Raw genomic sequence first — 72,089 nt, forward strand, 5'->3', positions numbered from 1 at the left:
AACAGCAGGTCGTCAGTGGAGTGGGGCTGTGTGCTTATATCCTTACTCTCATTTCCCTTAGCGTATCTGTAACATGCAACTTCTCTCGGTGCTGTGCTACTGGAAACTGAATTTCCATCACACTATATGTTGTGATGATCTCAGTTCAGTCATGGTGTGTTCTGCAATCCTGCTGAATTGTGTTCCAGTCCCATCGACTGTGTATGAGCGTACAAACAGGCGTATGGCGGGGATGAATCGGAATGTCTTGAGCCTCAGCATCACAAAACCAGGATGACCATAAATGTTTCTTGTCCTGTTGGATGATGATAAGACTGTGACATGGGATGCCACCTTTGGTCTTGTGATGAAGCAAAGCTCAGGAAGAAGTGTGATTAAATGGTAGCCACATGTGTGCTGCTGAGAAGGATGTACAGGTGTACCTGCTGCCAAATCCAAGCCTCCTCAGGTTAGTTGTAGTTGCAGAACGCTGTAGGACTGAGACAGCTGAGATAAGATAAGATAAGATAAGATAATTCTTTATTGTCATTGCACAGTCATACATAGTACAGTAGTACAATGAAATTGGAAAAACTGTCCTACGTCGGCACTACATATAACACAACACGACACGATATGACACATCACAACGCAACACAAACAACACAACACAGTATATTAACTTAGAAATAAAAAAGAAGAATAAGTGTTATGTGTATTGCACACTGTTATTATTGCACATTAATTATTATTGCACCTTGTTATAAATATAAATATTATTATTGTTATTGTTTTAAACATTGTTACCTCCCCCTAAAAAAAGTCCAGGCAGGTAGCCAATCAGGTCAGCTATTTGCATTGATTAGGGCTATTGCCCTGTTGTAAAAGCTGTCCTTGAGTCTGTTTGTTCGGGACCTCAGCAGCCTGAACCTCCTGCCAGACGGCAGCAGCTTAAACACCCGGTGTCCTGGGTGTGTACAGTCTCGTAGGATGCTGCGTGCCCTCTTGAGACAGCGAGTGCTGTACAGGTCCTTCAGGGAGGGAAGAGGATGTCCAATGATTTTTTGGGCCATATTGATGACCCTCTGGAGTGCCTTTCTGTGTGCTGTGGTGCAGCTGGAGAACCATACACCGATGCAATATGTCAGCACACTTTCAATGGAGCAGCGGTAGAAGACGGTCAGCAGCTCCTTCTTCAGGTCCATTTTTCTGAGGATTCTCAGAAAGTGGAGACGCTGTTGGGCCTTCTTTAAGACCGCAGAGGTGTTAGAGCTCCATTGGAGGTCTGTGTCTATGTGCACACCCAGAAACTTGAAACTGGAGACCCTTTCCACGCACTCCCCGTTGATGCTGACAGGCTGCAGCTCGGACTTCCTCCTTCTGAAGTCAACTACCAGTTCTTTTGTCTTGGTGGTATTGAGGCATCAAATGTTTGATTAAACGGATGAAAAAGGCGTTTCTTCCATATAATTATCACTTTTTAAAATCTTTAGCAACTTCAAGTTTGTCAGTGTGCTGAGGTCACAGAAACGAGAAAAGAAGTTTGACACTTCAGAGCACATGTGTCAAACTCACACATCTGGCCCGCGATACATTTATATCTGGACCGCGAGATCATTTTATATAGATTTATTATTATTGTTATGCATGACCCGGCAATATGAGGCGCTAATAAGACACAAACTACAGATCCCATAATGCAGCACTGCAGCCTCCTTACTGAACGCTAGGCTAACTGGGAACATTCCCGCGTCAATCAGGTCCAACGTGTGTTAGCTAGCACCTCACAATGGCAAAGAGAAAAGTTGATTCTGAAAACAGAGCCTGTCAGCACCGGTGGGAGACTGATTGTTTACAAACATTGCTGGTAAACCCGTGTGTCTTATTAGTGGAGCTAATGTGGCTGTAATTAAAGAATTTAATTTAAGACGGCACTATGAGACAAAACGTCAGGATAAGCTGAAAAACCTGAATGCAGAGCAGAAACTACAGAAAGTAGAAGAGCTAAAGAAGAATCTGACATTTCAGCAGACTTTTGTCACCAGAGCAAAATCACAAAGTGAAGCTGTTGTCATTTACTTTCTCCCACACTGAAAACACTGGAATGATAACATTATTTGAACATTACCTAATAAGACTGATTCAGGACAGACAATTAGTTATGTTAAACTTTCCTAGCAGTCCTTCACAAACAGGGAACAGTCTGTCTATTCTCTCCATCTGTCAGCTGCTGCTGGCTCTTCCTCCTCCTCTTCCTCACACACTGCTGAGTTTGTCCTGGTGGATCATCAGGGGTGCAAAGCCTCACAGATGATGTGCAGCAGTGGGTCCCTCAGTCTGTCCTCACTCTGGACACTTGCAGTTGTCACACATGGAAATCAAATGTGTGATAAGCTGCAGGATTCAAACACAAGTGTAACTTATAAATACATGTTCATACTTTCATTCCACAATCAGAGAGAAAGAAACAGAGAGAGAGTGCAGGACAGACAGACAGGTGACAGTCTCAGGTGTACACACTGCTACAAAACAGCACAAGAGAAGGAGGATTTAGTGTTTGTGTTATTAGTGCTAAACAAGAAGAGTTCCCAGATGGTCCAGTGGACACATGAAATAAATAACTATGTGAATAAATAAGACACAGATATGTAATGCGAGAATGATATTGTGAAATAATGGAACACATTTTGAAAAAAAAGCTTGTTATTGTGAAATATATTGCATTCTGCTATATAAATTTACTTATTATTGTGAAATATTATTTCATGGTCATTATTTTTCACAATAAAAGAGATTATTCCTGAGGCATTTTATTTATTTCCAGCCGTTTTTAATCCAAAATGTCCTTTTTTCAAAGTCAGTCTTTATTTCAAAATCTCGTTTTTTCCCAATGGCCTATTTATTTCATAATGCGACTTTTCAGCAGAATGACTTTGTCTGTCAATCAGTGTGAGTGGGTTGGACCTTTGCTCCTATTGGCTGATCGTTTACCATCGACTAGTTTTCCTGGATACCTGCTCCGCGGACGGCTGCCACAGCTAGCAAAAACGTGCTAGGTCAAAAGTCACGGAAGATGGCGGACTGGTGTGAACTTCAGTCAATTCTGCTCATTTTAGCAGATCAGATAGAGAGGGATCATTTACCTGTAGATACTGTTCTGAGTCGTTTAGATGATGTTTCTGAAATGCTTGGGATGATAATTGCTCTTCAAGATGTTAGCATCGATGACAACATTGTCGAAAGTTTAAGATCAATTCAGCACCGTGTTCATTTGGAATACGCCGAGGAAGAACTGTCTTCAAATGTTGGTCGTCCACGTCTTGAAATCCCGGCTGCAGCACTCGGGACTTTAGTGCTGTCCGGGATAACCATCGGGGTAATTGCCGATATGTTTTCTGTGTCTCCGAGCACAATTAGGAGGAGAATGACGGAGGAAGGTCTAAGGTAAGTTTACGCTGTAATTTAACACCTGTGTGAGTCTGTACACAGCATTACATAGATGTTGATCCTTATTTATGACGTTTGACATTGAAATATTATCGCTTTTATTGTGACTGTCTAAACTTAGTGGGGTAGCTACAGCTAAAGCTATCGGCGCCATCTCGCCGTTGAGACACGTTTAGCCAGTGGAGCCTGTAGGAACCTCTTACACAGAGAGTAGACCCACCAGCTTTCCATAGGCTACTTACTTATCGCATCTTGGTAGAAAGCAGGGTCATTAGTGCTTTAAATAGTACATAGTTGAATGTTTCATTGCTGTTTGCAGCTGATTGTTCTCTGATAACACATAACAAAGTTGATGTTAAATAGCGAGTTTATTGAAATGGTTTTGTCTATTTCAGCAGCGTTATAAATATCATGATTTCGCTGGTGTCTTCAGTAAAGCTAAAACAAGAATACATTTACGTCCTTAGTTCTTTCATTATTAATTGGAAAACTTTGTGTTGAGATTTGCTGTTAAACTAAAAAAAAATTATGTGCAGAAAATCCGATAGGTATTCTTCTATTGGAGATGAAGACTTGGATGCAAAAGTGCTGGACATTCAGCGTCATCACCCAAATGCCGGCTGCAGAATGATGATGGGACATCTACGATCCAGAGGCATATACATTCAAAGTAAGCTGATATTGTTTGAATATCCAAACACCAGGAAAACATGTGTCAGTGTGGCCATTTTTAATGTTTCCATCAAAAATGACTAGGCATGTTCTCATCCCTGTTATGCAGTTATGTTCCTTTTTGAACCAGTTTGTACACGATTCTCTCTCCTCAGTAAATCTGTACAGCACCTGGATACTTACCTGAAGCAATGAAGATCTGTCCCATATGCATTACAGTGTTTACAATACAGTCTTTTTGTAGTTGGTAGTACTAAGACATGATCGGTTTGTTAATCAGGATTTCGACTGATGGATTCAATGAGACAAGTCAATCCAGAAGGGGTCATGATGCGACGGTTATCTATTCAGACTGCAAGGTGTCGTCAGTACAGTGTACCAGCACCAAATCACCTTTGGCATATCGATGGAAATCATAAACTAATTCGGTCAGTACTTGCATCACTTTTCCCTATTCCATTTAAGTAACAGGATGCATGTATAAAATTGTAAAATGAAGCCTTGAGTTTGTAAATGTCATCTTAAATGTACTGTCATACAAGACAATTTATAGGATGAGCTATAGTCACGTCTAAGGCTTTACATATTTGAACATTGGTCTTACATTTTCCTTTAAAAGTTAAAAGTTAAAAGTTTAAAGTTTTCTTCTGTAAAAATGTAACTGGGGACATAACAATGTTTTTGTTTTTTTTAATTCTGCCTTGTCAGATGGAGCTTTGTTGTCCATGGTGGGGTAGATGGTTTTTCTAGGTTAATTGTCTACCTTAAAGCTGCCACCAACAACAAAGCTACAACAGTTTTTGATGGTTTCTTGTCAGCAATCAGACAATATGGCATACCGTCACGAGTCTGGTAAGAGGTGTTTAACAAATACAGTATGCCAAAAAAACTCTGTATTGGACAGTAGTTATATTCAGATTGTTACTCTCACTGACTCGGATGAAACTTCTCTACTTTTTTTCCAGGTCAGACAATGTGAAGGGGGGGAATGTGAAGGTTGCACATTTCATGGTGCAGACAATGGGGGAGAACAGGAACTCTCACATTACAGGCAGAAGTGTTCACAACCAGCGGTAAGGACAAGTAAATTGATGGCCTGTCTTACATTTTTTTTAACACATGCAATTGTAATAAAACAAATGGTTTCCAAGCATAATTGACTGGTTTCACAGCACATTACCACTACACTAATAATTAACTTAGAAGGCTGTTGACGTTGAAATACCTGAAAAACCATAAATGAACAATTTCCCTCACTGTGTCTTATAGCATTGAGCACCTGTGGAGGGATGTATATGAAAACATCCTTGACCTTTTGTACACAATCTTCACCCAGCTGGAGATTCAAGGACTGCTCAACCCTGGTGAAGAAATTGACTTGTTTGCACTGCACAGATGCTTTTTGCATCACATTCAACATCATCTTCAGTCATTCTAGGAAGCATGGAATCAGCACGGACTCAGAACAGCAAACAACCATTCACCCCTGCAACTCTGGTTGCTGCACAGAAAAGAGGGACAAGATTTGTCACAGGTACATGACTATTTGATCCATATTTGTTCTTGTATGTAAAACTCTGCTATTTATGGTGGAGATGAGTTTATTTCTACTGTTCAAGTTGGCGTACCAAATATTTCTCGTGTAATTAGAAGTGTCTCCCAAGCCATTCTCTCCTTTTATCCCATCTGTCAGGTATAGATGGCAATACTTTGAAGAAAGTTAAATTTGTTATACCTGAAGAGAACCAATCCTGACCTAGAATGGGTGACTGAATAATTAGTTGGTCGCCAATGCCTAAGAAACTCACATAGACAGACTCAATAAAGTCCATCTATGAACAGCTGCAGGAAACACCACTTCAGTTTAGATTTAAGACATGTGCATGCTCTTTCAGGTTGATGAGGATTATGGTGTGGACTGGACAGAACCACATAATCATCGCCCATCAAATGAGATCACCATTCCTGAGATTCAGCTCCCACGTGCACTGAATGAACGAGACCCTGCTGTGCTACCAAACAACATTTCACTCAGTCAAGCTTTGGATGCCTACTGTGAAACTGTTCAGTCACTCAAACTTCTGTTTGATACCACACCTTAACTCTTCAAAGTAAGCAGGTGCAATATGTTCACACCCTATTTCTTTCATAACTATCCTTCAAAATCACTTGTAGAAAGACACTATCACATTTAATCAGTTTCTATGTCAGGAGGATTTTTTTATGTTTCTACATCTATGGCTTTGTAGCTAATACTGACTCAAAACAGCATAACCAATTTCATTTTCAACAAAACAAAACTGAGTGGCTATAAAACAGGATTTGTTTTACACAGCTGTCACTTTAATGATGTTCATTTCTTGGATGTGCAGTACATATCAACTCTGAGTAAATTTAATAAAATGCACACAGAACAGTAGTGTAACATCTTAATGCAAATAATTTTTCCTACAAAATTTTTTTGTACCAGTAGCGAATATAAACTAAACATACTGTGTAATTTATAATGTACAGTGAACAATTGTTTTTTTTTCTGAACTTTTTGTCAGTTTATTTATTTATTTTTTTTTAAAAAAAGCCATAAATGCTCACCTGTACTATTTTTTTTTATCTTATCTTACCAAGTGGTTATGGAATCAATCCTAAACCAGACCAAAACTTGAGTCAGTAGAGTTGAGACACACCTCAATGTCCATCAGAAATGACTCATAGGTACAGTAGTGTGCAGGAAGACGTAGAACTTCAAAACAGGTGGAAGACCACAGTCATTTCTCTTGGAAAGACTTCCCATCCTGTCCAAAACTTGCTGCAATGGAATATTGTTTTGAGCTATAATGACATCCTATGTTCATTATTTTGAATCTTTTATGGAGAAATACCATAAAAGATGAACAATTACATAAAGAGCACAAGACATTTTTGCCCCACTCAAATTGCTGTTGTAGCTGTTATAGATATTTTTATGGTAACAAAGCTAAAAGTAGTTACATACAATTATAATACAACTGAAAATGCCACCACTCTGTTTTTTTTATGTGTTGCATGGAGGAAGTATGGAGCAAATAACAAAACAAAATTATACTATAGTGTACTTTGTTAGTAAACTGAGATCACTGGACTGTATGTAATTTACCAAAGTATAATCAGAGAAAACCAATAGCAAAATACGTATAGCAGCAGATTTACTATTTTCAATGAAGGACCGAAGGTAACCTGCCACTCTTCATCTTCTGTGGCAGGTCACACTATCCTTTCTAGAATAGATTGCATAAAATAGTCCACGTTGGTTAATTTTTTCTCTTAAATGCTACAAGATAAAATAAGCTTAATTTGTCATTTTTATAGCTTTACTTATCTTGTAGTCTTAAGAGCGTCAGCAACATTAGGTGTATTTTTATTAAATGTAACCCAGCTGTTCGCATACAAAATAGTATATTGATATAATAATAATAATAATAATAATAATAATAATGCATTGGATTTATATAGCGCTTTTCAAGGCACCCAAAGCGCTTTACAATGACATTATTCATTCACGCTCACATTCACACACTGGTGGAGGCAAGCTACAGTTGTAGCCACAGCTGCCCTGGGGCAGACTGACAGAAGCGAGGCTGCCATATCGCGCCATCGGCCCCTCTGGCCAACACCAGTAGGCGGTAGGGTAAAGTGTCTTGCCCAAGGACACAACGACCAGGACAGAGAGGCCGGGGATCGAACCGGCGGCCTTCCGGTTACAGGTGCCCTTCCCAACCCCCTGAGCCACGGTCGCCCCTAATATACCTTTATTAGTCCCACAAGGGGAAATTTCATAAGGCTGCCGACCTATTGCATGCAATGGCGGCGCCATCTTACCCTCCGACCATACATAGATTACACAAAACATCACATGGGGAAGACAGGTCAGAGAGGTATAACATGGAAAAAGCACCACACGAGGAAAGATAAGGAGAAAAAAATAACTCCCCCCAGACTGAGCTCCAACAGGGAGATCAGTTTGAGAACAGAAAAAAACACCTCTGCACATAGCACATGAAAAAACTCTTAATACACCAAAGAAACACATGACAAGCAACAGGGGTGGGTAAAGGGTGAGAGACAGCCGATGTAGACAGTACATCCGGGCCTGCAGCCTATGCGCTGGTCTCCATGATCCACCGTCAGCATCGGAAGGGAATACGCGTCGAAGGCGTTTGGAAAGAGAGGGGGGATGAGTGTGTGCATATCAGTGTATATGTATGTGTGTGCGTGTCCAGAGTTCAGCTGAGACAGTGTCCTTCGCCCTGCTAGGCTAAGTAAGCAGTCTTCCAGCCAACCCAGGTGGCCTTGCATGGAATGGGAAGAACAGTCACAACACAGTCGTTATCAGGGTATTTTTGTTCAGCTCCAGTCTTGCGACCGCAGCTGGCACCAAGAGGGTATCCGCATGAAGTGATGGTGCTTTTTACTTTAGTGCGAACAACTCATATGATTTTCAAAGCTGTTCTACAGTCCAACACTGGTCTCTCAACCTCCCGTTGGAGAGCCGCGAGCTTCGCCATACTTGCGTTCTGTGATGTTGTCATTCTTGTGCTCAAGGAGCCGATTCTGAGAACTCACAACAGTGTGCCTCCCCGAGATGTCTTCCAATTTGCGCTCAGAGGTGTTATTCCGAGCTAGCCCTTCCGAGATGTAATCCAGTTTGCACTCAGAGATCTTATTCTGAGTATTCACAGCAGCCGTAAGCTTCTCCAAGGTATTATCCGTGCTGCACTCAATGAGCCCATTTTGAGAAACTCACGTCTCTTCCCATCATTTCAATCCCAGCGGGCAGCCTTGTGGGGGTTTGAACAGCCGGTTCCACTTCCTTTAATCTTCGATAAGTCAGGGCCAAGCCAGCTCCGATCTGCAAGAACCCTGTTATCATGGTTCCAAATAGGTAGATATCTTCAGCACTCAGGCTCACCCAAGCCCAAACTTCTCGTTGAGAAGGGGTGTCAATTGCATTCAGGGACCAGTTGATCCAATCCATAATTCCTCTTTTAGGTTTTAGAGAACAGACTGTGAGAGAGTGTTCCAGGGAAAGTAATAGAAAAAAAAACACGAGACTAGACAAGGACACAAGAGGCTAAGCAGGGAAGATAAGGGAGAGGAGGAGAGGAGAAAAGTGCGACCGCCTTCGTCAAGAGCAAGAGCAGATATATTGATGTTTTGTGTCAACAATTAATGTGCATCCTTCATAAATTAACCAAATACCTTTACTGTTCAGATGTTATAAAATGTGACCTGACCTTACAACAGGGAGCAGTCTCTGATTCTCTTGGTAAGAAAAGAGGAATGATGTCTGATCTTTCTGTCAGAAGCGGCCATACCATGGTCTCCTTAAGCCCTTTCCTCAGCTGCTTGACTTGACGGCTTGTTCGTGTTATGACCTACAACGGTGAGACCAAACCAAAACTGAAGTTGGAGTCCGTAAATTGAGACACACTTTAAATGTTAAATACTTAAAGAACATCCACTGTACTGGTAAAAGCATTTTAAATGGCCTCCAAAGAGATTTTTTTAAATTGTATATGAAAAATGTACTTATTCACATCCGAAGGTTTGATGTGCTTTTCAAAATGTAAATTTATTGGGGAGAGTGAGTCTGTACTCACAGCGTGGAATAGCAGACATTCATACAGCCACTTTCTATTGGTTTGTGTGACACCTGGCAGGTCCCAAGCCAGGGCTAGCTCGAGAACATTTCTTTGTTCCACTTCTGTTAATTCAGTAGTGCCATCAAGCTAGGACAGAGAAAAAAAAAGTTAGTAGTCAGTAGTAGGTACTGATGGCTATCCAAGCATGTCTCTAAATTCAATATTTAGTGAAATAGTAGTTCTTTAAAATAATGGTACAAAAATGCAAACCAGCTGAATAGTGCTGCGGATGTCAATATCATGGCAATCCTCAATCTGAACCGTAGCTGTTTCAGGTGAGCCACCAAAAAGGACATGGATGATTGCAGGACTTATACCAGACACACACGGTCCACCATGAATGAATGAATGTCCCATTATTCTTCCTAAGATCAAACATAATAAATTCACTTAGCCTAACATTGCACGGGGGTAAAAACAAACAGTTTTGTAACTGTATTCAATCTATTTTTCATCTTTATGGTTACAGTTAGGATAATGTAACACAAGTAATGCTGTTTCCTTTAGTGCTGCACATGTATTATTTTAAATTACTCCTCCTCTTATTTCTGTACATGACTTTCTTACCTGCCACCAAAAACATGTCCCTCTCAAGCAAGGTCTGAGAAGTGGATGGAGTCAAGTGTTCTGGCTCACCGTCAAACAGTCTTGTAAGATCTGTGTTCCCTGAAAAGAGTACAGCTAGGTTATGTCGCGTATGAGAAATCCAGGCAGTAATTTTAACACAATTAACTCATTTACATAACAAACACATTTTCTTTACACACATGCTGTGATAAAAATATTTTGACAGTTCTGCAATTGCATTTGTCAACATGTGAGCAGCAGAAACAAATTGTAAACACAAAATGACATCTCCTTCTAAACCTTTTCTAACAATTGCTTACATACACATTCAGCAACATTATTACTCATATGCAGTCATGTTTCTAACCAGCTGACAGCTAAAGTGATTTGACACATAGTTGAGTTTAGCTAGCCATTTGAACTAGTTTATTAATACATGCAAATAACATATTCTGACCGTAGTCATTACTCACGTCTTCCAAATCAATACTTTTCTGCCTTATATAGATCAAAGCTTGTCTAATTCCACTCAATGGACTGCGGAGATATCGCACTGTATATCCAGTGTCTGGGATTGGGATTGTGCACAGGTTACGACTTCGTGTTGTACCCGAGATTCTCAGCAGTTCAAACCCTCCTGTGTCTTTTAGCTGAGGGAAGGTATCCTCAATCTTTGCCTTGACCACTTCTGGGTCATCATCCCTTCCTGTAAAACACATTACTTACTGTACATTACTACAAAAATGGTACATATAAGAGTAAAAAAGTAGTTAAACTAAATCTTGAAATATTAACAAATGACATGTAGCATCACCTTGGAATGAAATCCGTTTCTCTCCAAGTCCAGCTGCTGCTAGGTCAAATTTGACTGCTTTAGCTGGCACTGTGTCTGACATATGGTCATGTAAACAGAAGAAGGTGTGTGTGTGTAAATGGAGCGGCAGATTGCGGGGTCAGAGATGAAAGTGGTGCTGAGGAAGGCCTCACTCTGTAAGGGGCAAACAGTCTTGTGACTTCAGCTTTAAAAAGGGAAAAACAATATTTAAAAAAATTCTAAAAGCTTAGATTAATTGCTATTTAATTTGCAAGCATTTTACCCGCTTACAAAATCACTACATTGAACTAAAATTGCTTTCTTTTCGTTCACATAGATTACTTGACTTCTGTATTAGCAGAGAAGATAAGACACTTTAAAACGTCATGATTAACTATTACCTACAACAATGTAAATAGTGATACAGACATTAACCCAGAAGACGATTATCTTCTCTTACCTAATTTATTGATTTCTTTGCTATGATAAAAACAGTATAAAATATGTGATTGAACTGATTAAAAAGCTAATTTTTGGCAGACAGACTAACCAAGCAGTAATAACATATCGTTACTTACCCTAAACAGCGTTTTGTGGAGTGGAGCTAGCTGTGATAGCATTTGCTAACGTTAAAACTGTGCTGTTTTGATGAGAACTTGGACCAGGGACCGCTTCATCTCAGTACGCTGCTGCAACACTCTCTCAGACTGAGGTGAAGACATACAATCTAAGCGGTTAGCAACATCTCTGAGTAACTCAGAAACGGACTAGTCTCCTGCAGCCATGCCCTTCACAAGCATTGATACACCTGTAACGTTCTTCGCGCCCAGTGTTTTACACTTGTCGGTGCCTTAACTTTATTTCGAGCTGCACACTGCCGCCGTCTGTGTAGGAGACGCACTGCACCATTAGACCTAAATCGACACTTCACGTGCTATTACTTATGTCTGAGGAAAGGAGCAACCAATCACACAACTGGCTCCGCCCTGTCTTTCTTGATTGACAGACAAAGTCATTCTGCTGAAAAGTCGCATTATGAAATAAATAGGCTATTGGGAAAAAACGAGATTTTGAAATAAAGACTGACTTTGAAAAAAGGACATTTTGGATTGAAAACGAAATAAAATGCCTCAGGAATAATCTCTGTTATTGTGAAAAATAATGACCATGAAATAATATTTCACAATAATAAGTAAATTTATGTAGCAGAATGCAATATATTTCACAATAACAAGCTTTTTTTTTTCAAAATGTGTTCCATTATTTCACAATATCATTCTCACATTACATATCTGTGTCTTATTTATTCACATAGTTATTTATTTCATCATGTCCTATTTATTTATTTATTTAATTTTGAACACTTTGGAGTTCCATAAAATCCAAGCAGAGTTCAGTTAAAAGCTGTGGGGCACAAAGATTACAGGGCAGCAAACAGAGGCTTTGAGACATGTTGTAGACAAAGGTGGGTTGATTGCACACGGGCCTGTTATGTTGTAAACTGTTGGGCTGGGAAAAGGAGAGACTTGTGGTTAAATCACACCTTAATATTGCACAAAAGAGTGATGATCACATCATGTGAACATCTCAAATAAAACCTAATACAGGTCCTGTTTCATGTCCACTTTAAACACAGTGACTGCAGGTCCTCCTACATGTGGTATGACTGTAGTTTATTGGCACGTTGTCAGTGCAGATATTTTCACTGCTGCTTATTCTCTGGCTTATGCTAGTTTTGCCCCACTCAGGAAATAAGGGACTAATTTTTGAGGATTGATTCATAACTCCGGGAGAGACACAAAGACTTCAATGATGCTGTTCTAGGCTGTCAGTGCTGTGACAGGTCTATGGGAGAGTGCAGCCTGTCCACCCATTTTAAATTTCATTTCAATTCAATTTTATTTATATATCAAATCACAACAGCAGTCACCTCAAGGCGCTTTATATTGTACAGTAGATCGTACAATAATAGACCATAACCAACTCAATTTATCTTAGCTTATGTACTTGCTACACATAGTTTTTTTTTTTTATTTACTCAGTGACAGGTGTGATTGAAAACGTAGCGAACTACAATACTTTTTTAAAAATATACTTAAGTAAAAGTAAAATTACAGACTTGAAAAATGACTTTAAAAAGTACAAATACACAAAAAAAACTACTCAATTACAGTAACGCAAGTAAATGTAATTCGTTACTTTCCACCTCTGTCCAGCTGATGCTGATCACACTAACCTTAACATCACAGACCATCCTTTGGTTCTTCTTCTGTTCCTCTTACACTTCCTGTGTGGTGCCTTTCAAATTAAAAGCCCTCCCTGACTGTAAAGACTGGACTGTGCTGCAGCTGGTGGAAACAGTGTGTAGGTGTGTTGTGTTTGATGGAGGACTGAAGTGTGTGTCCAGCTGAGCTCTCTGTGTGCTCATATATACAGATGCTGATAAACACATGTTTGTATTTGGACACCCGAGTTTTTGCTTCAGCCACTGCCCGAGCCGCATTCCGCTTGGCCTGTCGATACCTGTCGGCTGCCTCCGGAGTCCCACAGGCTAACCAAGCCCGATAGGACTCCTTCTTCAGCCTGGTGGCTCCCTTCACCTCTGGTGTCCACCATTTGGTTCGGGGATTACCACCACGGCAGGCACCAACCACCTTGCGGCCGCAGCTCAATGCAGCAGCTTCGGCGATGGAGACGCTGAACATGGTCCATTCGGACTCAATGTCCCTAGTCTCCCTCGGAATGTTGTTGAAGCTCTGCTGGAGGTGTGAGTTGAAGATCTCTCAGACTGGGGCCTCTGCTAGACGTTCCCAGCACACCCTCACTACGCGTTTAGGTGCACCGGGTCTGTCCAGCGTCCTCCCCTGCCACCTGATCCAACTCACCACCAGGTGGTGATCAGTTGACAGCTCAGCCCCTCTCTTTACCCGAGTGTCCAGAACATATGGTCGCAGGTCTGGTGATATGATTACAAAATCGATCATCGACCTGCGGCCTAGAGCGTCCTGGTGCCACGTGCACTTATGGACACTCTTATGTTCGAACAAGGTGTTCGTTATGGCCAAACTGTGATTTGCACAGAAGTCCAATAACAAAACACCGCTCGGATTCAGATCAGGGAGGCCGTTCCTCCCAATCACGCCCCTCCAGGTCTCGCTGTTGTTACCCACGTGAGCATTGAAGTCTCCCAGCAGGACAACAGAGTCTCCCGGTGGGGCACCTTCCAGCACCCCCCCGAGGGACTCTAAGAAGGCTGGGTACTCTGAACTGCCACTCGGCGCATAAGCGCAGATGACAGTCAGGACCCTTTCCCTGACCCTAAGGCGCAGGGAGCAAACCCTCTCATCCACCGGGAAAAACCCCAACGTACCGGCAGCAAGCCGAGGGGATATTAGAATACCCACCCCAGCCCGCCGCCTCTCACCAGGGGCAACTCCAGACTGAGACAGAGTCCAGCCCCTCTCTAGGAGACTGGTTCCAGAGCCCAAGCCATGCGTAGAGGTGAGCCCGACTATATCTAGCCGGTACCTCTCAACCTCACGCACTAACTCAGGCTCCTTCCCCACCAGAGAGGTGACATTCCATGTCCCTATTGCCAGTCTTGGCAGCCGGGGATCAGTCCGCCAGGGCCTCTGCTCCTGGCCGCCGCCCAGCACACAATGCACCCGACCCCTATGGCGCCTCCTGCGGGTGGTGGGCCTGCGGGAGGATGGGCCCATGTCTCCTCTTCGGGCTGTGCCCGGCCGGGCCCCATGGACTAAGGCCCGGCCACCAGAAGCTCGCCCTCGGGCACCCTCCCCGGGCCTGGCTCCAGGGCGGGGCCCCGGTAACCCTATCCCGGGCAGGGTAAACTGTTCCCTCGATGTTTTCTTCATTATTGTCTTCTGAATCGCTCTTTGTCTGGTCCCTCACCCAGGACCAATTTGCCATGGGAGACCCTACCAGGGGGCAAAAGCCCCCAGACAACATAGCCCCTGGGATCCCTGGGACACACAAACCCCTCCACCACGATAAGGTAGCGATTCACGGAGAGGTCCATCCAGGATCATCAGAATATAATGAACATGTGTGACGAGCCAAAAAATGCTGCTCCCCTCTCAGCATGATGAGCTCCAGCCTTTGTTAACAGGACAACAGGAACATGAGACAACTTTCAGAGACAGTAACCAACTGTGGCCACAAGATGGCAGCAGCTGATCTGAGATCCTTTATTGGACAGAACGACTCTGCTCTGTGACGTCATCAGAGAGACGGCCTTCACTTTGATAGATCTGACGTCATGTCTGCACTGCGATGATGAAAGCTGATAAACACATTGTTATTGATCCATGAAATCACCTCTGTCCTCTCAAGTGTAGCTGTTTACAGAGCTAAAGAAGTCCTTCATCATCAAAACAGACAAACATGGATTTTCTGTATTAAGTGACGTCATCCTCACTCTAACCTCTTACATACATTCTGTTCAGTTTTCCTGCTGTAAGAAATAAACTGTGTGGAAATATAAACGCAGGGAAACATCCATTAATCACAGGTGAGCCGTTTGTTTCTGACTCACATTAAATGAGGCTTCAGGTGTAAATACCTCAGAAGTGTTTCTGAGTTCAGTAGAACCAGACCCAGTCAACCATCATGGCCTCCACAGCACTACACAATGCAACAGAAAGGCCTTCATCATCTGCTGAACCACCTCTGAACCACGACGCTCTCCCTGCATGTAAAAGCTGTTAGTCAGGATGAGATGCTGCTGTGATCGCTCACAGTTTACCTGTGAGATCTTTGTAAATATTGTCTTTGTTTCTGAAGGAAACACCTTTAGTCTGTTTTTATTTGGAGTGCAGATCTGGGCGTCCATCACTTTAACCTGCACACGTTTAGTTATTGAGTGGAGTTGATGTTTGGCAGCATTTTATAAGTGACAGTTCATGAACGGTGCAGGAACAGAGGACGCCTGACCATCCTACCTGTGTCAGTGAGAAAACTTTCATCACAACTTCACAACTTAACACAACTGAAACCTGAATTCTGTGTTGCATAGTTTACTAACAGTGTGTGCTAACACTGAAGTTAGCAGTTTGTTTCCTAAGAGCTGCTGGGACAAACCACAGTGAGCGGCTACAGAGTTTTAGTTAAGGTGGTTCTAATATGTGACCTGTTGAATTATTTACAGGGATTTATTTTTCATTTAAAGCATCATTTGTGAAGTTTTTATGAAGTTTAGTTCTTTTATGTTCTTTGTGTAACGTTTAGATTTTCTTCTCTTGTGTTTTAACTCTTCAGGTTTCCTGTAACAGAGATGTAAACAACCGGTTTCTGATGGTGCTGCACTGTGACATAAACACTGCCACTTTATTAGGTACATCTTGCTAACTGCAGGTTATAACCCCTGCTGGAAACATCCCCACAGATTTTGATCCTTATTGACATGACAGCACCACACAGCTGCTCCAGATGCTGCAGGATGCTGGAACGCACAAGTGCCGAGGTCGGTCTCCTCAGCAGAATTAGTTTTCCCTTCATCAGCTGGGCTGTTCAAATCACAGACAAACAGTATCCCACATTCTTGATTTTTAGTTCACAAACACTTCTTGTAATGACTAACTACTCCTGACATTTTGGACATGTTAGCTCTTTATACAGTAAAGTTACAGCGGGATACAAATAAGATCAGGCTGATCCTGCCACGATTTGTTCCCCCTGATCAAATCAGGGACAAACAGGATCCCACAGCTGTTTATGTTTTTGAACCCATTTTGCACAGAGAGGCATTTTTTTTAAATGTATTGATAGCAATGTTGAATATTATTACACAGGGAAAAAACAACTACACTAAAATAATCACACCGTGACGCCTCTGCCTTTGTAAATGGAGGGACAGTAACTGCGTGTAAAACCTGCAGACAGTCAGATTAACAGTATTTTGTCTCTATCTGCCATTCTGCAATTCATCTCATGTAAACAATAACGTGGTGCACAGCGTGACGTGATAAAAAGCACATACCTTTGACGTTGCGTGACGAACTCTGTATTCCTCGTCCACACGTAAACGCAAAAAATTAGTTTTAAAAATCTCAGTTTTTGGTGATTCGAAACGCCGTTTACGTGTGGACGAAACAGCTGCGTTTTCAAAAATACCCGTGTAGGTGTGGACGCAGCATAAAAGAGTTAGTAGTTTATTTTATTACTACCTGCAGATTACTTGTATTTGCTTAATTGTTTACTAAATGTTTGAGGTGTGAAATAAACCGCAATGGAGCAAAACATGGGTGTGTGTGGTTGGAGGGTGTGTTTGTGCGCACGAGGGGGGCGGGCAAATTTTTCTTGTAAAACAAAGGGGACCCAGCAAAAAAAGTTTGGGAACCACTGGTTTAAACGATGTTAGCACAGAAATATTAGCTTCTGTCATGACTGATGAAGTTACTAGTTAATAAAGTTTGCAGTAAAGTGATTAATCGCAGCCACAGATTGACTGTAAATATCCAGATTTCCTTTAGTGCATCTGTAATAAATATGTGCAGGTTTCAGTGCTTCGTTTAAACTGTATGATACTTATACTGACCCAGGGTCAGTGTAAATACAATCCTAGCTGTGTGAACAAAGCCTGGCTCCTTTAATCCTGCATGACAAACCTCAGGATGCAGGTTATTATTACTCTTTCCTGCTGCACACCTGTCACACCTGAGAGTCAGCTAGAAACTTACAGTGACGTGGACATCATGCAAAGACTGCCAGACTCTGTAATACTGTAAATGATCAGTGACTCAGGTTAACACTGAACTTTAAACAGTCCCTCTGTGTCTCTGTGTGTGCTGAACATTTAGGATTGAGTCAGGCTGCATCAGCTGAAGCTGTTATTTGTATATATCAGTATTTTTTTTAATTCAGGTGTGGGCAGTAGTAATAAGGGGGCATTAGTCCAAGATGGCAGCCAACCAAACCGGTTTGACCGGTTTCGTGTGTGTGTGCATGCGCGTTCATGTGTGGAAACACACAGGGCGTCAGAGGGGTTATATGAGTTTATGTGTTTTTAACTGGGTTTTAATTTAAACAAACCATAGGGTTTTTAATTAAACTATTTTTATCACTTCGGTGTATCTCAACATTCAGTTATGCAGACATACGTGTTCTTAAAAGTAATTCTTTGTTTTGCGGGCGGAGTGGAAGCCGTTTTGCTTCACAGTGCACCTTAACAAAGAGGGGATGCTTTTTATTTACATCTAGTCAAAAGTGTTGGTAATAGTGTTTTAATCACACTAATTTTATAATTCTGACAATATCTCAGCTTGCAGCGATGCATGCATTTTATTTTAAAAACGGCACAAATGGGAATTTCTTCTGAATGGGTAATGTCAGCTTGTTCACAAGCGTTTCATTTAATCAAACCACTAGTTTTAATTTAACGAGTTTTTACGCATCTACTGGGGTTTCTTTCACGGGTTGATGAGATTATTTTATTTAAAAAATCGGGATTTTGGAATGTTGAACCAGGGGCGGAGAGGGGGGGTTTGAAAGAGGAGTGAAAGAGGCCATCTATGTCCACTGTGAGCGACCATCTTTGAACAGAGGCGGTGGTTTACGACACCAACTGTCTGCCATCTATAATCCAGTTTTGAGTTCCCTCCCCAGACGCCTTAACGCCCACTCACATCCTGGGCCATCTGACCTCAGGAATTCACATGACAAGGTGGGGCCAGGTTTCACAATGAGCTCACCCGAAACCCTGGCTGATTAGGTCCCACACCTGCTTTCACACCTTGGCGCATGTGATTAGAGGATCACCAGGGGGTCCTTTGTCCCTCCTTGGGGGGATACTCCCACTGGGTTTAAATCTGGGACTCTCGGCCATTTGACCTTAGAACTGAAGAAGCTTCTCGGATGAGAGGTGAAACGTCTTCAAGCAACTTAAAGAAGTCCAGATGCTTTTCTTTGCAAACTCCTTTGACTAAAGAACCAATTCAATTCAATTCAATTCAATTCAATTCAATTCAATTGTATCTATATAGCGCCAAATCACAAGAAAAGTAGCCTCAAGGCGCTTTATATTGTACAGTAGATACAGAGAAACCCCAACAATCATATGACCCCCTATGAGCAAGCACTTTGGCGACAGTTCGAAGGAAAAACTCCCTTTTAACAGGAAGAAACCTCCGGCAGAACCAGGCTCAGGGAGGGGCGGGGCCATCTGCTGTGATCGGTTGGGGTGAGAGAAGGAAAACAGGATAAAGACATGCTGTGGAAGAGAGACAGAGATTAATAACAGATATGATTCAATGCAGAGAGGTCTATTAACACATAGTGAGTGAGAAAGGTGACTGGAAAGGAAAAACTCCTCGTGTGTCATAGTGGTCTGATCAGACAATATATTTACCCTTCTGTGCCATTTCATGTTTAGGTCAGTTATGTTTGTTTAGGTCAGTTATATTTCTTTGTGCAGTCATTTGGTTTGTTAAGTTTGCAGTTCTTTGCCTGAGTTCAGTTTTGTTTCTTTGACATTTTTTATGAGCTTAACATTAATTACTTTTGTAAATATAATATTTGGGTTAAATGAATGAAAACTTTGTTTTTCTAATACTTCTTGTGACTCCTTCTGCTTTTTCAACTTGGTTCATCACACAGCCCTAAATATTTGTTTAATGTCCTGGTCAAATATTACTCCAAGGTGTTACTGGAGGCCAAGGTAATGCCATCCAGAGCAAGTATCTGGTTAGATACCATATTTCTAGGTATTTTAGGGCCAAGTATAATCAGCAGCATAACGTTAGTTGTCACCCAGGTCTTTATATCAAGCTCTGCTGTGTTCAAGCTATTAATTACTGCGCGCAGGAGAGCCAAAACACACATCAAACATTAAAGTTCAGTTATGCCAGCTTTAACCTTGGGATGCCTCAGCTTCTCTTTTATATCCCCCACACTCAACTCTCTGCATCAGGAAGCTCCTGCCACTGGTCATGCTGGGAGTTTCGTCCTTCTACACCCTAACAGTTAGCAGATAACGTAGTGAAGCATCGCCAAGCAGTTTTCACAAGGTCATGCTGACACAACATTTGACTGACTTTAAACACTGGTCACTTCAGGTGTTGCTCTGATATACAGGAAATGACATCACGGCTCAAACTCTTTGTCAGTAAACCATTTCTTTATTTAACATATAAAATTTTGGTTTAATTGTTGCAGGATTTCATTACACAAACAAGCTGAAAAAAAAACCTGCAGAACACATGGATCAATGCATTCTTTAAAAATATAACAGGAAACAGATTTCTTAATTAAACTGCTGGAACAAAGTGAACCACTCAACACAAACACTACAGTAGAACAGTTTAGAAAGCTTAAAATGTAACAAGAGGCACATTTTCATTCATAGCTGCCTCATCAGATCTTTACAGAAGACTCCACCTGAACTCTGTGGAGCCTGATCTCAAGGGTTTAAGTCTGACCCCGAAACCAGAAGAGGATCTTTCTGTCTCTGCAGATTCACTGTGATCCAGAGATGGCAATGATTTCAGTCCTGCATCACGCTGATGTTTGCACAGAGAAGATAACTTAGTAAATGTTTTTGAACATTGGTAACAGTAAACTTCATAATCATTATGCAAATATTTACTCTGTGAATGGTACTCATGGCCATTGACCAGTGGTTGTTGATCAATGCTCATAAGAATTTGCATATTAATGATGAAGAAATTGACCTCACAGCCCATTGTTCATTCATTGGGCCGGTTTCAGTCGTTATGCAAATGTACTGTTTACAAGATTAACGTAAAAGCAGGAATCAAGACGTAACAGTTTATTTGTAACATGGAATCGTTTCTGAGTGGAGTATGAACTGAGATTACTCAAACTCTTTCACAGATGAAGTTCTCTTTCATGTGTCTGCGTTCATGCTTAGTATGATCACATGATTGTGAAAAGGTTTTGTCACAGTGTCTGCACTTGTATGGTTTCTCTCATGTGTGGACTCGTTTATGCTTTTCAAGCTGACGTGCACTGATGAAGGATGACCCACACTGATCGCAGACATGCTTTTTAACGCCACTGTGAAGGAGTTCATATTGTTTGAAGTCCTTTGAAGTGGTGAAGCCTCTCCCGCATTCTTTACAGTAGTTCATTTTGTCTCCAGTGTGTCTACGTTGATGTATTTTCAGAGTCCTTCAATGACTTAAAGTTTTTCCACAAAGGTCACAACAAAAGTCTTTCCCACAGCGATGACAGGGTTGAGAACTTGATCCATCTGTGTCGCTCTGCTTCTAAACAAAAACACAAAGACAGTGTAAGTCAGTCCTTCAACATTTTTATCCTGAACGTCACCTGAAATAAAGAGCATCTCTGCCAAAGTCCAATTACATTTTACTGTTTACATTATCACACTCAGCTCAATTTAATGTGCTATAAAAACGATAAGAGTAAAAACATTAAAGTAATACTAGTTTAATGCTACAATAACAATAACACAATTCTCAAACACTATCCCTAAAAACCTGTGATTAGAGTCTGAATAATCATTCAGAGCTGCCTTTCCATGCAATAGAATTGCTAACATGCTAACACACTTTGATGAGCAGAGTTGTTTCAAACAGTCGGGCTGACAAGATAAAAATATAAATACATACCTCACAGTAACTGCACTTGTAGAGTCTTTCTGGTGTGGATCTGTTGGTGTCGTCTCAGGTAACGTGGAGATTTAAAAGTCTTGTCACACAGGTCACATTTATAAGGTCGTTCCTCAGTGTGGGTAAACATGTGACGTCGTAACTCTGTGTTTGTAGTAAACTGTTTACCACACTGATCACAGCTGTACACATCATGTCTGGTGTGAATGCGTAGGTGTGTATTTCGGCTCCCTATCCGGCTGAAAGTTTTTCCACAAATGTCACAGCTGTACGCCTTAATTCCAGAGTGGGTAACTAGATGACTCTGTAAGCTGTGACTGTGAGTAAAAGCTCTGCCACACTGATCACAGGTGTACGCTTTAACTCCACTGTGGATGAGTTGGTGTGTTTTTAAGCTTCCAGAGTGGGTAAAAGACTTTCCACACTCGTCACAGCTGAATGGTCTCTCTCCACTGTGGATCAGTTGGTGTCTTTTTAAGTGTCCAGTGGGTAAAAGACTTTCCACAGTCTCCACAGCTGAACGGTCTCTCTCCAGTGTGGATGAGTTTGTGTGTTTTTAAGCTTCCAGACCTGGTAAAAGACTTTCCACAGTCTCCACAGCTGAACGGTCTCTCTCCACTGTGGATGAGTTTGTGTCTTTTTAAGCTTCCAGACCTGGTAAAAGACTTTCCACAGTCTCCACAGCTGAATGGTCTCTCTCCGGTGTGGATGACCTGATGCATTTTTTGGGAAGCTTTCACAGTAAAATCTTTCCCAAACTCGTCACGGTTGTATTTTTTTCTTCCACTTCTTTCTTCAACGAAATTGTCGGCCTCCTGAGAGCGCGGACTTCTCGATCCACGTTGGTCCTGCAGTGACAGAAATACAAACAGAGGCAGTGATTTGTGGGAAATACATTACACGTGTCAGTATTTATGTCTCCAGATTGTTTGTATGGTGAGCCATTAAGACTGTACTCTTTGTACAGTTTTTATTTTTGCTGCTTTTGTCTTACACTGTCAAACAAACACAGATTTGCAGCGTTTGTATGTGTGTGCCAAAGCAAATGTGCCAGGCCTCAAAGACAATGGGTGGTTTGCACAACAAAAGCAGGATGTGAATCGAGCATATGACCTGTACAAATCTCAGCAGGGGTGATTAACACCTCGGGACTTGCACCAGAAAATAAAAAAAGTCAGTAATTCTAGTAGGTGTTGGGTTCAAGGGATTTCTGCAAATGTGCGCAGGGTTAGTAAATCTAGTGTTGAAGTTAGCTCGGTGCTTACCTTTAGATGAGCCCACAAACCGAGAGAAACTCCGTGATGAAGCTGGAACTCTTTCCAAACACAGGAAACAGGTCAGGGAGCAGAGACCCACGTGGTTCACGCTGATCTCAGCTACGATCCAGGAGACAAGGGTGTGCAGATCGATGCAGATATCGATCCAAACGTTGGTAGTGGTATATGATCGATACTTTAGTTTGTTTCTCTCCTGGAGGTTCACTATTTACTCGCTGTGGATGAAACAGCAGCTCTGTCTGTGTGAACACCTCTTCTTATGCGGCAGACGCACTTTGCTCCGCCCCCTTCTTCCTGCCCTGCTGGGATTTGTTACTGTGCCGTCACGTGACTCAGATGGGCTCAGAAGACGCGTTTGGACTGCAGAGAGAGAGAAAGAGGAGCAACATGTGGAGATATTTTATGACTGTAAATGAAAATGCTGGAGAACAGCTGGAAGGCTGTCAAGCCACAGGGGACCACAACAAGCTGTAGAGTTCAGCTTATTTTTCACACCTCAGTTAAATGCTTTGACTGAAGTCTCACTGCACACACTCAAACTTAGTGTTTGTGTACACCTTGGTCATTATAACCTGACACTGATCAGTGCTGCTCTGACGACCACACTCACATCCATGTAATCATTTAACTGGGATGATCTGGATTTACTGCACAATGCTGAATGTGTCCTTACAGTACAGGGAATAACTCTCTCTGTGTTCCTGTAGAGAAACTCTGGGTTTGTGTGCTGACGAGCATCACTCACAGTATGATACAAAGGCTCACTCATACCTTTCCACACATGTGACAAATTCAAAAAGATGCTGAAACCTTTAGAACATCATAAACTACACATTGTTGTACTCTTTTAGGATGGAACAGCTTTCAGATTTATTTACTCTTAAAGGATAAAAGATGTTTTTAAGAATTTTGCATTCAAGAGGAGAATGTTTAAATAAGTCGTGTAAATGAGAATTTCAAAGTTGGTGGCTGCAGTATATACAAATTGGTGTATCTCAAAAATAAAACTATGAAGACACTCAAAATTAATTTGGAAACTGTTTTATGCAACTTTTTTACATTTACAATGTTCAGGGATGAACCTCTGAAATTACTTTAACTAGAAATTTGTGTAAAAATACCACTATTGGAATTTATGTAGTTACTGATGACTTAATGCATACATATGATTAAAATTTGGGATATAATGGTTGTATTGATGTATAGCAACTTAAAATACTCCCAGAAATGGCACTACAACATGTAAAAATATAAAGATAAGCTCAGGCGGACTGGGTTCTTTAGTAGGTCTAAAGGGTTAAACTGTGTCCTCACATCATGAATATGAAGGGTTGTAGTGGGAGAAGGTGGTGTGAAATCCTCATAGCTGTGGAGTGAGGAGGGGGCTCCTGTGGGTGAAGTCTTTGATGGTGGTGATGGCTCTGTGCTGGTGGGAGTGGGGAGGTGGGGGGATGATGGACCAAAGTGTCTCTATTGTTGGGGAAGGTGGAGGTGTCAAGGCTGCTTGATGTCTCATCAAACCAGCAGTAAAAGTCATTGAGGGTGTTGGCCAGCAGCAGGTCGTCAGTGGAGTGGGGCTGTGTGCTTATATCCTTACTCTCATTTCCCTTAGCGTATCTGTAACATGCAACTTCTGTCGGTGCTGTGCTACTGGAAACTGAATTTCCATCACACTATATGTTGTGATGATCTCAGTTCAGTCATGGTGTGTTCTGCAATCCTGCTGAATTGTGTTCCAGTCCCATCGACTGTGTATGAGCGTACAAACAGGCGTGTGGCGGGGATGAATCGGAATGTCTTGAGCCTCAGCATCACAAAACCAGGATGACCATAAATGTTTCTTGTCTTGTTGGATGATGATAAGACTGTGACATGGGATGCCACCTTTGGTCTTGTGATGAAGCAAAGCTCAGGAAGAAGTGTGATTAAATGGTAGCCACATGTGTGCTGCTGAGAAGGATGTACAGGATGTACAAGCCTCCTCAGGTTAGTTGTAGTTGCAGAACGCTGTAGGACTGAGACAGCTGAGGCATCAAATGTTTGATTAAACGGATGAAAAAGGCGTTTCTTCCATTTAATTATCACTTTTTAAAATCTTTAGCAACTTCAAGTTTGTCAGTGTGCTGAGGTCACAGAAACGAGAAAAGAAGTTTGACACTTCAGAGCACATGTGTCAAACTCAAGGCCTGCGGGCCACATCTGGCCCGGAGGACATTTATATCTGGCCCGCGAGATCATTTTATATAGATTTATTATCATTGTTATCAGTGATGGGAATAACGGCGTTACAAGTAACGGCGTTACTAACGGCGTTACTTTTTTCAGTAACGAGTAATCTAACTAATTACTATTCCTATTGTTACAACGCCGTTACAGTTACTAACAAGGAAACGCGGTCCGTGACTATTTTTCAACAAACAGACGATTGAAGCTGTGTTCAGCGTACCGCATCTTATATCAGCTGCAGGAAGTAGCTGTAAGTAATCTGGACGCTACAGCTTTAAGCAGCTGCGCGCTCCCGCAGACGGTAATCACGAGCACTGTCTAGCACAACACCTGGAGCTAAGGGGGCAAAACAATCGAGTGCTGCTGTTTGACTGAGGAAGAATAAAGTAGTTGTGGTAAGTCAATCACGTGACCACTTAAAGACAAAGCAACAAGGTGACATATACCAGTTTTTAAATTGTGTCAATAGGCCACAAGGCGTTGCAGAGGGTCGTGAAAACTGCCCAGCGCATCGCCGGAGCACCACTTCCTGCCATAAAGGACATCTACAGGAAGCGGTGTCTGAAAAGGGCTGGGAAAATCATCAGAGACCCCAGTCACCCATCACATGGACTCTTCACCCTCCTGCCCTCTGGGAGGCGCTACAGGAGCCTCCGGACTAAGACCACCAGGTACCGGAACAGCTTCTTCCCCACACCCACAACCACTAGCACTTTACCACTACTGTATAGTTCTGTGTAGATAATCATTCTGTACATACGATAATTTTTAATCCCACAACTGTTTATAACTTACATAGTTCACATTCTGTATAACTGTATATCTCAGATTTCTGTATAGTTTTTATTTCATATTTATATCCTGTTCATAGCCTGTACATAGCTTGTACTCACTACAGCCTGTACATACTTATAGTTATAGAATATTCATAACATACTTCACACTGTGTAGATTATAACATACCATAATAGACCCATTTCTGTAATATACTTACACATCTCTATTATTGCTAATTTATATTGTAATATATCTATATCATGACTAAAGCACTTTCTGGATGGATGCAAACTGCATTTCGTTGCCCTGTACCTGTGACATGTGCAATGACAATAAAGTTGAATTCTATTCTATTGTATTCTATTCTAAAGATTAAAATGTTGTCATTTCTTTGTAAAATGTTCCCTAAAGATAATGTTACTTGTAATCTATTATTTCAACCTTAAATCAAACCCAAACATTCCTTTGATTTCTGTTGTTGTGTCTTCACAGTTTCCCAGCATGCTCTGGCTGTGGTGGTGGAGGTATATGAGGGGGAGACTTCTGTCCTCTTGCACTATGTTTACAAGGGTTCAATACCTGAGGACAATCCCACAGTGATGTGGACTCGCAGTGACCTCAATCCCAAATCTGTCCACCTACAAGGAAAAGGAGGAGACGATCTTAAAGGGCAAAACCAGCGCTACAGTGGGCGCACATCAATGAGTCGTTATGCATTAAACACAAAAGACTTCAGCCTCACTCTGAGGAAACCCAAACTGACTGACAGCGGTATTTACACCTGCTCCATCAGTGCTGGAGGAGGAGAACAGAGACTGAGTGACATCCAGCTGCAGGTCAAAGGTCAGACCTGCTGTAATGAAAGAGTAAAAGTCAGTACAGTAGATGAAGCTCAAATAGTCCCAAAAGCAACAAGAAAGCCAAGTTTTTCTGAGTAGTTCTGAAAGTCTTTGTAGGAGCCATGAGTTGCTCTTTGTTGACTAAGTGGGTTGGTTTAAATGGACTCACTGTATTGGTGCACGGGTGTGGGGCGTGTCTCATGGGTGTGTTAGATGATAAATGTGGTTGCACTCACCTGTTCACCGCACCTGATGTTGATGAGCAGAAAGGTAGGGTGAGCATGAGGCAAAACCTTCTGTTGACCGCAGCTTGAATGATTTTGATAGATTTTGACTGTAACTTGATGGTTTTTGTATATTTGTGCACTAATTGATGCCATAGGCCAAGTTGTAATTTGGCATAGTAATTAGTGCAGCCATTGTGAGTTGCAGTTATTTGTTTGTGCAGTCTGTGCGTTTGTTTAATAGTTGATCCCATGTGCTGATTTGTATATTGGACAGTTGCATGTGGAATAAAAGAAGCAAATGTTACAGAAGTGTATTTTATGGGTTTATTGTTGCGCGTCATCTGTGTCCTCATGTTCAGCCTGCCGCAGCCTTTGGAGGAGCAGCAACAGTCTTGATTAACCTAACAGAAAGATTTCCAATGGACCGAACCTTAAAATGAAACAACAAACATGAGCAGGAAAGTAAACTAAAATAAGATCTTACTGATACAGCCTCTGTGGTATATGGCATTGCATTCTTTCAGGTGTGCAGAGTTGTCTTCTCTTCTCAGGGAGACAAATGTCAGTAGACTTTTTACATATTGTCCATGATGGAAAACTCAAGATTTCTTTTAAAACACTGAAACATTCATTATGATCCCTCAATTGTCTGTAGCTGTAGCACCAGTTCATAAATTCCAGTTTAGTTACCACTCAAAGCAAAGAGTAGTGAGCCACATTAGTGAAGTCAGAGGTCAGAAATGCAGAAACTTGTCATTTGCCATGAGTGTGACTGCTATTGGTCCTATATTTGATATTGTGGTTTCTTGTCCTTTCAGATCATCAGGTGGAGGTGAAGGTGGAGGAAGGCTCAGAGTCTGTCACCCTGCACCGCAAAACAACACCTGACCTGCCTGAGAACACCAGAGTGGAGTGGACTCGCTCTGACCATGAACACTTGATAGTTCAGGAGTATTCAAACAAAGGTGGCAAACTTATGAAACAGGACAAGTTTTACAGAGACCGAACAGAAATGAATGAAGACCTGCTGAAAACTTCAGTCTGACCCTGAAACAGCCCACAGAGAGACACAGGAGGATACATCTGCACCATCTACAGGGACAAAGTCATCCTGAGACAGAAAGTAGTGCTGCACTATGTCAGAGGTCAGAGCTGGTGGACAGTGGCTCAGATTAACTTCAGAATTCAAAGGTCATAATTTATTTATTCATTTATTTTTTGTTTCTCCACAGAAAAACTTGCACTTTGGGCCACAGCTGTCGTAGTTCTTCTTGTTCTTGTGTTTTTTGGGGGTCTCATATATAGATTTCGACACTATTTCATGTCAGGTGAGTCTCTTGTGCCAGACACACTAGTGGTTAACAAGTGTCCCCTGGTGGCTCCTTAACTGTCACTCAAAGGTCCAGAAGTTGAAAGAATTGCTGTCCTTCAGCTTTCTTTAAAACTCTGAAAACTTGCTGCTGCTGTTTGTACAGTTCATGTTGTTTGTTGTCCCATCAGACTGTCAGGTGGAGGTGGAGTCAGGGGTGGAGTCTGTAAAGCTGCCATTCAAAACCAAAGCAAAAAATATACCTGAAGATGCTAAAGTGGAATGGAAGGACAGATACAACAACAAAGTCCATGTGCACCAGAATGGTTGTGATAGGATTGAAGACCAAAGCTCAGCATACAGGAAGCGAACAGAGATGAACCTGCTAGAAACTGGAGACCTCAGTCTGACCCTGAAATACCCACAAACAAGGACAGAGGCACCTACACCTGCACCGTCTACAACAAGGAGGGAGACCTGATGAAAAAACAAGTGGAGCTGAAAGTCAGAGGTCAGTGCATACTTATTGTTCAATAGTATTTTATATAATATTAACTTGATTCACTGATGATGATGGGAAAAATGTTGAGCTTCTGCAATATTCTTTATATTGAGACCAAGTCGTGCCATCAAAGTGCCTTTGTTCACTTTGACTCTGTCCCCCAAAGTAATCAGTTAAATGAGGCACATTGTGTCTGTGCCAGATCTTTTGGCTGAATGAATATACTGAGGCTATACACATTCATTAATTACCTGGATTAGATTACTTTGTCTTCATTTGGCTGCTCATTTTAAAGGTTGCCACAAGTTTTCTTCCTACATCTCCCCCTCTTCCAGCATCCACCCCTAACAGCCTTGCTGCTCTCCTTCTGTCACAAATCACCTTTGATGTTGATCTCCACCCAATCCACCCCGCCTGCATTCTCCTTTCTCACCTCCCTTTGCATTGTCCATTCCTTTCAAGGGTTGACTCCAGGTAGGTAAACTCATCTACTTTCACTACTTCTGCTACTTCCATGTTCACCTTCCCACCTGTCTGCCTCTCATGCATGCACTTGTATTCTGCTATGCTTCTGCTGACAGTGCACATCACCCTTGTTTGTGGAAATCAGTTCTCTCTAAAGTTAGAGGATACTTGTTAAAGAACAGGATGTGTTAGAAAGTCTGATCACAAAGGTCCACTGCCCTCTTTTCTTTCCACTCTTAATCGTTCTCATACCTGCCCTCACTTCCTCCTTACTAATCCTCTGAAATAATGATGCACGGTTTCCTTTATCTGTGCTTCTCACTCTTTCATTCTCTTCATTCATCAGCCTCTCAAACTACTTCCATCTCCTCAACACACTTTCTTCACTCGCTGGTACATTTTCATCTTTATCTCTAATCATCTTAACCCAGTGGTTCCCAACCTTTTTTTGCTAACCCCCCTTTGTTTTACAAGAAAATCCATTGCAGTTTATTTCACACAAGAAACCTTTGTAAACATTTGAACAAATAAAATTAAACATCAATAAATTGCAGGTTCAATAAAATAAACTCTTTTAAATGACAGAAAAACAAACCATCTTCATAGTGTGATTCTTTTAGGTCCTCCGTGTAAAATGGAGTGAAAAACATAAACAACTCTGTTAAGAGATTTCTTAGGATTTTGGGATTTTTATTATGTTATGCTTAAAAGTACGTTTCATTATCTAAATGTGTTTGCTCTTTTCAGTATTCAGCTTAAACTCTGCAACTCTGTGCAGACTCCTAAATGGGGAAGTTACACAGGAAGCCTGCAGTTCTATTTTCTCTCTTCCTGTATGTGCTCTCTGAATAAAGACTCTTCCTTTTTACTGCAGCGGGGCGAGTCTCTCTGAGTCTCACCCGTGTACACGTAAACCTGTCTGAGCGTTTTATTCCGACCTGAGTTGCAATACAGGAAAACTCCTGACAAACTCCCTCAATGGAAAAAATCAGAAATTAAAGGTTTGTTGTGTAAAAATAACACATTTAATCCTGACATTGTTTTAGTGGCTGGTGTGAGCTGCTTGTTGCTGCAGATCTTCTCAAACCTGGGTTGCAGTTTTAAAACCGCCACTCTGAGTTCATTTTCAATGTCCAGCTTTGAACTGTAGTTTTTTTTATATTGATTGAAGCCACAGCAGAAAAGACTACCTCACATAAGTAGGATGTGATAAAAGTAAGGCCAGCCTCTCTTACCTAGCAGTGGGTAAATTTTCTCCACTCCAATCCAAAATGCAGAAAGGGTCTGCTGCAATTTACCTCCAACTGATGAGGAAGAAAAAGCTTCTGCTGCCTGTTCAGCTCATGTTGTGCTTGGTTGTCCTCTCAGTCCCCCAGGTGGAGGTGGATTCAGGGGTGGAGTCTGTCCAGCTGCCTTTCAAAATCAGAGTTCGTCTGATAAAAAAACTCCCTAAAGTGGAGTGGACGGAGAACGAGAAGAAGGTCCATGTGTATAAGAACGGCTCTGACCAGCCTGAAGAACAGCACCAGTATTACAGAGATGAATGAAGACCTGCTGAAATCAGGAGACCTCAGTCTGACCCTGAAACACCCCACAGACTGGGACACAAACACCTACACCTGCACCGTCTACAGCTGGGGGGGAAACATCCTGCTGAAGAAACAAGTGGAGCTTAAAGTCAGAGGTCAGAGCGTACATAGTTTTGCCTTGGATTTGATATTTGATATCATATTCATTTTTGACCTTTTTAAACAAATCTTTTTTCTCCAGCCTGATTTTTTTTTAATTTTTTTTTAACTAGAAATGCAGCAATGAGAATTATTGCAATACAACAACTAAAAATAATGGGTCAGTTACTGATGATACTAAAAACATTTTATCTGACCGTTTTGGAAAGGCATATTAAAGCCATATAAAGTGATGGCTGTTGACTAACCTTTTGCTTCGCTGCACCCAGATTTTTCAACCGCATCACTTAAGACCACATTTTTACATTTGCACTTTTTCAGGGGGAAATTGCCATACAGACAATATTGATTTGTAAATGATTAACTAACAATCTTGTCAACACAAAGTTCTTTATTTGAAGCAGATTTCTACAAGAAAGTTAAGTTACTGAAAAAGTGCTTAAAGTGCTTTGGCAATCTTTGGCAATATTGTAGACAATGTTAAACTTAATCATCGTCTGATGACCTTTTTTGCTGCTGCCTGCAGCTTAAAGGCAGTGGGGAGAGGGGACACTTGGGCAGTGCATTTATCACAGCATACAATGTGTTTTCTGGATCCACTGTGTATCAGTATTGCCGGCCATGGTCTTTCCACACTCACCATAGTAAATGCAGTGCATCATGTTGCCAGCTTTATAACAGATAACCGCCTTAAAAATATTCTGCAGAAGAACCAAGACTGAAGAAAACCATGAATGAACATCTGAACATTACCTGATGCTGCTGCAGTGAAGCAGAGGAATGTTACAGAGGTTTGATTAGAGACACAGCTAAGAGTTTTGCAATTTGGCATAATTTTAAAAAGTTTTAATTTTGTTAGTATTAAACATTTTTGGGGAAAAGAAGAAAAACTGCGCTGAACCCAATGGTAGACTGGTGCGTAATAAGAAGAAAGATTGTGCAGAAAACAGAGATTTGAGATGGGAAACTGTTCTTGAAGTACATTTGGGTCAAAGAGGGACAAAACCTGTAGCTCATAATCAGTGTGATGTCGACTTTCAGCCCCGACGGCACGAACACACCGAGAAAGCCAACATCTCAGCGCTCTGTGTTTGTCTTTGTGTGGAATCCGTTTACCTGCTCTCATTTACTGTTGTAGCTATTTGGTGGTTCCTGAAATAGTTTGTGAGCTCCTGGAGTTCCTGGCAAAATTAATTTATATTGAAAGATGAATTCAGGATTTAATGAATTAATGTTGCTTTATTAAAGCTAAAATCATTTTAAATCAGTTATTGAAACCCAGCCTTCTACTCACCTCTGTCTATGCGCCTGCATTTTCAAACATAAACACGTAGGCCGACAGGACTATCAGAGGTCCCACCCCTGACTACCTTTGGTTGGTGTAGACCACGATATGGTAGATAGACCATGATATACGCGACAGGCTGGTGCGACCTACGATTTTGTTTTAGTCGGTTTAGGGTTGGTTTAGGGTCCAGATGGCTTGAGGATAGAAGCTCTTCTTGAGTCTCTCTGTCCTTGCCCGGATGATGCGGAACCTTCTACCAGATTGTAGAAGTTGGAACAGTTTGTTGCCAGGATGGGACGGGTCTGGGAGGTTTGCCTCTATTACTGCTGTTCTTGCTGATCTGCACTGCGCCCATTAAATACCGTATCCAATTTAAAATACTGCTGCTTACTTTTTAAATTATCAACAACACAGCGCCGAGCTACCTTATCGAATTCCTTAGATTGTCCTTGTTAGAGCACTAAGATCATCTACTCGGGTAATGTTGGTGCAGCAGAGATCTTGGCTGAAGTCTAGAGGTGACCGTGCGTTTGCCTTGGCTGCACCTGATTTGTAGACTTATTCTGTTTCTCTTTTATACATTTCTTTTATGCTTTTGTGCTTTTACCATGTTTTTATTTGATGTGCATTTCATTGCTATTTCTGTGTATTAGTGACATCGACCTGTTAGCATATTTTGTGCTTTGTTTTGGTCTTGCAATATTTATGTTCTATTTTCTGCTTTTTTTTGTTAAGCACTTTGGTATAATGTTGTTTTTTAACTGTGCTCTATAAATAAAGTTGTATTGTAACAAATGTAATTTTAAAGTGTTTTGAGACACTTCATCTTCTGTCTATGACAGTCTAACACAGCCCTCTGTCCCTGAGAGGTCTCCAGTCCTCCCCATCACCTTCATGGTAGACCACACCACATGCAGCAGTTTAGATTTTGCCTGCCATACCACAATGATATGCCGTACCTTACTATGCTGTCCAGTGCAGCCTGGTAGTACAAAACCATTACTTTCGGATCAACTCCAAACGCCCCTAGTCTGCTTAAAAAATACAGTTTTAAATGATAACACTGATGTTTGAAATGGACATTCCAGCTAAAGAGATAATCGACGTGAATGCCACGGTCGATTAGACCTGGTTGGGATTGAGCTGGTTTCTTCATTATGAATAAGCACTGGGGTGCACTATCTCCTCACCAACAGACAAGTGTTTGTTTGTGTTTGTCTGTTGGTCAACTGTTTGTACAATCACTTATAAAGAGTAAACAGGACTGGTAAACTAACGCAGTGGTTTTTCTGGATCTTTGGTTTTTATTTAGCTTTTTCTCAGTTTTTAAATGAATCATGGCTCCACGCAGCCTTTGAACCACATGTTCAACAACAAGCCACAGAAACCTTCATCACATTAAGTTCCTCTTGAGCCTCTCTGTTTTTGCCCGGATGGTGCACAACCTTCTGCCTGATTGCAGAAGCTGGAACAGTTTGTTGCTGGGATTGGAGAATAAAATGATCATTGATATTGTTTTGGCAAATGTGAGATGAACCTGTGTGATTGTTTTGGTCTGCAGCTGTTTTCTTCTTGGGATTCTCCCAGGATGAAACCAGGGTTCCTACTGTTTTAGGAAAGTTAGATTTAAGCCTTTTTTGTCACTCACAATGAAATTTAGGACCAATTTAACAATAACTAAAAACACATGAATTCATTAAGAGTTATAGACTCAACAGGGGTTAGAGGTCAACATGTTGAAATTTGCGTGTGATCAGTGATGAGGGGTTTCTGTATTACCCCTGACATGCTATTTATTTTACAGTCAGCAGACTTCACCAAGTCTTCAAAACATACAACATGCCTCATACACACTTACACTGCTGCTTTTATCCATGATAATTCTGGCTCACAGACAGGAAAAAAGAAAATCATGTCTTTGAATGTTTGAGACATTTTAATAACAATTAGTCTTATTCTGAATTTTCATGGATCTGATCTGAAGTCTGAGGTGTTTCTTTGGATGATGTTAAAGATGGAGTACTGTCTCCTCGGTAACCTGGACCTCTGAAGGTTTGCGTTTTTTTTTTCTTACTAACATTAAAAACTGAAGAAAACCGCAGTTTTAATTTAACGATTCAGAGTCAGAACTTTGAAATCTTAAAATGTAAATTATGAACCTGCAAATCACCAAAATCGGTTCACTTCTATTACATCATCTCTGGTTAGGTCCTGTAAGGTTACAGCTAAAAATCTAATACAAGACCTGGTCTGAATCAAAATCAGTACCTTCCTCCTGATCTGCTCAATTTTTGCTGCTTTTGTTTGTTTTTGTATTTTCGTTGTTTCCAGTTACATGTCCTCGAAGTACACTGCAGTGAACAAAAATTAAAGTGGACCTGTGTAAGGTCTATGGCTGAGGAACAGAAAGAACAGTGGTGCACTGGATGTTTGATCTGTTCTCTGATAATTCACAAGAGAAATTTAAAAAAGTGAACATGAGTGAGAACAAGCAAACTAAATCTAGTTTCAACCAGTCTGGGCATCAACAAGTGGGAAAATTAGATTTATGAAACTGACTTAGTAGCCTTGATACTGTTTTATTGGTGATACTTTAACGCGACGTTTCCATAAATTTAATTTGCGACTACTCTCACTTCTACAATCATCATCATACACAGACACTAATAACTGGAGCTCCAGGTACCACAATTTACATTAGCAACAGCTTAATCTTTAAGTACCTTCTATCCATTTCTTCCTCTTAACCGGGGCAGCAGCCTAAGCAAAGAAGCCCAGTCCTCCCTCTCCCTCCCCAGCCACCTCTTCCAGCTTGACTGGGGAGCACCAAGACGTTCCCCGGGGCCTCCTTCCGGTGGATATATGCCCAAAACACCTCACCCAGGTTAAAGCTCATTTCCACCACTCGTATCTGCAGTCTTGTTCTTTCAGTCACTACCAAAGCTCACGACCACAGGTGAGTGTAGGGACATAAACTGACCGGTTATTTGAGAGCTTCACTTACATTCAGCCACATTCCAGTGTGAGTCAGTGATGCTCTTTGATTCTGACAGTCTGGAACAATGAGGTTGTACATTTTCTTCTCACATGTAATTCTGATGTGAATAAAATATCACTTCAGTGATTCAGTTTTAACAGATGCTTTGACTAGAAATGATCGACTTTATTGTCTGACTGTGTTGTGTCTCCTCTGCAGGGAGAGTTCAGGTCCAGGATCAAACAGGGGACATCAGGAACAGAAGCAGCTCCATTGATCCGACTCCTCTGATGGCTGATCAATCAGTTTGATCTGTGTGTTCTTTGATTATTGATCAGTGATGTCAGAGTGGAGTCAGTGTGGTGTTGTTGTTGTGTGTTTGAGACTTTTAGTGTCCATGAAGGTCTCTGCTGCCGTAGATCCTCTGAACTGTGACAGAGGTCTCACTCTGGAGGAAACTCTCAGCACTTTCCAGCAGCTCCTCCATCATGGAGGACGTTCCCTCACTGTAACAGGTGGAGGAGAGAGGAGAGGAAGCACAGGTGGATCCTCTGAGGAAGAGGAGCCTTCCTATAAACCACATGATCACATGACCAGAATGGTATAGCTACAAAGTCAGATTAATGGGTTTGCAGGTGTCCTTAAAGTCAGAGTTCTCAGATACAGAAAACTGTCATTTTTTTATGTCACCATGGTTGCAGAATGAAACAGAACATTTGTCATTTTTTCATTTTATTTATATGTTTGAAGTAAAGCAGTAAATCAATAACACATCATTGTAGTATTAAAGGATCTCTCCACATGTTTCTCTTTAAACGTCAGTCTCACACAAAGCAGACCAGTGATTTTACTTTACCTCCATGTGATGTGTTGTTTGTATGTCTTTTGACTTCATACTGGTCATACTGGGTCTTGTGCCATTTTTGAGTTTTGGATTTTTATTTATTCATTTCTGCTTTTGTTTAGTTTTATAATATTATTTTGTAATGTTGTTCTTTGTTTCTATTATATTGAGTTCTTTAGTTTGAAAGGAGATTTGGTGATTCCCCACTGCAACAACTGGTAGATTTAAGTAACATCAGTCTTCACCAATGAATAATGGCTCTTTTACAGCAAATATGTTTTAGTGTTAATAGTATAAGTTAAATATCTGAATGGGATCCAGACCTGATGTGGCCTGCATCTGTCATCTTCAACTCTTCTGGATCCTGCTGTGCAGGTGGAATCTGGTACAGACCCGGTTTGCTGATCAGTTCTGGGTTTGGTGTTTCTGCTATCTGGGTAGATCCACTCAGACCGATATAGATGAAATATAAATAAAAAAAACAATGTGAGGATCAGGCTTTACATTTTAGACAATGTACCGTTTAGACAGCTGTTCAAAAACACAGTTAAAGGTTTCAAAGTTATTCATGCCAGAGATCAGAGTAATACTCAGTCTGATCTCTGGTACAGACAGCTGGCTAGGGATGGGTATCGAAAACCGGTTCTTGTTGAGAACCGGTTCCCACTGTTTCAATTCCTTGGAATCGTTTGCCATTTTTGCAAACGATTCCCTTATCGATTCCAGTCACCCTGAATGACGTCACCACGTTGCGGAGCGTTGGAGCGTACTTGGCAGGAAACTAAGGGGCTCAAACGCTTAAAAGTTTGGTCATACTTTACGAGAATGGATGACAACAGGGCAACTTGTAATACTTGCAAAGTAGATATTTCATTTAAGGGAGGAAACACTACGAATATGCAAAAGCATTTGCTCGCGAAACACGCGATGACCTTAAATGAATGTCATGTTTTTAATTCCGCTCCAGACTCGTGAATCTCAACCCAGCAGCAGCGGTAACGTTTGCACGTCCTCTCCCGTTAATGCGGCAGGTAAATAATCAGCTAACAGTGCATATTATGTTAGCACGATCTGCTTTATTACAAAACCTGCCATTACTGTGCATTTAGGTGACCGTGATGAGAGAGACAGACAGAGTCTGGCTGGCGCTCGCTGGCAGTTGTCGCTGCAGTTTACCGGTAGCGTCTCCTTTCAGGCCCGAATGTCACCGAGCAGTGACTAAGTTTGTGGTCAAAACCTTGCAGCCATTTGCCACAGCAGATGGTAAGTGAATGTGTTTAATTGTAGGCAGGGACATTACTGGATATTCTTGTGTAATTGCTACAGAATAATTTATGTTATACTTTGTTATTGCTACAGAAGAATATTTATTTTATTATGTTACATTTACAATTTTTTCCCCGGGGACCCTGTGACACCCCATTGAAGAGCCGTAGGCTGTAGATCTCTTAAGATCTCACTGTTGGGTTTGTAAGGCCATGTTACTCCTAAATTTCTATCTTGTTCAAAGACAAGATATAAAACAAAATTCTAAGCTAATCGACCTTAGTGTTCTCCTTTTTTAAAATAAGAATCGATAAGAGAATCGATAAAGAATCGAATCGTTAAACAGAATCGAAAATGGAATCGGAATCGTTAAAATCTTATCAATACCCATCCCTACAGCTGGCTGTTCCTGTGTGTGAGTGTATTTGTATTTATTTATTCTGTTTTATTTGTTCTAGTTTATTTCCTCACATCCATCTTTCCCCCTTGCTTGCTTCGTCTCCATTGGCTGTCCTCAGGCCTGTGTGTGCCTTCATAGTAAACATGAAGATGTCTGCACTGCGCCACGCTGGTTTGAAGAAAATAATGGAAATAAAAGAAGCAAACAACTGCACTTACTGTGAATTTCATCCAGTTATATGATACAAATTATGTGTGAAACAACGCATGAGTGGATATGAACAAACTTATCAAATACATTGTATTCTATTACACACACACACACACACACACACACACACACACACACTTAAAAAGAACAGCTGAGCAAACACTGTCTGGGACAATGGGGGGCTCTTTTTAGAGAACCGGCTCTTTCAGCTCCAAACCGGCTCTTCAGGTTGTTTTATTGCTTTAATTAATTTATTATTGAAGCGGAAAAAAAGTGCGAGAGAGAGAGAGGGCGAGAGAAAGAAAAAAAAACCACAGCTCGCAATAAGGAGCCGGATCGCGTCGTTCACGTCAAAGATCCAGCTCTAAGAGCCATTTCGTTCACAACCGACACTATACATATATTGACTATATATATATATATATATATATATATATATATATATTTTCCAACCTACACAATCCCCACCAGAAAGACTCTAAAGGAAATGGTGGCAGAGAAGTTCAAGGAGGAAAAGGAGAAAGCAAAGAGAGAAGTGGAGAAGGCTACAGCTGGATATGGATGCCTACTTGGCTGTGACATGTCATTTTATCAATGAACAAGATACACTGTCGACAGTGTTGCTAGGAGTGGGACATTTCTCCAAGGCACATACAGCAGAAAATATTGCTGAGGTGAAAAAGGTTTTGATGGAGGAGTGGGGCATCCAAAATAAAGTCAGATGCCTCGTCACTGATGCAGCACCAAACATGATTTCCTCATCTAAAATATTGAAAGTGCGCCACACAAAGTGCATTGCACATGCTCTGAACCTCATTGTGAGAAAATCAATTGACAACACGCCTGGGCTTGAGGAGATGAGAGGTAAGGCTCGTAAAATGGTAAGATATTTCCGATCTAGCGCAACAGCAAAGGAGAAGCTCTGCCAAATGCAGCAGCAGATGGACAGATCACATCTACAGCTCCTTCAGGAGGTTGACACCAGGTGGAACAGCACATACACCATGCTGCAGTGTCTGTATGAGGAGCGAGAGCCAGTTAGTGCTGCCCTTGTCTCAATGAGAACAGATCTCACACCTGTCACTGCTGGGGAGTACCACTCAGTTAAAGAGTGCCTGGAGGTGCTTTCTCCTTTTTACACAGCCACTACTGAACTTTCTGGAGAGCAGAGAGTATCTGTGTCCAAAGTCATTTCACTTGTCTGCATGCTGCGGTATGCAATTGCTAAAAAACAACCTCAAGTCCTGGATGACAAACCCGCCAGCTGTGCATGAACCTCACAAGAATGCTGGGTGAATGTTCGTCTCACTTGGAAACAATGAGTGTAATGACCATTGCTACCCTGCTTGATCCAAGATTCAAGGCTGTGGGGTTTTGCAGTCAGACCAATGCTCAAGCTGCAGTGAGACGTCTGACTGCAGAATGTGCCACCATCATTGAAAATGAAAAAGACCAGATAATGCCTGTCCCTCCTGCCCCATCTACCTCGTCACAGCCAGAGCCAGCAACCAGTTCTGCAACTCAGTCAGGTATGACTTTTGTTGACCTGAAGTCCATAACACAATGACAGGGTTCCAGCATATTCTAAAAATGTCTCAATAGTAAGAATATGCTTTAATATCCCAATGTTTCAATTCTGTTATTGGAAATATGTGACTATAAGACGTTTTTTAACAAAACTAAAATCTGCTTGTCAAAATATAAATTTCATTAGATATCTTTAGTATCACTTACATTTGAATATTCACATTTGATGTAATGAGCGAACCAAGATATTTCATTTTAAAATACATCTGAAAATGTTATTCTACAAAATGTGCAGCTATTTAATTTCATTAGTCTTTTAGGTGATGGTCTGTGGGATTTGCTGGACAGCCATATGGTGGAGAGGCAGGTGAGGAATGCCACAGCAGATGCCACAGTGGAAGTACAGAGGTACATGGCAGATCCTTTGATTCCCCGGACAGAGGATCCGCTCCACTTCTGGGCAACCAGGAAGAATGTATACCCCCATCTTCATAAACTTGCTTTGCAGTTTTTGTGCATTCCAGCATCATCCGTTCCATGTGAGAGGATCTTCTCTAAGGCAGGAGAAATTATATCCAAGAAAAGGAACAGACTCAGTCCTCGCACAGTGGAACAAATTCTTTTCTTGAATAAAAACCAAACAGAATAACCTTAAATGCATCATGTTTTTATTTGACATGTTCGCAAGAATTCTCCCCTCCCAGTTCACAATCAGTTCTTTCCCCAGTTTCAAAATATATCAGAGATTTAGCAAATATAATATGATCTATAAACACACCTGTCCAGGTGTCCAGTGGTTAATTGCTAAGTACCTGGAGGCAGGACCTCACAGCAGAGGCGCCATAATGTGTTGTATGTTATTATATGTATTTTGCATGTATTTTATTTACCAACATCAGGAAGTGACAGGCAAAGTAATACCACACCATAGTGCATGTTTACATAAGAACGGTTTATTGATTAAATCTATCCATTAGACTAATGATGGCCGCTTGAAGCTGGCGCTCTGGTGCGTACGTAAGTCTGAAGCTTCATTTAGAACACAAGTGATTCAGTGGTTTATAGGCAAGTGAATCATTCGCGGGATTTTGAGTTGATTTTGCTCAATTCATTTTATCTGCCGAAATGAAAAACTTGAAATGTCCAAAATCATGTCTTGATGCATTCTCAATCATCCAGGAAAGTAAATCTCCAAAAGTTGAATCTGTTCATCTGGACGTAGCGTTTTGTGGGAGAAACGTTTCTCCCACAAAACGCTACGTCCAAAATCATGTTTTCATAATGTAAATATCATTACAGCATATGACTTTAGGAACACTTCCATGTGAATTAAAGCTAATGAAGACTACAAAAATGTATTTGACACTATACGTTACATTGCTACACATTTTAGAAAATCATTTTGTTTATTGTTTTAAGGTGACAGTGCACAGGACCCATAAGACCGCATACCTGCATATCTACCAACTTCCAGTGTAGTTCCTGAACTCCACAGCCTCTTCTGTTCCATGCGAGAGGATTTTCTCTTGGGCAGGAGAAATTATTTCTAAGAAAAGAAACAGACTCGGCCAGCGCACAGTAAAACTAATCCTCTTTTTAAATGAAAATAACAAAAGGGCTACCTTACATAGATCATGTTTTTACTTTGCAAGTTCATGGTTAGGGGTGGGTTTTGATTATCGCTTTTCTGATTACAATCCATTCTTTGTAAATTTGTAAATTAACGTTATTATGCCTGAAACACCAGCTTCTCAGGTTAAACCTCACAACATGTCGTCAAACACCATACAGCGAAAACAGTAACTGGGAGCAGGTTTTCAATCAAATTGAATCGGATCCTGTATCGAATCAAAATGATTCTACAAATCAGTGACGATGCAGCCATACTCAGCCCCCCTAAGCATTTTCCCTTTCCAGTTCACAATCAATGCTACCCATAGATCAAAAATATGTATAGGACAATTGGCCTAATCTAATATTTTGTATGAACCTGTCCAGCTGTCCAGTGATTAAATGCACAAGTAGATGGAGGCAGGACTTCACAGCAGGAGCATACTCCATAATGTGCTGTGCATTATCATATGTATATTATATATATTGCCCACTTATTGTATTTACCAACATCAAGGAATCATGAGCAAAGAAAGGCCACACCATGGTGCATGTTTAAATAAGGAAAGTTTATCTTTTTATCTTTTTCAGCCCCCCAGTCGAGAAAACAAAACCAATTACATGTTCAAAGCAACGGAACAGTGGCCCAATATCAGAGAGAACTCCACTCTGGAGTGAGCAGTGATAATTAAGCAGTCCGTTTTATTTTGCAGATTCAAGCTGCTCTTCATAATTTTCGCCACCAGATGTCACCGGAGAGGACTGTGTTGAAAAGGTTCGCGTAATGAACCGTTTTTCAATACAAGCTTCAGTGCTTCAGAAAGCTTCATTTGGCCATCACTACATCATTTGGGCTGCCTCTGCACACACAGCAGTGCGGACGGTCTCTTCTGGCCTCTTCTCCGTGGGTTTAACGAGGCGTGAGGCGGGTTTTCTGCGTGTTTACAGGAGGATGAAGCTGTTTCCGCTGTTCCTGCTCCTCATGAACACACTGACTCTGAGCGCTGTTTGAACGCATATTGTGAATCCGCGGTTTGATTCACACAGCGCGACTGTGTTTGTGAAAGTATGAGAGCGGGTGTGAGAAAGCCCACGACCCGACAGCGTTGCCAACTCCTCAGTAAAAGTCGCTAGAAGCCGCTAAATGATGCCATTGCCTAATTTGCATAATTGTCATGCTAATGTAATTGTAACCTAGGCTGTTGGAGAGAGAAATAACGTCGTGGAAGAGACATAAAGTCAGTAAAAAACATCTTAAATGCATTTAGAATTTATTTAGAACTACAAATTAAATTTATTTTAGCAATTAAATCTTTTTTTTAATGTCACAATTCCAACCGTGCTCCTTTATCTGGGCTTTGACCGGCAAAAGTGACCCGAAACAGGCACTCTGGTGGAGTTACTTTGTGTGTGTTCATAAGTAGTTTTAAACTTTATGGTCCACAAAACAACATAACAGTAAAAGAAGAACTGACTGCGTTACAGTCAGTGAGGGAGCCCTGCCCTGATAGCAGCTGGGGGAGGACTATCCTCCGCCTGTGAGCGCTTTGGCACGGGCGAGGTGCCCACGGCAGCACCGCTGCTTAGTGAGAGTAAGAGCGATATGCGCTTTCTGTTAGGTGCAGGCTGTGTGCAGACAGGAATAGGACCCAAGGTGCAGACTCCGGAGACCAAAGGTGAACTCAAAACAGCTTTAATACTGAACTCAAAAAGGGGTAACATAACATAACTGGAAAAAATCAAAATAAACTTAAACCAGAGGACTAACAGAACACACAGCTAAGTAAACGGTAGAACGCGACAGAGAGCACAGGAAAACACAGGGCTTAAATACGCAGAGGGAGTAATCAGGGAATGGGCAACAGGAGGGAAACACAGCTGGGGCAAATCAGGACTAACGAGACAAAGAAGCGTAAACTGAACACACTGAGAAAAGACAGAGACCTTCAAAGTAAAACAGGAAACACAACACAGACTGAACTTACAGACAGACACTGACTGGATGTGGGGATACAGCAAACTAAGGATACACAGAGACGCGAACTAGACAAGGGGATACAGCTGACAGGGGAGACAGAGCAACTAGAGACGACAGACAAAAACCATAAGACAGAACTCAAAGAAACCAAAGACTAGAAATTATAAATAATATAACAAACTCAAAAACCCTGGGTCAACGACCCAGGCCTCCTAACACTTTCACGTCAAAAAGTCGCCATAAACAAGTCTCTAATAACGCCAGAAGAAGTGGCCAGACTTGTTGCTACTCGCGTTTTAGAAAAAAAAAGTCGCTAAAGGGGTCTGAAAACAGCTAAATATAGCGACAAAGTTAATTTAAATGTTTAACTCCATATATGAAATGTTTCTGATCTTTGAATTCTGTTTGATTAAAGACTTTCTTCATGACACAAATGAGATTTCAGTGTATTAATAGAACTAAATAAGCTCAGAGTTGAAAGGCTGCAGTATTATGTACGTGCTTCACTGTCAGTATCTTCAGGGGGATTCAAAGGGAAACATCAAACTGCTGTAATGAGATAAACTAGTTGGGCTGAACACATTTATCTGTAGTTTGTCTCCATCCAGGATCATCAGAATATAATGAACATGTATGAAGAGCCAAAAAATGCTGCTCCCCTCTCAGCATGATGAGCTCCAGCCTTTGTTAACAGGACAACAGGAAACATGAGACAACTTTCAGAGACAGTAACCAACTGTGGCCACAAGATGGCAGCAGCTGATCTGAGATCCTTTATTGGACAGAACGACTCTGCTCTGTGACGTCATCAGAGAGACGGCCTTCACTTTGATAGATCTGACGTCATGTCTGCACTGCGATGATGAAAGCTGATAAACACATTGTTATTGATCCATGAAATCACCTCTGTCCTCTCAAGTGTAGCTGTTTACAGAGCTAAAGAAGTCCTTCATCATCAAAACAGACAAACATGGATTTTCTGTATTAAGTGACGTCATCCTCACTCTAACCTCTTACATACATTCTGTTCAGTTTTCCTGCTGTGAGAAATAAACTGTGTGCAAATATAAATGCAGGGAAACATCCATTAATCACAGGTGAGCCGTTTGTTTCTGACTCACATTAAATGAGGCTTCAGGTGTAAATACCTCAGAAGTGTTTCTGAGTTCAGTAGAACCAGACCCAGTCAACCATCATGGCCTCCACAGCACTACACAATGCAACAGAAAGGCCTTCATCATCTGCTGAAGCACCTCTGAACCACGACGCTCTCCCTGCATCTAAAAGCTGTTAGTCAGGATGAGATGCTGCTGTGATCGCTCACAGTTTACCTGTGAGATCTTTGTAAATATTGTCTTTGTTTCTGAAGGAAACACCTTTAGTCTGTTTTTATTTGGAGTGCAGATCTGGGCGTCCATCACTTTAACCTGCACACGTTTAGTTATTGAGTGGAGTTGATGTTTGGCAGCATTTTATAAGTGACAGTTCATGAACGGTGCAGGAACAGAGGACGCCTGACCATCCTACCTGTGTCAGTAAGAAAACTTTCATCACAACTTCACAACTTAACACAACTGAAACCTGAATTCTGTGTTGCATAGTTTACTAACAGTGTGACAGCAACAGGTCTGTGCTAGACAGACCTGTTGCTGTCCACATGTTTTTCATATTGTTTTTATTTTCATCTAAAAGTTTACTGTAGTAATTTCTTTTGCTGCTTCTTATAATTATTATCAGTTTATTCTTTTACTTCTTGTAGGTTTGTTCAGCTTCTATTGTTCTTTTCTTTAAAACATCTTGAATATAGATGTTCAACACGTTCTCACTCCTAACTCGTCAAATGTGCGACGCATGGTCAGGCTCCCTCTGCTTCACTTATTGACGCGCCGGGTACCCCCCTCGCATCGACAATTGACGTGCAGGGTCCTCTTAGGCTGCGTTCACACTGCAGGTCTTAATGCTCCCATTTTTTGATCAAATACGATTTTTTTGTCTGACAGCAAACGCGCTCTAGTGTGAACGCTCAAAGCGCCCGCATGCTCAAAAGAAGACGTCACACACAACGCGCTCTGTTTAGACCCAGACCAAACAGTATTGTTTGACTGATGGCATTAATATAGAGACTCGTTTCGGACTTTACATTTCCCAATTTTGCTTTAAGTTAAAAAGTTATTTTGTTATTTACATTTGGCCTAATAATGATCCTTATTGCTTCAAAGGATAGTTGCAGTTTTCTGTCAGAATCTGCAGATTATACAGTACAAATAAAATGTTCACGTTTCTCCAACGTTGTCTTCCCAACAGTTTCACTGGATGGCCAGGAAGCATTCATGATGTCTCCTCAGGCGCTTCTCCGGCGCTGATAATTGGCGTCTGTCTTGTGTCAGTGATGTAAAAGACGGATTTAATGCCACATGACCATCAAACAGCAGTCGCTTTCTAAAACATCGGATATGTATCGGATTCAGTATCACATACGAAAGTGACCCAGATCGGATTTGAAAATATCGGATTTGTGCCGTTCACACTGTCACACCATGATCGGATATGGGTCACATAGGGTCAGAAAAGTCAGACTGACGCGCTTTCGCCTGCAGTGTGAACGCAGACCGATTGAACTGTTGAATACTATAGAGATCCCTAAATGTTGTTTACTGATGACAAGAGATTGCTGTGGAAGAGTCTGTTGTCTGTATATTTCTATATTTCCAAAATGACACAGTAGTGACCAGAGGTGGGTAGTAACGAGTTACATTTACTCCGTTACATTTACTTGAGTACTTTTTTGAACAAGTGCCAAGGTCGGTCTCCTCAGCAGAATTACTTTCCCTTCGTCAGAGCAGCGCTGGGCTCTTTAAATCACAGACAAACAGTATCCCACATTCTTGATTTTTAGTTCACAAACACTTGTTGTAATGACTAACTACTCCTGACATTTTGGAGATGTTAGCTCTTTATACAGTAAAGTTACAGCGGGATACAAATAATATCAGGCTGATCCTGCCACGATTTGTTCCCCCTGATCAAATCATGGACAAACAGGATCCCACAGCTGTTTATGTTTTTGAACCCATTTTGCACAGAGAGGCATTTTTTTAAAATGTATTGATAGCAATGTTGGATATTATTACACAGGAAAAAAACAACTACAGTAAAATAATCACACGTGACGCCTCTGCCTTTGTAAATGGAGGGACAGTAACTGCGTGTAAAACCTGCAGACAGTCAGATGAACAGTATTTTGTCTCTATCTGCCATTCTGCACTTCATCTCATGTAAACAATAACGTAGCGCACAGCGTGACGTGAAAAAAGCACATACCTTTGACGTTGCGTGACGAACTCTGTATTCCTCGTCCACACGTAAACGCAAAAAATTAGTTTTAAAAATCTCAGTTTTTGGTGAATCGAAACGCCGTTTACGTGTGGACGAAACAGCTGCGTTTTCACAAATACCCGTGTAGGTGCGGACGCAACGTAAAAGAGTTAGTAGTTTATTTTATTACTACCTGCAGATTACTTGTATTTGCTTAATTGTTTACTAAATGTTTGAGGTGTGAAATAAACCGCAATGGAGCAAAACATGGGTGTGTGTGGTTGGAGGGTGTGTTTGTGCGCACAAGGGGGGTGGGCAAATTTTTCTTGTAAAACAAAGGGGACCCAGCAAAAAAAGTTTGGGAACCACTGGTTTAAACGATGTTAGTACAGAAATATTAGCTTCTGTCATGACTGATGAAGTTACTAGTTAATAAAGTTTGCAGTAAAGTGATTAATCGCAGCCACAGATTGACTGTAAATATCTCGATTAGCTTCAATGCATCTGTAATAAATATGTGCAAGTTTCAGTGCTTCGTTTAAACTGTATGATACTTATACTGACCCAGGGTCAGTGTAAATACAATCCTAGCTGTGTGAACAAAGCCTGGCTCCTTTAATCCTGCAGGACAAACCTCAGGATGCAGGTTATTAGAAGCTTACAGTGACGTGGACATCATGCATCATGCAAAGACTGCCAGACTCTGTAATACTGTAAATGATCAGTGACTCAGGTTAACACTAAACTTTAAACAGTCCCTCTGTGTCTCTGTGTGTGCTGAACATTTAGGATTGAGTCAGGCTGCATCAGCTGAAGCTGTTATTTGTATATATCAGTATTTTTTTTAATTCAGGTGTGGGCAGTAGTAATAAGGGGGCATTAGTCCAAGATGGCGGCCAACCAAACCGGTTTGACCAGTTTCGTGCGTGTGCGCATGCGCGTTCAGGTGTGGAAACACACAGGGCGTCAGAGGGGTTATATGAGTTTATGTGTTTTTAACTGGGTTTTAATTTAAACAAACTATAGGGTTTTTAATTAAACTATTTTTATCACTTCGGTGTATCTCAACATTCAGTTATGCAGACATTTGTGTTCTTAAAAGCAATTCTTTGTTTTGCGGGCGGAGTGGAAGCCGTTTTGGTTCACAGTGCACCTTAACAAAGAGGGGATGCTTTTTATTTACATCTAGTCAAAAGTGTTGGTAATAGTGTTTTAATCACACTAATTTTATAATTCTGACAATATCTCAGCTTGCAGCGATGCATGCATTTTATTTTAAAAACGGCACAAGTGGGAATTTCTTCTGAATGGGTAATGTCAGCTTGTTCACAAGCGTTTCATTTAATCAAACCACTAGTTTTAATTTAACGAGTTTTTACGCATCTACTGGGGTTTCTTTCACGGGTTGATGAGATTATTTTATTTAAAAAATCGGGATTTTGGAATGTTGAACCAGGGGCGGAGAGGGGGGGTTTGAAAGAGGAGTGAAAGAGGCCATCTATGTCCACTGTGAGCGACCATCTTTGAACAGAGGCGGTGGTTTACGACACCAACTGTCTGCCATCTATAATCCAGTTTTGAGTTCCCTCCCCAGACGCCTTAACGCCCACTCACATCCTGGGCCATCTGACCTCAGGAATTCACATGACAAGGTGGGGCCAGGTTTCACAATGAGCTCACCCGAAACCCTGGCTGATTAGGTCCCACACCCGCTTTCACACCTTGGCGCATGTGATTAGAGGATCACCAGGGGGTCCTTTGTCCCTCCTTGGGGGATACTCCAAGTTTAAATCTGGGACTCTCGGCCATTTGACCTTAGAACTGAAGAAGCTTCTCGGATGAGAGGTGAAACGTCTTCAAGCAACTTAAAGAAGTCCAGATGCTTTTCTTTGCAAACTCCTTTGACTAAAGAACCAATTCAATTCAATTCAATTGTATCTATATGGCGCCAAATCACAAGAAAAGTAGCCACAAGGCGCTTTATATTGTACAGTAGATACAGAGAAACCCCAACAATCATATGACTCCTTATGAGCAAGCGACAGTTCGAAGGAAAAACTCCCTTTTAACAGGAAGAAACCTCCGGCAGAACCAGGCTCAGGGAGGGGCGGGGCCATCTGCTGCGACCGGTTGGGGTGAAAGAAGAAAAACAGGATAAAGACATGCTGTGGAAGAGAGACAGAGATTAATAACAGATATGATTCAAACACATGGTGAGTGAGAAAGGTGACTGGAAAGGAAAAACTCCTCGTGTGTCATAGTGGTCTGATCAGACAATATATTTACCCTTCTGTGCCATTTCATGTTTAGGTCAGTTATGTTTGTTTAGGTCAGTTATATTTCTTTGTGCAGTCATTTGGTTTGTTAAGTTTGCAGTTCTTTGCCTGAGTTCAGTTTTGTTTCTTTGACATTTTTTATGAGCTTAACATTAATTACTTTTGTAAATATAATATTTGGGTTAAATGAATGAAAACTTTGTTTTTCTAATAATTCTTGTGACTCCTTCTGCTTTTTCAACTTGGTTCATCACACAGCCCTAAATATTTGTTTAATGTCCTGGTCAAATATTACTCCAAGGTGTTACTGGAGGCCAAGGTAATGCCATCCAGAGCAAGTATCTGGTTAGATACCATATTTCTAGGTATTTTAGGGCCAAGTATAATCAGCAGCATAAAGTTAGTTGTCACCCAGGTCTTTATATCAAGCTCTGCTGTGTTCAAGCTATTAATTACTGCGCGCAGGAGAGCCAAAACACACATCAAACATTAAAGTTCAGTTATGCCAGCTTTAACCTTGGGATGCCTCAGCTTCTCTTTTATATCCCCCACACTCAACTCTCTGCATCAGGAAGCTCCTGCCAATGGTCACCCTGGGAGTTTCGTCCTTCTACACCCTAACAGTTAGCAGATAACGTAGTGAAGCATCGCCAAGCAGTTTTCACAAGGTCATGCTGACACAAAATTTGACTGACTTTAAACACTGGTCACTTCAGGTGTTGCTCTGATATACAGGAAATGACATCACGGCTCAAACTCTTTGTCAGTAAACCATTTCTTTATTTAACATATAAAATTTTGGTTTAATTGTTGCAGGATTTCATTACACAAACAAGCTGGAAAAAAACCTGCAGAACACATGGATCAATGCATTCAATAAAAATATAACAGGAAACAGATTTCTTAATCAAACTGCTGGAACAAAGTGAACCACTCAACACAAACACTACAGTAGAACAGTTTAGAAAGCTTACAATGTAACAAGAGGCACATTTTCATTCATAGCTGCCTCATCAGATCTTTACAGAAGACTCCACCTGAACTCTGTGGAGCCTGATCTCAAGGCTTTAAGTCTGACCCTGAAACCAGAAGAGGATCTTTCTGTCTCTGCAGATTCACTGTGATCCAGAGATGGCAATGATTTCAGTCCTGCATCACGCTGATGTTTGCTGAGGGGTCTGAAAAATGCTTTTGCCATGATGTAATCTGTAATTTCCACAAAGTATGCTGATCAGTGTAATTTTCAATGATTGAACTGTAGTAGAGACGAGCAAACATATTGGTAGATCTGAGAAGAGAGAACTTTTGTTATGAAAATGATTTTAATCTTTTACACATGATTGCATTTGAGCTTATTAAAGAGCTGTGGCTCCTGGTCAAGTGAAGGTCAGAAACTCTTGGCAGGCGTTAAGGATCAGCCAATACACGGTGAGGAGGACAGGAGCTCTGAAAGGAATGGCAACACACCTGCTTACATACGCCTGGAGTGATTTTTATCTTTTATTACTTATATTCTTTAGAGTTAAGATTTAAGTTTTTATCATTTATACCTTATATCTTTGAGTAAGTTTTAAGTTTCAGTTCAGTTTGAGTAAGTTTCCTTCATGGTTCGAGTGTGACATTTACCCTAGAAATCACACAGAGTTCAGCTGTGTAGGTGCACAGGCCTGATGTCTGGCTAAGACGAGCAGTGTGAGGAGCAGAGGTGCAGACGGGGTCATGACACATACATAGCCTACACAGCAGGCACCCACACATACACACACACTCACATACACACACACACACACACCATAACAGATCTATTTTGGTAGGTAAGAAGTGAAGATGTGTTTTGCTGCAAATGCAAATTATGCCGGCAGATTGTCAGATGCTTACAGGAAGTATACCTGATCTATGGGAAGATAAGGAAGCGTACGTGGGGCGACACCGGGAGGGAGATGAGACGTGATGTTCTGTAAACTATGTTAAAGTTAGCAGGAACATTTTGTGGTTTAAGTGATGTAAGCTGTACTTTGTCTATTTTTGCAAAAGAGGGGGGCTTTGTTATTGTACCCATATAAAACCTTTGTCTAATCATCGTGAGTTCAGTTCGATTGCTGACTTTGCCCAGCTTCGGACTCCACGCGTGTTATCAATAAATCTTTGTTTTGATCACATCTTCCGGACCAGAGTTGTTATTTGCTTGTGAGCCCTCCGTACTCCTTTTCTCCAACTTTTGAACCTTAACATTGCACAGAGAAGATAATTTAGTAAATGTTTTTGAACATTGGTAACAGTAAACTTCATAATCATTATGCAAATTTTTACTCTGTGAATGGTACTCATGTCCATTGACCAGTGGTTGTTGATCAATGCTCATAAGAATTTGCATATTAATGATGAAGAAATTGACCTCACAGCCCATTGTTCATTCATTGGGCCGGTTTCAGTCGTTATGCAAATGTACTGTTTACAAGATTAACGTAAAAGCAGGAATCAAGACGTAACAGTTTATTTGTAACATGGAATCGTTTCTGAGTGGAGTATGAACTGAGATTACTCAAACTCTTTCACAGATGAAGTTCTCTTTCATGTGTCTGCGTTCATGCTTAGTATGATCACATGATTGTGAAAAGGTTTTGTCACAGTGTCTGCACTTGTATGGTTTCTCTCATGTGTGGACTCGTTTATGCTTTTCAAGCTGATGTGCACTGATGAAGGATGACCCACACTGATCGCAGACATGCTTTTTAACGCCACTGTGAAGGAGTTCATATTGTTTGAAGTCCTTTGAAGTGGTGAAGCCTCTCCCGCATTCTTTACAGTAGTTCATTTTGTCTCCAGTGTGTCTACGTTGATGTATTTTCAGAGTCCTTCAATGACTTAAAGTTTTTCCACAAAGGTCACAACAAAAGTCTTTCCCACAGCGATGACAGGGTTGAGAACTTGATCCATCTGTGTCGCTCTGCTTCTAAACAAAAACACAAAGACAGTGTAAGTCAGTCCTTCAACATTTTTATCCTGAACGTCACCTGAAATAAAGAGCATCTCTGTTAATAGACCTCTCTGCATCGAATCATATCTGTTATTAATTTCTGTCTCTCTTCCACAGCATGTCTTTCATCCTGTTTTCCTTCTTCACCCCAACCGGTCGCAGCAGATGGCCGCCCCTCCCTGAGCCTGGTTCTGCCGGAGGTTTCTTCCTGTTAAAAGGGAGTTTTTCCTTCGAACTGTCGCCAAAGTGCTTGCTCATAGGGGGTCATATGATATGATTGTTGGGGTTTTCTCTGTATTTATTATTGTGCGATCTATTGTACAATATAAAGCGCCTTGAGGCGACTTTTGTTGTGATTTGGCGCTATATAAATAAAATTGAATTGAATTGAATTGAATCTGCCAAAGTCCAATTACATTTTACTGTTTACATTATCACACTCAGCTCAATTTAATGTGCTATAAAAAGGATAAGAGTAAAAACATTAAAGTAATACTAGTTTAATGCTACAATAACAGTAAAATGGTAAATGGTAAATGGCCTGTATTTATATAGCGCTTTACATATCCAGACATCCACCCATTCACACACACAATTCACACACTGGTGATGGCAAGCTACATAGTAGCCACAGCCACCCTGGGCGCACTGACAGAGGCGAGGCCCCCCACAATTCTCAAACACTATCCCTAAAAACCTGTGATTAGAGTCTGAATAATCAGTCAGAGCTGCCTTTCCATGCAGTAGAATTGCTAACATGCTAACACACTTTGATGAGCAGAGATGTTTCAAACAGTCGGGCTGACAAGATAAAAATATAAATACATACCTCACAGTAACTGCACTTGTAGAGTCTTTCTGGTGTGGATCTGTTGGTGTCGTCTCAGGTAACGTGGAGATTTAAAAGTCTTCTCACACAGGTCACATTTATAAGGTCGTTCCTCAGTGTGGGTAAACATGTGACGTCGTAACTCTGTGTTTGTAGTAAACTGTTTACCACACTGATCACAGCTGTACACATCATGTCCGGTGTGAATGCGTAGGTGTGTATTTCGGCTCCCTATCCGGCTGAAAGTTTTTCCACAGACGTCACAGCTGTACGCCTTAATTCCAGAGTGGGTAACTAGATGACTCTGTAAGCTGTTACTGTGAGTAAAAGCTCTGCCACACTGATCACAGGTGTACGCTTTAACTCCACTGTGGAGGAGTTTGTGTGTTTTTAAGTGTGAAATGTGCGTAAAAGACTTTCCACACTCGTCACAGCTGAATGGTCTCTCTCCACTGTGGATGAGTTGGTGTGCTTTTAAGTTTCCAGACGTGGTAAAAGACTTTCCACAGTCTCCACAGCTGAATGGTCTCTCTCCAGTGTGGATGAGTTGGTGTGATTTTAATGTTCGAGAGTGGGTAAAAGACTTTCCACAGTCTCCACAGCTGAACGGTCTCTCTCCAGTGTGGATTGGTTTGTGTCTTTTTAAGCTTCCAGAGTGGGTAAAAGACTTTCCACACTCGTCACAGCTGAATGGTCTCTCTCCAGTGTGGATCAGTTGGTGTGTTTTTAAGTATCCAGACTGCGTAAAAGACTTTCCACAGTCTCCACAGCTGAACGGTCTCTCTCCAGTGTGGATTAGTTGGTGTGTTTTTAAGTTTCCAGAGAGGGTAAAAGACTTTCCACAGTCTCCACAGCTGAATGGTCTCTCTCCAGTGTGGATGAGTTTGTGTGTTTTTAAGTTTCCAGAGTGGGTAAAAGACTTTCCACACTCGTCACAGCTGAACGGTCTCTCTCCAGTGTGGATGAGTTGGTGTCTTTTTAAGCTTCCAGAGTGGGTAAAAGACTTTCCACACTCGTCACAGCTGAACGGTCTCTCTCCACTGTGGATGAGTTTGTGTGTTTTTAATGTTCCAGACTCGGTAAAAGACTTTCCACAGTCTCTACAGCTGAACGGTCTCTCTCCAGTGTGGATGAGTTTGTGATTTTTTAAGTGTCCAGACGTGGTAAAAGACTTTCCACAGTCTCCACAGCTGAACGGTCTCTCTCCACTGTGGATGAGTTTGTGTGTTTTTAAGTGTCCAGCCTGCGTAAAAGAATTTCCACACTCGTCACAGCTGAACGGTCTCTCTCCACTGTGGATTAGTTGGTGTGTTTTTAAGCTTCCAGACCTGGTAAAAGACTCTCCACAGTTTCCACAGCTGAACGGTCTCTCTCCGGTGTGGATGACCTGATGCATTTTTAGGGAAGCTTTCACAGTAAAATCTTTCCCAAACTCGTCACGGTTGTATTTTTTCTTCCACTTCTTTCGTCAACAAAATTGTCGGCCTCCTGAGAGCGCGGACTTCTCGATCCACGTTGGTCCTGCAGTGACAGAGATACAAACAGAGGCAGTGATTTGTGGGAAATACATTATTCTAACCGGCCTTTTATTAGTGGTATTTTGTGAGCTTTTATTAAATAAGTATTTATACTTATTTTCATACACACATTGCAAATGTGCTCATGAGAGTTGGCATTCAGTCTTTTGAGGGTCAATGCAAACACGTTTACAGACACAGATAAATATTAGACTTGTTTCTAGGGCAAAGATTAGAGACATTTGGCTGTGCCTGTACGCCTGCTCAGTGAGATTAGCACAGAATGTACTCTGGATGTTTCAGAGACGTGTACGAGGAGAAAAAACAGCAGGAAACACAGAGTGTGAGACGGTGAGGACGGTTTTTAAGTGTTATAGAAGTCAAGTAACTGACGCATATTATGATATCTGCTTACGTATTGTGAGGCTGGACTTGAATATACAAAAGTAGTGTGATGTGTGCTTCCTAGTTGAGATCTCTGTAAGTGAGTGATGCTGCAGACCTCTCCTGCGTACATGTAATCAATAAATCATTGTTTGACTGGACTTCTCTCGAGTGTTGGTTGTTTTTTCTCGAACTCAAATAAAAGGATCGGGACAGGGTGAAATGCAGTCGTGAAACAAACTGAACATTCAAACTCCCTCCATTAACACTAGTTTTAAACCCGAGGCTGGTAGTGATGTGAAGTTCACAAGTTTGCTCTAAGAGTCGATTCTTTGTAGTGAATGAGGTTATTTAGCTTCTTTTGTCACAAGAAGCTAAATAACCTCCCCTACCCCACCCGCTTCTATCTATCTATATACACATACATATATACACATATATATGTGACGCCCACAAGTGTATGGTCACAATTATAATTTTTTGTGAATTGTTTTTGATGTAAATGACCTGATTTTATGGTGGTATTGCACTTTTCATTTAGAGTTATGGACAATGTAATTGCGTGGCATTGCCACAAGGGGGAGATAGCGCTGAGTGCGATAGGCTGTTGCAACGCTTCTGTGCCTCAGACGAGGAAGAGCCTGCAGACCGAACGCAACTCATGTCTCCTGTCTTTGCTTTTCTGTTAAAAAAACAGTTTCAAAACAGTCCCATCGAAGGCCTGTAACACATACATATATATATATAAGGGCTGCCACAAACGATTATTTTGATAGTCGACTAGTCACCGATTATTTTCGCGATTAGTCGACTAATCAGATCATGCAGCCACGTACAACATACAGCTTATTGCACCAGCATGCATCTGCTCTTAAATAACTATCATTAGCTTACAGCTTTGAGTGTTTAAGGTATGTGCTAACTAAAATTAAAGACAAGATGATAGTTTATTAAATTTTAATGACATTTGTAGTTTGTTTGGTGGAGTTTAAAAACTCAGCCGTCTGCTCCTTGCTATCTAAAATATAACAGGACACCGGAGTATATTCTCAAGCATCTCACACTTCTGATAATCAGTTGTCTGTTTGACGTTTATTCAGCTGTGTAAAAACTATAACTTTAATCTCAGCCAACCCGATTTACTCAGGAGCAAATAAAATACTAAAAAAAAGCCGAACAATATCATTTTTAAGTTATCTAAGTGACTAATATATCATGTTTAACCTGAGTAGCGAAAGACGGCGGTGGGTTTGAAAACTATTTCCCGGGAGTCCGGTGTTCTTAGCGGCTCTAGTGAGCCGTCAGCCCCAGCTAGCTATCGAGCTGGTGGGTAACAGACGTCTCCGAAACGTCGGACCACTTTTGAAAATATGTGATGTCTTGATAAACTGAGCAGATATTTGAGGTTTACACAGCTACATTCTCGCCTGAAAATATGTTAAACGTTTATTTGTGACCCAGAAAGAATAATAAGAGTGATATTAAAACTAACTAGCTGCCACCATTGTTGACAACTGAGCTTGGCCGCGCTATGAATTCTGGGACACAGCTTCTTCTTCTTCGGGGTTTAACGGCAGCTGGCATCCTTGTACATGCAGTGCTGCCATCTTCTGTTTCAGTCCGTTATTACACTCTTAAATCCTACTACTTATTCCTGCGTCTTTTGGGATCTTACAAAGCTTCAAACGACGCGTCGACTATTAAATTAGTCGTCGACGATTTTAATAGTCGACGTAATCGTGACTAGTCGACTAATCGTGGCAGCCCTAATATATATATACATACTAATTATGTCCTGGGTTTTAACTAATTAATAATACCAAAGGAAACATCACAAAAAACACTTAAGGTCATGAAAATTAATTGCGATTTAGTAATTCACCGAGGCATCCACCTTATTTATTGAAAAGTATCGGTATTGGTATCGGCGATACTGGCCCGAATTTACTTGGTATCGGATCGATACCAAAATATGCAGTATCGCACACCACTACCATCAAGCGGTGCGGCTTCATAGCTGAGCAAAGTCGTACTGAAACATTTGACAGATTTTCGAGCACCGTGTACATAAATCGTTTCGAGGTCAGTAAACACAACCAGAGTTACATAAGGCACGCGGGATTATAAGGGCGCTGTTGATTTTCAGAAAAATCAAAGGATTGATTTTAAGTGCGCAGTATTTCCAAAAACACGGTAATAACGACGGCCCGCTAGCATGCTCTACCAAAAATAGTGCTTTGTTGTGTATCTGACGGACGAAAGTCAAACTAGTTCCACACCACTGAAGTTGCAGCATTTTTACAAACCAGTTCTGGTTCATCCGTTTCATTTAACGGCCCACCATGTGCTTATGTAAACATATGCACTGCGCATGCGTGTTTTACCCATATTCTATCCAATATTTCATTTTCCTATCGTTGCCTAAAATTACACCGGTATTACCGTGAACGGTATGATATAGCCCAGCCCTACACGTGTCAGTATTTATGTCTCCAGATTGTTTGTATAGTGAGCCATTAAGACTGTACTCTTGGTACAGTTTTTATTTTTGCTGCTTTGTCTTACACTGTCAAACAAACACAGATTTGCAGCGTTTGTATGTGTGTGCCAAAGCAAATGTGCCAGGCCTCAAAGACAATGGGTGGTTTGCACAACAAAAGGAGGATGTGAATCGAGTATACGACCTGTACAAATCTCAGCAGGGGTGATTAACACCTCGGGACTTGCACCAGAAAATAAAAAAGTCAGCAATTCTAGTAGGTGTTGGTTTCAAGGGATTTCTGCAAATTTGCGCAGGGTTAGTAAATCTAGTGTTGAAGTTAGCTCGGTGCTTACCTTTAGATGAGCCCACAAACCGAGAGAAACTCCGTGATGAAGCTGGAACTCTTTCCAAACACAGGAAACAGGTCAGGGAGCAGAGACCCACGTGGTTCACGCTGATCTCAGCTACGATCCAGGAGACAAGGGTGTGCAGATCGATGCAGATATCGATCCAAACGTTGGTAGTGGTATATGATCGATACTTTAGTTTGTTTCTCTCCTGGAGGTTCACTATTTACTCGCTGTGGATGAAAAAGCAGCTCTGTCTGTGTGAACACCTCTTCTTATGCGGCAGACGCACTTTGCTCCGCCCCCTTCTTCCTGCCCTGCTGGGATTTGTTACTGTGCCGTCACGTGACTCAGATGCGCTCAGAAGACGCATTTGGACTGCAGAGAGAGAGAAAGAGGAGCAACATGTGGAGATATTTTATGACTGTAAATGAAAATGCTGGAGAACAGCTGCAAGGCTGTCAAGCCACAGGGGACCACAACAAGCTGTAGAGTTCAGCTTATTTTCACACCTCAGTTAAATGCTTTGACTGAAGTCTCACTGCACACACTCAAACTTAGTGTTTGTGTACACCTTGGTCATTATAACCTGACACTGATCAGTGCTGCTCTGACGACCACACTCACATCCATGTAATCATTTAACTGGGATGATCTGGATTTACTGCACAATGCTGAATGTGTCCTTACAGTACAGGGAATAACTCTCTCTGTGTTCCTGTAGAGAAACTCTGGGTTTGTGTGCTGACGAGCATCACTCACAGTATGATACAAAGGCTCACTCATACCTTTCCACACATGTGACAAATTCAAAAAGATGCTGAAACCTTTAGAACATCATAAACTACACATTGTTGTACTCTTTTAGGATGGAACAGCTTTCAGATTTATTTACTCTTAAAGGATAAAAGATGTTTTAAGAATTTTGCATTCAAGAGGAGAATGTTTAAATAAGTCGTGTAAATGAGAATTTCAAAGTTGGTGGCTGCAGTATATACAAATTGGTGTATCTCAAAAATAAAACTATGAAGACACTCAAAATTAATTTGGAAACTGTTTTATGCAACTTTTTTACATTTACAATGTTCAGGGATGAACCTCTGAAATTACTTTAACTAGAAATTTGTGTAAAAATACCACTATTGGAATTTATGTAGTTACTGATGACTTAATGCATACATATGATTAAAATTTGGGATATAATGGTTGTATTGATGTATAGCAACTTAAAATACTCCCAGAAATGGCACTACAACATGTAAAAATATAAAGATAAGCTCAGGCGGACTGGGTTCTTTAGTAGGTCTAAAGGGTCAAACTGCGTCCTCACATCATGAATATGAAGGGTTGTAGTGGGAGAAGGTGGTGTGAAATCCTCATAGCTGTGGAGTGAGGAGGGGGCTCCTGTGGGTGAAGTCTTTGATGGTGGTGATGGCTCTGTGCTGGTGGGAGTGGGGAGGTGGGGGGATGATGGACCAAAGTGTCTCTATTGTTGGGGAAGGTGGAGGTGTCAAGGCTGCTTGATGGCTCATCAAACCAGCAGTAAAAGTCGTTGAGGCTGTTGGCCAACAGCAGGTCGTCAGTGGAGTGGGGCTGTGTGCTTATATCCTTACTCTCATTTCCCTTAGCGTATCTGTAACATGCAAGTTCTGTCGGTGCTGTGCTACTGGAAACTGAATTTCCATCACACTATATGTTGTGATGATCTCAGTTCAGTCATGGTGTGTTCTGCAGTCCTGCTGAATTGTGTTCCAGTCCCATCGACTGTGTATGAGCGTACAAACAGGCGTGTGGCGGGGATGAATCGGAATGTCTTGAGCCTCAGCATCACAAAACCAGGATGACCATAAATGTTTCTTGTCCTGTTGGATGATGATAAGACTGTGACATGGGATGCCACCTTTGGTCTTGTGATGAAGCAAAGCTCAGGAAGAAGTGTGATTAAATGGTACCCACATGTGTGCTGCTGAGAAGGATGTACAGGTGTACCTGCTGCCAAATCCAAGCCTCCTCAGGTTAGTTGTAGTTGCAGAACGCTATAGGACTGAGACAGCTGAGGCATCAAATGTTTGATTAAATGGATGAAAAAGGCGTTTCTTCCATATAATTATCACTTTTTAAAATCTTTAGCAACTTCAAGTTTGTCAGTGTGCTGAGGTCACAGAAACAAGAAAGAAGTTTGATACTTCAGAGCACATGTGTCAAACTCAAGGCCTGCGGGCCACATCTGGCCCGGAGGACATTTATATCTGACCCGCGAGATCATTTTATATAGATTTATTATTATTGTTATGCATGGCCCGGCAATATGAGGCAATAATAACACACAAACTACAGATCCCATAATGCAGCGCTGCAGCTCCTTACTGAACGCTAGGCTAACTGGAACATTCCCGCGTCAATCAAGTCCAACGTGTGTTAGCTAGCACCTCACAATGGCAAAGAGAAAAGTTGATTCTGAAAACAGAGCCTTTCAGCACCGGTGGGAGACTGATTGTTTACAAACATTGCTGGTAAACCCATTAGTGGAGCTAATGTGGCTGTAATTAAAGAATTTAATTTAAGACAAAACTATGAGACAAACGTCAGGATAAGCTGAAAAACCTGAATGCAGAGCAGAAACTACAGAAAGTAGAAGAGCTAAAGAAGAATCTGAATTTTCAGCAGACTTTTGTCACCAGAGCAAAATCACAAAGTGAAGCTGTTGTGAAAGCAAGTTTTATTGTAGCAGAGGAGAAAGCCAAATCAGCCCGGACATTTACTGAGGGAGAGTTTCTGAAAAGCTGCATGATGAAGGTGTGCGACGTCTTGTGTCCAGAATTTAAATATCAAAAATAAAAGTGCCAGCTCTACCACACACGAGAGCACACTAGTCCGCGTACACAACGAAGAAGAATAAAAAAAGAGGGTGACCTGCAGTCATGACACAACAGGAGCCACCATGCCGCGATGAACTGCATTACAACACGCCACTGCTGAGTAAGTGTATTTGTAATGTTTTATCATCGTAAGTTTAATCAATAAACAAGTTCAGGGCGCTGAGAGTTTAGTTTGGAGATAAGAGCTGTTTGAGCAGTGCAGCTCCCTCAGACAATACATATGCCAGTGAAAGTAAAACCAGTTAACCTGGAAGACAGGACACTGCTGTTCCCGTGAAACCGAAAGTAAACAGTATAGCTGGTGTTTCTCCCTCCACTGTGTTTTATTCACGGCTCCAAATATGAAATATAAATCCCCAAATATTAAGACAACAATGAGAAGTATTTGGATTTAACGGGTTGCTGTTTCTTGCAGGAGATTGAAGATGCTGCTGTTGCTCCTGCTCCTCACGAGCGGTAAGAAACTCTTACTATGTTATATACTATATGTAAACAATGTTTATCTTGCACTCAGACCGAAGTTTGATCATTATCGCACAGGTAGATACACGCAGTGTGTGAAATTACCGATGTAATGATGGCTTTAATGTAGGAGAGCGAGGGGTGGTGTGAGAAAGTCTGGAGCGACTTTGTGTTGAAAGTTTGAGCTTTGAGAGGCTAACTAGCCGTGCTAAGCTAGCTCGGTGACAGGTCATGGCTGCAGATAAAAGGCTTTATTGACAGGTGCGATAATCCTTTATATCACAACAACATCATTCTCAGACAGGTGACAGGAACATGCAATGAAGTGGACACCTATATCTGCTATTGTTGCCAAAGTGTGTCAATGTTAACTGAAGCTGCGAGTCCCAGTTCTGCCCTGGTCCTCCTCCATTAGGACATGCCTAGAAAAAGCTCCGTTTGGAGGCATCCTTGTAAGATGCATGAACCAGCTCAGCTGGCATCTTTTGATACGGCAGGACTCTAAGCCTAAATCATAATATAAGATGAGTAACAGTATGGTGGAGATTAGGTAAGGCTGCACTTTTTGCAGCGATCTTTAGAAAACTATTTTTGTATGAGTAATATGTTTTCTTTTTGTCTGTTAATAATCATGTTGAACTGCACATGATTATTTGCAGCTAGCAGGTTGTTAATGCTATCCACCAAGTCTAAAAACAGCATGTTAATACTTGGAGATCCTGAAGGCTGCTCCAAAAATGATGACATTATATTTTAAATATTTGTTCAATTCAAATGATCTTTTCCTCTCAAAGAAATCTACTACATGTGTAATTTTTGTGTCACGTGTAATTTCCATTGCAAACATTAATCACAGTTAAATTAAGAGGGGATGGCAATAAAAACTCCAGTGATACCATCAAGTACACTGCAATTTCAGTTGTGGAACGATCGCACTGCGTTCTCCGGGAGTCCGGACTCCCGTGTGAAGTCTGGACAAGTGACGACTGGAGTACGGACTCGCATACATGAGTACTGAGAAACAGCCTGACAGTCTGCAGTCTATGAACTAACATCAACTAACTCCAACTAACAATGTTAGCTCTGTAGCAAGTAGCCTTAATGAATAGTAATAGAAATCACACAGCAATAGTACATCAAAGATACTGAAGTTTTGGCCGTCCCATTCTTCTTATGAAGTGGTGTCGGAGTTTCCAAGTGAGGAATGATTTCCTGCCCGTGCACTGCTGGCTCTGGGTTCATTGTGTAACTGACATCACCAGCAGGACGCTTGCATTAGAGCCTTTATTATGTGTTTTGTTTTGGTTTCTGGTAATCAGAATCAGAGAAACTTTATTAAACCCTGATGGAATTTGAGTAAAAAAACCAAAAATAAATAAAGTGGGCCATGAGTCATGCTCGAAACAGCGATATGCATGCAACATGTGATATATGTGTACATGCTCATCCAACTGAGCTAAACCTGCGCCCGAACTTGTTTAATCACCAACATTGGAGAAGGCATAGAGTGGGGACAACCTAAGTAGCCTATAATATATAAAACAGGAAAAGACCGCCGTGCATTTATTTCAACAAAGTAACTGTAATCTGATTACCACCTATGTAAACGTTAACTGTAACGGAATAGAGTTTCTCATATTGTGTATTTTAAATATGTCAGTACATGTATTCCATTACTCCCCAACACTGACTACATCTCTGCATGTTGGAACGTTTTTAGTTGATCATTTAAAGCTATTTCTGCTCCTAGTGGTCCATTTTTGCAGCTGGGACCTAACCCAAATGTTTCCTTAGGAGTGTTTTGGGAGAATGTGTTCATCCATTCAGGACAGAAAAGGACACTTGGATAATCTGTGCTGAGGAGCATTAAACTGTTCTTGATACATCGAGAGCTCCTTCAGACACAGCAGCCTTTTCACTCTATTTAAATATGTAAAGATTAAAATGTTGTCATTTCTTTGTAAAATGTTCCCTAAAGATAATGTTACTTGTAATCTATTATTTCAACACTAAATCAAACCCAAACATTCCTTTGATTTCTGTTTTTGTGTCTTCACAGTTTCCCAGCATGCTCTGGCTGTGGTGGTGGAGGTATATGAGGGGGAGACTTCTGTCCTCTTGCACTATGTTTACAAAGGTTCGATACCTGAGGACAATCCCACAGTGATGTGGACTCGCAGTGACCTCAATCCCAAATCTGTCCACCTACAAGGAAAAGGAGGAGACGATCTTAAAGGGCAAAACCAGCGCTACAGTGGGCGCACATCAATGAGTCGTTATGCATTAAACACAAAAGACTTCAGCCTCACTCTGAGGAAACCCAAACTGACTGACAGCGGCATTTACACCTGTTCCATCAGTGCTGGAGGAGGAGAACAGAGACTGAGTGACATCCAGCTGCAGGTCAAAGGTCAAACCTGCTGCATGAAAGAGTAAAAGTCAGTACAGTAGATGAAGCTCAAATAGTCCCAAAGGCAACAAGAAAGCCAAGTTTTTTCTGAATAGTTCTGAAAGTCTTTGTAGGAGCCATGAGTTGCTCTTTTTTGACTAAGTGGGTTGGTTTAAATGGACTCACTGTATTGGTGCACGGGTGTGGGGCGTGTCTCATGGGTGTGTTAGATGATAAATGTGGTTGCACTCACCTGTTCACCGCACCTGATGTTTTTTTTTTGTTTTGTTTTTTTTCTTTTTTTTCTTCTTTTTTTTTTTTTTCTTATTCAGCTCCTGCTCAAACTGTATGATTGAATTGCAGGGGTTAGGAGTTCATAGGTTACGATGCAGGGTCTCACACTATACGGCCTGATGCTCTGATGTGACCTGAGTGCACACATTGTGCGTCCATAACATGAAGCTTATAACACAAAATCTGTCTCTCACTCTCTCTCTCCCTCTCTGTCTTTCACTCACACAGACGCACACCACCACCATCAACTTTGCTAAATTGCTAATAAAAAACATTGACCAGGCAGCTGCAGTTGACCAGCAATGTTCATCCAACTCTTTTCACAGTTGTTGTGGTCATGATAATTTTGTGTGGCCACATCGAAAAGGCTCGGATGAGCTTGCCAAAGTTCTACAAGTTGTGCCTCCATCGCTTGTGTCGAGATCACACGCTGCACTGACATGCTACTCCGTCTTTTTCACTTCCATTTCTGTGTTTGCGCGTGCGCAGTGTGAGAGGCTGCTTTGACACCCTCACGAGGGGCGGATTTCAAACAGGTTTGATTTTCTTGCGATGATACGATTGATGGTCGAGAGCTGGTCGTGAGGTGTTAATCGGTTCTCGTTACCCCACGTATACTACACGATGCAGGACACGCTCGGGCCGATCCCCAAAACAGTTGCACGACTGAAAAATCGGCTCAAAATGGGCCAAAAGGCGCACAGTGTATGCCCAGCTTAAGTGCATGGGGTTCTCCTTGGGTACTTTCACCAACCTCGTCCCAAAACATACATGCTAGGTTGTTCATATGCAGACCGATTGTTGCTCAGGTTCAAACACTTTTCCACTTATATTTATCAACATAAATCTCAATTCGACTGATCATGTTGAGTGAGCATGTTTGCACTTTTTTGTGTCAAGAAAGCAAGAACAACAATTTTAAATGTGTATTTAACCCAAACCATGATTTCGTTTTTTCAAATTTCAAATAATTGCAATGCTTAAACGTCACCAAGAGAGATACCTCTAATGAATAATGTATTCAAAACTGATGATGAGTCAAACTTGGGTTTCTGGTGTGAGCAATGAAAGGTAACTATTTCACGAACTTCTAGCATGACCTTACCTCAGTCTCTCTTCTGTAGTCTCTACAGTTTAAATCTTCATCACGTTTCCTGGATACCAGATTTTCCGGATCCTTATCTGAAACTTTAGGTAAACCTCGGTTTTCTTAACACCAAGTCTTCTTCTTCTCTGCTTGTTTGCATAATCAATCATTTCAAAATTGCAAATCTTGTTATTTTGCGCAGGGCCACTGGACAACATCAGTTAAGTGCTTGGAATGTGAAATTAAAATGTACCAAAGCCCTCAGTGTTTTCTTTGAATACCTCATTTTCTTTTGGCTATGCAACCTGTCTATCACATTTGCATTTTCGTACAAACACAACATCATAGCGTAGATTGTTCTTTTCTTTTAATCACAGCCAACTGGCCGTGCAGGAAAACAAATAGGGTATTTTTAAATTGACATAGACAAACATTACGGCGCAATCGAAGCCATGATCTAAAGTGTTCTATTTAACGTCAGCCATTCATATGCTGATTTTAAATTGCTACAGCACCATGCTGTGCCAAGTGTCTATAATCACAGTGACAGTATACAATATTCTGGCCCGTAGGCGAGAGCTCCCTCTCCAATTATGTTTCTCTTGGCCTGAGATTGAATCTATTACTGTGTAATTGCCTCTATATCTCCATCTATCACCCCGAGCAGTTCCGCAGATTATTCACACATATGGTGAGTAAATGTTTGGTGGAAATCAGAGCTATTTTTAGGATGTTGTTGATGTTGAAGGAGCAGTGTCCTGATACTCGCAGAAATTGTTGAACAAAGTTATTCAAAGGACTGTTTTATCCTAAACTGTAATGGTGATCTGGAGAGTGCCTCGATATATGACTTTTTTGGATTGCAGTGAGACGATCACTCAGAGAAGTACATGTGTGCATGAAGCCAGGGTTGTGACAAATATTTTTTTTTAAACATTTCCCCTCATCCCTTTTTCCCAGGTGGGTTCAGTTCACTGAGTCAAGACATAGACAGCATCACTCAAGCTGTCAGGGACTAAGACGTAGATTTAAGCTCCAGCTTTTACACTGGACAAAAGCACCCACCAACATATACCACACAAACATCCGCCCTTTTCTCATCAGCTGCAAAGTGTTGGCATTCATTTCCAGGTGAACCGACTATGCAGTAAGCACAGGTATTTATTGGCACCAACTGGAAACATGACCCGTGTGCAGCAGTGCTGTGCAACAGTGCAAATTTGGAAACTAAATTTTGTTAATAAATAAATGGTCAGTATTGGTCACAGATGTAATATTATCTACAGCTACTTTTAGTACCATCGATGTTAAGTTAGACTCTTTTTCTCCAATTGATCTTTCTGAGTTAACTTCAATAATTACTTCCTCCAAACCATCAATGTGTCTTTTAGACCCCATTCCTACAAAACTGCTCAAAGAAGTCCTGCCATTAATTAATTCTTCAATCTTAAATATGATCAACCTATCTCTAATAATCGGTGTATGTACCACAGGCCTTCAAGCTGGCTGTAGTTAAACCTTTACTCAAAAAGCATCTCTAGACCCAGCTGTCTTAGCTAATTATAGGCCAATCTCCAACCTTCCTTTCATATCAAAAATCCTTGAAAGAGTAGATGTAAAACAGCTAACAGATCATCTGCAGAGGAATGGCTTATTTGAAGAGTTTCAGTCAGGTTTCAGAGCTCAGCACAGCACAGAAACAGCTTTAGTGAAGGTTACAAATGATCTTCTTATGGCCTCTGACAGTGGACTCATCTCTGTGCTTGTCCTGCTAGACCTCAGTGCTGCGTTTGATACTGTCGACCATAATATCCTATTAGAGCGATTAGAACATGCTGTAGGTATTAAAGGTACTGCGCTGCAGTGGTTTGTATCATATCTATCTAATAGACTCGAATTTGTACATGTAAATGGAGAGTCCTCTTCACCCACTAAGGTCAATTATGGTGTTCCACAGGGTTCAGTGCTAGGACCAATTCTATTTACATTATACATTCTTCCCCTAGGCAGCATCATTAGAAGACATAGCATAAATTTTCACTGCTATGCAGATGACACGCAGCTCTATCTATTCATGAAGCCAGGTAACACACACCAATTAGTTAAACTGCAGGAATGTCTTTTTTTTTTTTTTTTTTTTTTTTTTTTTTTAATACCTGTCCCGTTTGGTTCTTTTGCCATCAGAATTATTGTCTAAAGGCGAAGAAAGATGCCCAACGGATTTACTTTACCATATTGACCATCCCAGCCTTGCCGTAATGGTCCATTTGATTCACCTTTTATTGTTTATTTTATTTTCACTTGCTGAATACGGGACAGACTTAACTGGGGGAAAGAAAGGGGAGAAAGAAAGAGGGAAAGAAAAACAGCGGGGAAGAGGGACGGGGAAAAAGGGCAAAAAACCAAAAACCAACAGAATAAGCAGACAAAAAAATACATATATCGATCATCTGGATCACCTGTTGAGAAAGAAAGAGAAAGCAAGCAGAAGAAAACGAGAGTAATAAACAACATCACAATGATCTATGGGAATATGACAGTAAATACTAAATGTTAGACATTATTGTGCAGCACGTAAGATCGACAGCGCACAGTGTGCTTTGAGGTAAGAGCCAAAAAGGGTGTAGCACCTGATGTTGATGAGCAGAAAGGTCGGGTGAGCATGAGGCAAAACCTTCTGTTGACCGCAGCTTGAGCGCAGCTTGAATGCTTTTGATAGATTTTGACTGTAACTTGATGTTTTTTGTATATTTGTGCACTAATTGATGCCATAGGCCAAGTTGTAATTTGGCATAGTAATTAGTGCAGCCATTGTGAGTTGCAGTAATTTCTTTGTGCAGTCTGTGCGTTTGTTTAATAGTTAATCACATGTGCTGATTTGTATATTGGACAGTTGCATGTGGAATAAAAGGAGCAAATGTTACAGAAGTGTATTTTATGCGTTTATTGTTGCGCGTCATCTGTGTCCTCATGTTCAGCCTGCCGCAGCCTTTGGTTGGAGGAGCTGCAACAGTCTTGATTAACCTAACAGAAAGATTTCCAATGGACCGAACCTTAAAATGAAACAACAAACATGAGCAGGAAAGTAAACTAAAATAAGATCTTACTGATACAGCCTCTGTGGTATATGGCATTGCATTCTTTTAGGTGTGCAGAGTTGTCTTCTCTTCTCAGGGAGACAAATGTCAGTAGACTTTTTACATATTGTCCATGATGAAAAACTCAAGATTTCTTTTAAAACACTGAAACATTCATTATGATCCCTCAATTGTCTGTAGCTGTAGCAGCAGTTCATAAATTCCAGTTTAGTTACCACTCAAAGCAAAGAGTAATGAGCCACATTAGTGAAGTCAGAGGTCAGAAATGCAGAAACTTGTCATTTGCCATGAGTGTGACTGCTATTGGTCCTATATTTGATATTGTGGTTTCTTGTCCTTTCAGATCATCACGTGGAGGTGAAGGTGGAGGAAGGCTCAGAGTCTGTCACCCTGCATTGCAAAACAACACCTGACCTGCCTGAGAACACCAGAGTGGAGTGGACTCGCTCTGACCATGAACTCTTGATAGTTCAGGAGTATTCAAACAAAGGTGGCAAACTTATGAAACAGGACAAGTTTTACAGAGACCGAACAGAAATGAATGAAGACCTGCTGAAAACTTCAGTCTGACCCTGAAACAGCCCACAGAGAGAGACACAGGAGGATACATCTGCACCATCTACAGGGACAAAGACATCCTGAGACAGAAAGTAGTGCTGCACTATGTCAGAGGTCAGAGCTGGTGGACAGTGGCTCAGATTAACTTCAGAATTCAAAGGTCATAATTAGTGTGAATGCTTGTAAAAGCATTCACAGTATTGTTGTTGTAATTAGTGTGAATGCTTGTAAAAGCATTCACAGTATTGTTCTTCTAATCTTTATTAGTGTGAATGCTTGTAAAAGCATTCACAGTATTGTTCTTCTAATCTTTATTAGTGTGAATGCTTGTAAAAGCATTCACAGTATTGTTCTTCTAATCTTTATTAGTGTGAATGCTTGTAAAAGCATTCACAGTATTGTTGTTGTAATCTTTATTCTATTTTATTATTATTATAGATTCCGTACGTTTTTTGTACTCCTACTCCTTCAAAACCGTTCAACTTAGAAAAACCATTCAAACACCGTTAGATTCCTCTTCTTTTGGACAACACTGCTTCTATTTTTCTCATTTTTAACATTTATATTTTTAATTTTATTTAACTTTTTTCAACAAAAATTTCCCATGTATTTCAATGGGGAGACCCTTCAAATCCTCATTCAACTTACTCATTTTTAAACTCCTACTACTTCGACATACATTGACATAGAGCCACCATTCAAACTTTAAATCGAAGACAAGACATTCAACTATTCAACTTGTATTTATCTTTTCAATATCTCTTATACTTTTTCTTCAGTTCCAGTTTAAGTTTCATGATGTTTTTTCACCCGTTTCAAAGTTTATAATGGGTGTGTATGGGACGGAATGTTGGGGCTAGAGTGAGACAGCTGAACTGCTAGAGTGAGAGGAGCGAAAAAATTAATCTTAAAATATTTTTTAAAACTGCTGCTGTGTCCACAGTGTTTGCTCTACAGGTATGATTTTACCCTCAAAACGTAGCCATCGCTGTCCTCTTTCATCCAATGTGTTTACTATTGTACTAGGTGTTATGGTTCTTTCATAAATGTCACCAAAGCACAGCCTCCTCCCTCCAACTCCTCCATAGACTCTAATGTTAAAATGGCTCAGAAGGTTCGTTTGAAAATCAGAAGAGCATGGTGTTTTTACACTGTCACCACGTCCATATAATAAACTCCACAGGCATGAAAACTGAGAATTAGGTAGACTGGACATTGCTGCCGCTCACGGTGAAAGAATTTCGTCAATAGGACCTGTACTTTTCATTTGGGAGCGATTTGTTTCGACCTGACTTTTCAGTTCATTTTAAGCAGCAAAAGTGAGGTGCATGTCTGTGTGCGTGTGTATGGAGCCACTGGGTGCAGTCACTATAGCAACCAGGCTCACACCTGCCTGCCTAACGAGCTCTGTCTCTCACTCTGCCAAGATTCATCTTAAACACTTCTCTTTCAACTGCTGCTGTGTCCACAGTGTTTGCTCTACAGCCATCATTTTACCCTCAAAACGAAGCCATCGTTGTTCTCTTTCCAACAGCATGTCTTCCAAAGCTCAGAGATGTAAACCTTTAAAAGTGTGTGGATCCAAGTGGAGGGATTACACTTCAGTCATTCAGTGATTCAAAGAATATGAACTTTTAATATTCATTCAGATGTTTTCTGACTCTAAATTTTCTGTTCTCATTTCTTAGGTTTTCCAAATTTTAATTTAAAAACTTTTCAGCTATTTTCCAACTTCTTCTGTGTGAACATCAGCTTTCAAAAGTTCTGCACTTTTGTTTTCAGGTTAAAAACTCTGTATTTTCCAGCTCATTCAACATTTTTATTTTTAACTTAAAATTCAGCAATTAATTCATTTCAGTGCATACATTCAGATTCAAGCATTCACACTGCAGTTTCTTCAGAAAATGCACTTTCTAGTTATTATATTTTATTATATATTCCGTACGTTTTTTGTACTGTATCTCCTTCAAAACCGTTCAACTTAGAAAAACCATTCAAACACCATTAGATTCCTCTTCTTTTGGACATGACTGCTTCTACTTTTCTCATTTTTAACATTTATATTTTTAATTTTATTCAACTTTTTTCAACAAAAATTTCCCATGTATTTCAATGGGGAGACCCTTCAAATCCTCATTCAACTTACTCATTTTCAAACTGTATCTACTTCAACATACGTTGACATAGAGCCACCATTCAAACTTTAAAACGAAGACAAGACATTCAACTATTCAACTTGTATTTATCTTTTCAATATCTGTTATACTTTTTCTTCAGTTCCAGTTTAAGTTTCATGATGTTTTTTCAGCCATTTCAGCGTTTATAATGGGTGTGTATGGGACGGAATGTTGGGGCTAGAGTGAGACAGCTCAACTGCTAGAGTGAGAGGAGCGAAAAAATTAATCTTAAAATCTTTTTTAAAACTGCTGCTGTGTCCGCAGCGTTTGCTCTACAGGTATGATTTTACCCTCAAAACGTAGCCATCGCTGTCCTCTTTCATCCAATGTGTTTACTATTGTGCTAGGTGTTATGGTTCTTTCATAAATGTCACCAAAGCACAGCCTCCTCCCTCCAACTCCGCCATAGACTCCAATGTTAAAATGGCTCAGAAAGTTCCTTTGAAAATCAGAAGAGCAGGCTGTCTTTACACTGTCACCACGTCCATATAATAAACTCCACAAGCATGAAAACTGAGAATTAGGTAGACTAGACATTGCTGCCGCTCACGGTGAAAGAATTTTGTCAATACGACTTATACTTTTCATTTGGGAGCGATTTGTTTCGGCCTGACTTTTCTGTTCATTTTAAGCAGCAAAAGTGAGGTGCATGTCTGCGTGTGTATGGGGCCATTGGGTGCAGTCACTATAGCAACCAGGCTCACACCTGCCTGCTTAACGAGCTCTCTCTCTCACTGTGCCAAGATTCATTTTAAACACTTCTCTTTCAACTGCTGCTGTGTCCACAGTGTTTGCCCTACAGCCATCATTTTACCCTCAAAACGTCGCCATCGATGTTCTCTTTCCAACAGCATGTCTTTCAAAGCTCAGAAATATAAACTTTTTAAACTGTGTGGATCCAAGTGGAGGGATCACATTTCAGTCATTCAGTGATTCAAAGAATATGAACTTTTAATATTCATTCAGATGTTTTCTGACTCTAAATTTTCTTTTCTCATTTCTTAGGTTTTTCTAATTTACATTTAAAACATTTTCAGCTCTTTTCCAACTACTTCTCTGTGGATGTCAGCTTTTAGCAGTTCAGCTTTTTTGTTTTCAGGTGCAAATTTCTGTATTTTTCATCTCATTCAACATTTTTAACTTAAAATTCAGCAATTAATTCATTTCAGTGCATACATTCAGATTCAAGCATTCACACTGCAGTTTCTTCAGAAAATGCACTTTCTAGTTATTATTAGTGTGAATGCTTGTAAAAGCATTCACAGTATTGTTCTTCTAATCTTTATTATTATTAGTGTGAATGCTTGTAAAAGCATTCACAGTATTGTTGTTGTAATCTTTATTATTAGTGTGAATGCTTGTAAAAGCATTCACAGTATTGTTCTTCTAATCTTTATTAGTGTGAATGCTTGTAAAAGCATTCACAGTATTGTTCTTCTAATCTTTATTATTATTATTATTATTATATTTTATTATATATTCCGTACGTTTTTTGTAGTCTATCTCCTTCAAAACCGTTCAACTTAGAAAAACCATTCAAACACCGTTAGATTCCTCTTCTTTTGGACATGACTGCTTCTATTTTTCTCATTTTAACATTTATATTTTAATTTTATTCAACTTTTTTCAACAAAATTTCCCATGTATTTCAATGGGGAGACCCTTCAAATCCTCATTCAACTTACTCATTTTCAAACTGTATCTACTTCAACATAGGTTGACATAGAGCCACCATTCAAACTTTAAAACGAAGACAAGACATTCAACTATTCAACTTGTATTTATCTTTTCAATATCTGTTATACTTTTTCTTCAGTTCCAGTTTAAGTTTCATGATGTTTTT

General features: G+C 40.9%; 1 protein-coding gene and 5 long non-coding RNA genes across 7 annotated transcripts; 2 read left to right on the top strand and 4 right to left on the bottom strand.

Annotated features, from left to right (window-relative positions):
• Positions 1-5,079: 5,079 nt before the first annotated feature.
• LOC112844465 (uncharacterized) lies at positions 5,080-6,093 on the top strand. Its single transcript, XR_003217194.1, has 3 exons — positions 5,080-5,171; positions 5,368-5,632; positions 5,994-6,093. It is a non-coding gene; the product is annotated as an uncharacterized LOC112844465 (long non-coding RNA).
• A 14,696-nt stretch (positions 6,094-20,789) lies between these two features.
• On the bottom strand, positions 20,790-22,056 carry LOC109195584 (uncharacterized). Its single transcript, XR_003217177.1, has 2 exons — positions 21,765-22,056; positions 20,790-21,401 (listed from the first exon to the last, which is right to left on the bottom strand). It is a non-coding gene; the product is annotated as an uncharacterized LOC109195584 (long non-coding RNA).
• A 435-nt stretch (positions 22,057-22,491) lies between these two features.
• On the bottom strand, positions 22,492-23,081 carry LOC112844463 (uncharacterized). The gene is made up of 2 exons (XR_003217191.1): positions 23,030-23,081; positions 22,492-22,612 (listed from the first exon to the last, which is right to left on the bottom strand). It is a non-coding gene; the product is annotated as an uncharacterized LOC112844463 (long non-coding RNA).
• A 28,032-nt stretch (positions 23,082-51,113) lies between these two features.
• On the bottom strand, positions 51,114-52,844 carry LOC109195576 (uncharacterized). The gene is made up of 2 exons (XR_003217179.1): positions 52,573-52,844; positions 51,114-51,719 (listed from the first exon to the last, which is right to left on the bottom strand). It is a non-coding gene; the product is annotated as an uncharacterized LOC109195576 (long non-coding RNA).
• A 1,151-nt stretch (positions 52,845-53,995) lies between these two features.
• LOC112844451 (uncharacterized) lies at positions 53,996-57,366 on the bottom strand. Its single transcript, XR_003217172.1, has 2 exons — positions 57,309-57,366; positions 53,996-54,093 (listed from the first exon to the last, which is right to left on the bottom strand). It is a non-coding gene; the product is annotated as an uncharacterized LOC112844451 (long non-coding RNA).
• A 2,731-nt stretch (positions 57,367-60,097) lies between these two features.
• On the top strand, positions 60,098-68,157 carry LOC112844450 (V-set domain-containing T-cell activation inhibitor 1-like). 2 transcript variants are annotated; one of them, XM_025904161.1, is made up of 4 exons: positions 60,098-60,281; positions 60,597-60,637; positions 62,703-63,053; positions 67,855-68,157. In XM_025904161.1, the coding sequence occupies exons 2-4, from the start codon at positions 60,607-60,609 to the stop codon at positions 68,079-68,081; spliced, it is 609 nt and encodes a 202-aa protein (XP_025759946.1). In that variant the 5' UTR covers positions 60,098-60,281; positions 60,597-60,606; the 3' UTR covers positions 68,082-68,157. The 2 variants fall into 2 exon arrangements, 1 of the variants encoding a protein (XP_025759946.1); XR_003217171.1 differs by lacking the exon at positions 60,098-60,281 and having other exon boundaries at positions 60,473-60,637; positions 62,703-63,081.
• Positions 68,158-72,089: the final 3,932 nt, after the last annotated feature.

Source organism: Oreochromis niloticus, unplaced genomic scaffold, assembly GCF_001858045.2.
Source record: "Oreochromis niloticus isolate F11D_XX unplaced genomic scaffold, O_niloticus_UMD_NMBU tig00000235_pilon, whole genome shotgun sequence".
NCBI classification, from domain to species: Eukaryota; Metazoa; Chordata; class Actinopteri; order Cichliformes; family Cichlidae; genus Oreochromis; species Oreochromis niloticus.

What these genes read in the sequence shown, in the direction of transcription:
- LOC112844450 (XM_025904161.1), top strand. Translation starts at nt 60,607, where the DNA reads ATGCTGCTGTTGCTCCTGCTCCTCACGAGCG. An exon ending in GCTCCTGCTCCTCACGAGCG is followed by an intron (nt 60,638 to 62,702) that starts GTAAGAAACTCT and finishes GTGTCTTCACAG; the next exon opens with TTTCCCAGCATGCTCTGGCT. An exon ending in CATCCAGCTGCAGGTCAAAG is followed by an intron (nt 63,054 to 67,854) that starts GTCAAACCTGCT and finishes TTGTCCTTTCAG; the next exon opens with ATCATCACGTGGAGGTGAAG.